At 37.9% G+C, this 72,089-nt stretch overlaps 3 protein-coding genes and 1 long non-coding RNA gene across 6 annotated transcripts; 2 read left to right on the top strand and 2 right to left on the bottom strand.

The window, feature by feature from the left end:
• The first annotated feature begins 6,125 nt into the window (after window positions 1-6,125).
• On the top strand, window positions 6,126-9,003 carry LOC113323844 (E3 ubiquitin-protein ligase AIRP2-like). Of its 2 annotated transcripts, XM_026572187.1 has the most exons (6): window positions 6,126-6,544; window positions 7,083-7,111; window positions 7,218-7,233; window positions 7,392-7,468; window positions 7,641-7,875; window positions 8,490-9,003. In XM_026572187.1, exons 1-6 carry the CDS (start codon window positions 6,480-6,482, stop codon window positions 8,698-8,700), a joined length of 633 nt encoding a protein of 210 aa, XP_026427972.1. In that variant the 5' UTR covers window positions 6,126-6,479; the 3' UTR covers window positions 8,701-9,003. The 2 variants fall into 2 exon arrangements, with proteins under 2 accessions (XP_026427972.1, XP_026427971.1); XM_026572186.1 differs by having other exon boundaries at window positions 7,083-7,233; window positions 7,402-7,468.
• A 3,822-nt stretch (window positions 9,004-12,825) lies between these two features.
• Window positions 12,826-16,821, top strand: LOC113323522 (cytochrome P450 90A1-like). The gene is made up of 7 exons (XM_026571837.1): window positions 12,826-13,396; window positions 14,275-14,424; window positions 14,564-14,827; window positions 15,825-15,911; window positions 16,016-16,094; window positions 16,173-16,422; window positions 16,516-16,821. The coding sequence occupies exons 1-7, from the start codon at window positions 12,845-12,847 to the stop codon at window positions 16,616-16,618; spliced, it is 1,485 nt and encodes a 494-aa protein (XP_026427622.1). The 5' UTR covers window positions 12,826-12,844; the 3' UTR covers window positions 16,619-16,821.
• A 23,481-nt stretch (window positions 16,822-40,302) lies between these two features.
• Window positions 40,303-42,014, bottom strand: LOC113320253 (ammonium transporter 1 member 3-like). Its single transcript, XM_026568179.1, has one exon. The coding sequence runs from the start codon at window positions 41,945-41,947 to the stop codon at window positions 40,541-40,543; it is 1,407 nt and encodes a 468-aa protein (XP_026423964.1). The 5' UTR covers window positions 41,948-42,014; the 3' UTR covers window positions 40,303-40,540.
• A 4,506-nt stretch (window positions 42,015-46,520) lies between these two features.
• On the bottom strand, window positions 46,521-48,351 carry LOC113323776. Of its 2 annotated transcripts, XR_003347836.1 has the most exons (4): window positions 48,183-48,351; window positions 48,011-48,061; window positions 47,348-47,501; window positions 46,521-46,910 (listed from the first exon to the last, which is right to left on the bottom strand). It is a non-coding gene; the product is annotated as an uncharacterized LOC113323776 (long non-coding RNA). The 2 variants fall into 2 exon arrangements; XR_003347837.1 differs by lacking the exon at window positions 46,521-46,910 and having other exon boundaries at window positions 47,279-47,501.
• Window positions 48,352-72,089: the final 23,738 nt, after the last annotated feature.

Below are 72,089 nucleotides of genomic sequence, written 5' to 3'. Positions count from 1 at the left end.
TTTAATCGACCTCAAACTCCTCCAAATCACGATTTCCAAAACTGCCAGAGATATTTTTATTGGAAATGGGTGCTGAGAACAAATCTGGGTGTTGTGGACAAATTTGGGTTACATATACCTTGGGTGATCCTTAGACAATTCCGGGGTCCGTTTAGCAACTGTCCTCCGGGGTGCCTCGAGCAACTTTTTGAACCAATTTCGTGGCAAAAGCTTATTTCTCCAAAAACACCTACAAAGATATAAAATAACCAAATAAGCACAAAATCGAGCAGTAACAATATATACAATTGGGATCAAAATAGACACATAAATGCGTCTATAAAATACCCCCAAACTTATTGTTTGCTAGTCCTCGAGCAAATCAAATCAAATAAAATCCTAACTCACTGTCGCGGGCATCGTCGATTGCATTTAGCGTATGCAATAAGCCTTTAAACCCCTAGGTGGCCCTAGTGGCCGAGTTATATTATCGGGAGGGCTTACAAGAGATATACCCACAAAATCTTTATACTCCAGACCCTGACTATCTACATAGAACCTTGGAAGGCACTAAAGAATCTCCTTGGTTGGCATACTTATTGACTACAGGTGGAAGTACCCTGATGCGAAATTCCAATTGTTGTACACGAGTTTGCACTCAAGCATACTAAAATTCATACATAAGTGACAGATCTCTACTCAGATAGTCGCACTATGGACATCAATATCCGGAGTCAAAACTAATCACATGGATAGATCAAGAAGATGGATATAGAGAAAAACATAGATGGTTTTGATGTTTACTAGGTGAATTGTGTTTCTCATATCTGTCTGAAGGCCTCCGCCAAAATGAACCTATCTTAATGGACTGAGATACTAGTCTGACTAATATCAACACACTGGCTTATACAAGGGTACCAGTGGTCGATAATCCTAACTCTAGGTCAACACAACTGGCATATACAAGGGTTCCAGTGGTCGACTTTATTGAATTTATTCCAGTTGGTCTGATGGTCTGGTCTCAGTTTTTTTTTCAACTTTTTTTTTTGTATCTCAATCACTCTAATTCACCATAACATTGGTAACAGCTTGAATCGTGATCCCCACCTAATCACTTAGACAAACATAGTTTAAAAACAAAACAAAATAAAAACAGAAGTGAAAAAAGACTCAACGAGATATGGTGAAACTATCATGTTATTTGTAACACCTGAGCTCTGTGCTTTTATGAGTAGACTCTTTAGATGTTTCCATCTAATCAGATTGGTCCCTCAACTCCTACAACCAAAATGCTTCCATCCATTTAGATTGGGTAGTGCCATCCTTAATAAGGATAAATTTCTAGGCTCTGGAGTTTAATAATGCAACTAAAAAGTTTCTCCCATACTCCCAAACTTAAATCTAACATTGTCCTCAATGTTCCAAAGGTGAAATTAAAAGCATGAATAAGGAGAAACTGTTACCATTTGAAGCAAAAGAAATAAGGAAAGATATTACCGTGTTGTATGAGAATGGGTTACCTCCCAAGAAGTGCTAAGTTTAACGTCTTCAGCCAGACTAAGAAAGGATTAGTCACCTCATAGAATCATAAAGTAATAGCCGAAATATATGTGGGTCATCAAAACCAAATAGAGCTATCACAAGTAAATGGAATCTGCAACATGTCAAGAAAATGAACAAATAAAGCAGACCCTTGTCTAGTTTCCTGTTTAAGACAACTACATCTAGCTGTGGTTCAGTTCAGGTTCTATAACCGGGTCCAAATAAAATATTTTCATGGGTTGCGTTTCCTCGTAGCTAAGATCCGATTCAGGTATTAGAGTCTGGAAAAACTCAAGTAAAAGCTTAGAAGCACATAATAATAACCTGAACAATTGCGGATCTTTAAAGTCAATCAGTTTTGAATCACACATTTGACCACGATGAAAGTGATGGTCAATCTTAGGCAAATGTGTCATTTCTAATATCCTAAAGTACTTAGGTTTAGTCTCAAAACTCAGTAACTGACACATTTGAAATTTATACATCCCCACATTTGGAAGAAAAATATTTGGCGGGAAAACAAAGTCAATCTTGGTATCATAGCCTGGGCAAACCACATCAACCAGAGGATGGGTTTATAACAACTGAACTTCCTTATGGACATCACTAGGTTCAGGAAAACGTGTATGAAGATAATCTTTTGAAATGGTTGAGGCACATATATCAAGTCCCAAGTGAGGGATCTCTGTAAGAGCTAAAGGTAAGGCACAAGGAGAATGATAATCACCCCCCAAACTTAGGGTTTTGGGTGTCTCTAGATAGACTAGCTACAATTTCCCTAATTTCTAGATCATCAGAATCCTGAAAATGGTCAATTGATCCTTCTAAGTCAGATACATCCTCACTCATCTCGACGAGTTCACTTTCTTTTTCTAAGTCTATTGTTTCTAAATCGCTAGACTCAAAATATACTCGTTCCTCTAAACCATTATTAGCTTCGTAATCAAAAGGAAATACTACATCGTCTAAAACGGGGGTATCTCTAGTCAAATCCTCGTCCTTTTGAATAGGTGAATAATTATTAAAATTATTTAGATTTGAACTAGAAATAATATTATTATTAAGCTCAGTTGGAATAGCAAATTCCTGATCACTATGCCTATTTATTTCAAATTCTTCATCAACACTATCCTCATCATAATCATTATAATAACATGAAAATGGTTGAACCTCATCTAAACAAGTAGTGTAACCAATTTTATCCTCGTCATCCTGTTTATGCAAATAACTATCCTCATTTTCAAGGGTATTATTAGAGACACTGTATTGAAAATTAAGATTATTTCGAGCAATTCTTTCGTTCGTCTCAGCTATCAGCTTGAGGGATTCCTCTATAGAAAGTTTTCTTTCGTCATAAACTAAGTTATTCATCTCAGCTATCCTACATGTCGACTCTTCTAATTTCCTGAGAGACTCTTCTAAAGGAGAAATATAAGAATTTTGCTCATATGACCGGTGCGTATGTGGATAGTAATTGGGCTCACCATGGTATGGACCATAATCTTCAAAAGGATGATGTTCCCAACCACTATTCACACTATGGTCAAAGTAGTAACGTCCATTTTGAAACTCAGTCGGATGTTCGTTGTATTGGCTATTGTAATACCAGTTCGACATTTTACTGCATGGGTGTGAGTTGTCACACAAAGTAAAACCTACTGACAGGGGATTCGTGGGTGGATAGAGTCTTACCTCCCGTACCAGACGGGCGATGAACCGTTGAAGTCGACTCAGGCCACCGACTCCAATGTCAGTGTACGAACCCGAGGGGCCGAGACAGTATCATAACTGTCGTCCTTCCCTGCAAACAATTTATATTTAATTTTTAACCCTTCCTTAGGGTTTCAAAATAATAATAATGTCCATTCCAAAAATAAAGTCCAAAAATAAAAATGTATAAAAAGGAAAAGGAAAAGAAAAATTACAAAAATAAAATCCTATTTACAGTTTCTAAAAATAAACAAAATAACTATATACAAAATCTTCTTCTTCACTCCTTTCGGATTCCTCTTTTCTTTCCTTCTTTAGCGATGCTTTCCTTTTATAGCAATTTTTCTTTCCTTGTAGATTCCCTCCAAATCTGAAAAGAATCGAAAAATACCAAAACGCGTAAAAAAAAAATAATAAAAATAAAAATAAACCTAAAACAAATCTAAATACAAATCCGCGTCGGCGGCGCCAAAAATTGATGTAATTTTGTAGTGGTAAGTAAAGTGTTCGTTTCTCGGACTTGTTGAGACTGATTTCAGATTTAAAAATAGAAAACAATAAAAATAAAGAAAATATATACACAAGGTTTGTCACAATGTCGAGAGATTACTGAGACTCAGGATTCCACCAAACCTCATATCATGTGGTTCAACAATCAATTCTTAGACAATTATAGCTCTAGTTTATTGACTCTAATTCTTTGCCAGGGTATATTTTAAAAAGATTAACTGTCAATCACTAGCATGATGCATCAAAAGCACTTAGACCAAGCATACATCACCACACGACTTCACAACTAATTAAGAAAAATCATAAAACGATTAAATTAATGCAAAAAGTCATAAAAAGAATTAAACATAATTACCACACGCATGAAGTATGGCTTTCTCCGTCATCCAAGTGTTGGGGTTTAGCTCCTCATATTAATCACTTGCTCAAAATACATGTTTGTTGCTCAAAAGTTGATTAAAAGAGTGAAAGGTGTAAAGCAGCGGATTTGCAACAGCGTAAAAGTGTTACAGATCTCTGGTACAAAAAGGAACAATGATTAACTGCTGTATATAAACGTTACTGATCTTCTGCTGTTTAACAACGATACTGTTCTGCGACTGTTTTTCGTGCGTCAATGTTCTTCGCGTTCTTGAGCTGTGCAGCAGCACCAGAAACAGAGTTTGATGAAACTCTGATTTCTTCTTCTCTGGCCCTCCTCAGGTCCCCAAACTCTAGACACCCCTTCTATAGGACCCAAACAATCTATTTATATCAAAAATACCAATTAAGACTCTCCCAAATCTTCAAAAATCTCTTCCCCTCTCTTCACGGCAAAGTTGCGGCAATTTCTTGTTTTACAATTTCTACGCGTTTCTGAGCTTTCCTTTTTATTCTAAACTCTTCCTTAGATAGATACAAATCATTGGGAAGGTTCATAGCACTTGAATCTCTCTAAAATTCCCTAAAACAGGTCACACACGTGACTTTCCATATATTTCTGTTGTGATAAAAATTCGTCGATTGAGCCAAGTCTAATCGATTTCAACACCCATATCAGATTCCTAGATCCGTAAGGAGTCTATCCTATGAAAATCAGAGGTTTAATCGACCTCAAACTCTTCCAAATCACGATTGCCAAAACTGCCAGAGATATTTTTATTGGAAATGGGTGCTGAGGACAAATCTGGGTGTTGTGGACAAATTTGGGTTACACATAATCTTGGGTGCTCCTTAGTCAATTCTGGGGTACGTTTAGCAACTGTCCTCCGGGGTGCCTCGAGCAACTTTTCGAGCCCATTTCGACGCAAAAGCTTATTTCTCCAAAAACACTTACAAAGACATAAAATAACCAAATAAGTACAAAATCGAGCACTAACAATATATACAATTGGGATCAAAATAGACACATAAATGCGTCTATCACTATGCCTAATCAAATCATGAATAAGTAAGATAATCCAATAATCATTAAAGGCAATAGGAGAACGGAACTCCTGGTATCGCTATAATAAGTTAATAACGGTGAAGTTACAGGGTGATAATATTAATGACCCAAATCTGAAACTCCCCAACACCAACATCTTTACGGATTGAAAAAAGAAAAAAAGGAAACAAATTATTTTTACACAAAATTGGTTAAAAATACCAAAATCAATAATTTTTGGGTGAAATGGACAGTTAGATTTTGATACTGTTTAAATGGACAAAAATGTTAAAATAGGCAGGATGTAACCAGTTTTATCGTGTCCATCAAATATTTTTTCTTATTTTTAATTTACACAGGATGTATCCAGTTTCATCCTTGCTATTTTTTAAATTTATCCTTACTATTTTTATTTTTAGCCATTTCACCAAAATTATTTTTTACTCATCCATTTGAATCGTGATTTAAAAATATTTGAACAAGTAACCCATTTTCGGTTATTTTTATTTGACCCTTCAACATTGTTCTTCACAGGTTGCGGGTGCCGCATAATGTTTGTTCACTTATCAGCACCATGGAAAGTCTCTATCGTACACATTATTTTCTTCTTCCTCATCTTTTTTGGTCGATGCTAACGTACAAATACACAATGTACAAAGCAACATACATTTCAAAATGATTGCCGATGGACCACCTTGAGCTCAAATCAAAATCTAATGCATGAGCGACATTTGTGCCGATACTTTGCTGATGTGTTAATTACTCTATCCGTTACTAATATAATACTATTTTTATACCAATGAGGAGACAATCAGGTAGGTCAGTCAGACTCAGAAGGACTATTAAAAGAAAAATGTTAAAGTTCCAAAAAAATAAAATAAATAAATAGAGAGGGGTGATTTAGTAAAATATCCACCGCAGAGGGGTGTTTTCGTAGTTGACAATATTTGAGGATTAGATAATCCAAAGTTGCGTGTCAGAGACGAACACATACATTAATGCAGAAGTGTTTGTTAGCTTTTAACACTCGAAAAAGTAGTCATGATCAGTAATAATTTTTCGAAGAAATTTCCAGAAACAAATTTTGTGGTTTTGTTTAATTAATTTATACACAAACAAAGAAGATTTAGTCTTTTCTTGTTTAGATTTGTGTATGATGAGACATTTTTAGAAGTTTTCTGAGTACTAAATTCGGAAACAGATATACTGAAGAAGGCAGAAGAATTTTGATTATTTTTTCTGTGAATTTTTTAGGGTTTGATAGGCGATATTTCAAGGGGTTTGTTTGTTTGTTGGATGGGAATTTGGTGTAGAGAGGAAGAAAGAAACGGAGATGCGAAAGTCATATAAGGATTCTCTTAAAGCTCTTGAAGCTGATATTCAACACGCTAATACACTGTAAGTCAATGTTTGTTTCTCTGTCCAATTGTTTCTTCACTGAATTTATTATCGATTTTTGAAAAATTGATTTGTTTCTCCGGGAAGTTATTTTCCAGTGTTTGGGTAGTTTCTTCGCTAATTAAAGGTTCATTTAAGGTTTTTTTTTCTTGTGACAAATTATTAGTTAATTAAGAGATATCTTTAATCTTATCTGTTTGTTTGCTTGGTTGTCTGATTCCTTATATTTCAGTTGAATCTTCCATTTTTGATTATATGGCAAACGTAGTGCGCTTTGATCTAAAGAACCAAAAAAACTTCAGTTTTTACTGGTTTTCTTGATTAATCCTTTTCTTTTATTTTTACTGAGTTACTAGAAGAAGATGAATGTAATAGATATCAAATGCCCTACTTGGATCAGGTTAAGAATTATTCATTTGAAGGAAGAATTTTCAGTATTTTTAGCGGAAAATGAACACTAGTTAGGCTGTCCTGCACTAATCTTTGTTATGTTCTTCCGCCTATGTACTAAATGTATTTTGTTTTCTAATTGACACAGTGCATCGATATATCCAAGGGAGTATGACGGTGCGTGTGTTCAAATGAAATTGTCTTATAGCCCTGTTGCACACATATTTCTCTTTTTTGTACAATGGACTGATTGTAACCTTGCTGGTGCACTTGGGTTGCTTAGAATTATTATTTATAAGGTGAGTATCTATAATGGTACTAACTAAAGATGAATTTAGTTTATTTACTCTGGCAGTTATGCATTCAGTTCCTCTTGTGCAAGTATTGGATTGAAGTAAATTAGTAGTGTGAATATGAATTTATCTTTTAGATTGTTGGGGTTCTGATGATGTAAAAGGGTTTTGCAGGTTTACGCAGATGGCAAGAGCACTATGTCTATTGATGAAAGGAAGGCTAGTATTAGAGAGTTTTATGGTGAGCGACTGTTGTCTGAAATTAATACTTTAATACCTTTTCACTTGCTTATGTGCCAGTTAGTTGCATCAGCTCCGTTTTCTTTGCTGTTTCTTCCCTCATCTGTGAAGTTTACCTAGAAGAATGTTCTACCATTTGGTCATTTATAGAAGTTTGCCTTTTTCATGGACAGCGATGATATTTCCCTCTTTATTGCAACTTGAGAGAGGAATTACTGACGTTGATGACCGAAAACAGAAGGAAGTCTGTGCCGCGAAGTACAAAAAGAAGGATGAATTATCGAAGGGAAAACTCTCTGCAGTTGATATAGAGAGGGAAGAGGAATGTGGGATCTGCATGGAGATGAACACTAAGGTTGTGCTTCCTACATGCAACCATGCATTGTGCCTAAAATGCTACCGAGATTGGTAAGTAATTTCCGTCTTGCTTGCTAAGTGAGTCATGTTCATTGCCTAAATATCTTGATATCATTTGATTTTAAAAGAATCTACCAAGTGTCCGGTAAGACTTAAGATGAAAAATCATTGTAATCACGGTACACTGACCTACATCAATAAGAGTTACACCTCCAGCTGCTGAATATCATTTAATAGGAAAGGAAGAACATATGGTGTCGTACAGTGCCTTTTGTGGTTTAGCAAAAATCCACCACCTCGCTGGTTTTACCTTAATTGTGGAACCTGACATTTGTTTGGCATATTTCGTATAAAGTTTAACTATTTTAAGTACTCATGAGCCTGTCAATCTAATATGGATGAACAGTAAACAAATTTCACAAGAATTTGTGTATGGGAACTGTTCATTGTCTTAGATGTCAGAGAAGCTTTTGGATCACACTTTTGTTTTGTTCCCAAACCAGTAACTATTGGGGCCAAGAAAAACGATGTTTGTCCGCCACCGATACTGGAAGGCAAATATCACCCATCTTAACCATTGCTAGAGTGTTCTCTGGAACTTTTCATTCAAATGAAATGATTAAGTATCAAACATAATATACTAATAACTGATTGTTCTGCTTCAGGCGTGCACGGTCTCAGTCGTGCCCCTTCTGTCGGCATAGTCTCAAGAGAGTGAACTCGGGTGACCTGTGGATTTATACGGACAGCCGTGATATTGTCGACATGTCTTCCATATGCAGGGAGAACTTGCAAAGACTGTTCCTTTACGTAGATGCGCTTCCCCTCATCATTCCTGACCCTGTGTTCGTACCTTATGATTCTCATGTCAGGTGATGAATATTACTTAGGGTACTAGAAGAAAATTACGAGCATGAACCTGGTGTATATAAAACAGAACATGCCTCTTTCTGATTTAGTTAGAATTGTAAATCCTGCTTGTCTAGCGTTTGTTTCCCTAATTTGGTAATAACTGCTCCAAATGGTAGGTGAAATGTATAAAAGTTATGTTACTGTTCTTGCAAAATACCATGTTCCCTTGTTTCTTTGACGTTCTTTAGAGTTTGAACAAAATATTAGCTTCTACTCGGACTACTCCTAGTCTTGCCGTTACGCAATATATGTTGTCTTTCTCTGTTACCCTGTGTGAAAAGGGTCTCAATTTTTCTTATCTTGCTTGCTGCAAAGATAAATACTGCAGTTGTAACTTATTTGAAACATTTAACAAGTCATGTTGGGCATCAAGCAAAGAAATGATGAGCCATAAAAAGGGAACTCGTTCTGAGTACTGACATTTGATTTGAACTATAATTTTGGGCATACCAAAATCTTCGAAGGCATAGCAAAATCAGATAACCCCTTAACCCAAAAAATTTTTAATGATAAATCTGCCCTTTACGTATTAGTGTTAATAATCTTGATTAGTGATTAAATATTTTGTTTAGTGATTAAAATAATTTTCAGAATTATAAGAGTTGTTTAGATGAAAAATTTGAGGAAAAAAAAAATCAAAGTTTTGGTTTGGTTAAGAAGGAGAGAAAGAGAAGGAGAAAGTGAGAAAATTCTAATTCTTGATTCAATGGAGGATGAGGAGGGTCATCATTCATCTAAAAAACCTAGGAAAATGCATATCAACTACAACAATGATCCAGAAATGGTTGATTTCTTAGATTATGAGAATGATTTTACACCCACTCAAACTCAAGCTCAAACACAAACTCAAGATGATGATTTTTATGAGCCAAATCCTGATGATGAAGACATTGATGAGGAACCCAATGCTTCTAATACACAGGTACACTTATATCCTATACTTAATCTCACTTCTATAGCTCTCAATTATCAAAAGTTAGGTTTTTTGAATCATGGTTCGACGAAACAGGTTGAGGTTCGGCTCACATCTATGAGCCGAATCTACCAATTGATGAACGGTTCGGCTTACTGAATCTGTTTACTGCATGCGCCGAACCTATAATTTCCAATTCCAACCCTTTTGCTAGACACTAGTTCGGCTTATATGAAAGTTTCATAGTAAGCCGAACAACATCCTGAATAGCCCGGAATAGAATCATTACTAATTCGGCTTATATATCCAAAATTGTATGTGCCGAACATAATTTTTTAATTTCTGGGTTGAAATATTGTTACTGGTTCGGCACATATGGAGAATATCGTATCAGCTGAAACCTCTTATGTTCAAGGTTCGGCACATAATATGATTATCGTCTGAGCCGAACATGAATTTGTTAATTTTTGGGTTAAAATATTGTTCGTGGTTCGGCACATATTGAGGATATCGTATAAGCCGAAACCTGTAAATGTTTATAGTTCGGCACATAATGTGATTATCGAATGCGCCGAACCTTGTTATTATATTCCCTTTCTAGTGTTTAACCTTGTGATATTCTTTGTAGATCGTGCTTGGACCCATGGAAAATCAACCTGATCCAGTAGACATACTTCACGAGGATACCAAGGATCACTTCCAAAATGATTTGGTATGGTTCGGTGTTCGGCTTAAAATATAAGCCGAATCCACTAAATTGATGAACAATTCGGCTAACTGAATTTGTTAACGTTATACGCCGAACCTTCATTTTCCAACTTCCAACCTAGTTGCAAGATCCTAGTTCGGCTTATATTAAAGTCTAATAACAAGCCGAACTTATTCCTGAGAGTTAGGTTCGGTTCTCACTCTAAATATCGTATCAGTCGAACTATATATTTTTCCAAGTTCGGCTCATATTCAAAAAATCACATCAGCCGAACATGATACTGATTTTCCATGAAACACTTAAATTCATACACATTTAGGGGTTAGGCTTTTTATTACATATGTTTTCTATTGTACAACCTTTTTATAGGATGAACCAAACAAAAAAAGTGGAAATTACTAAAAATGTTAAGAAAGTGAAGTCTAATGATGGAGAATACCAAGGTCCATATTAAACTCATTAAAATCAATTAGATCTTATCTTCAACTTCAAGAGAATGAAAAGACAAACACAACGCAAAAAGAATGAGGTCATTCCGACATCGGACGAAAAAGTTATGGACAAAACAAGATCGAAAAACTTGAGTGTGCAAAGAGAAGGTTCGGGCGATAACTCAACAACACGATCTAGCCGAACCTAGAGCCTTCAAATCAATATCTTCGAAGTGTTTACAGAGAGAGGTTCAGCTTGAAAGTGATCTAATCGAGTCAGCCGAACCTGACAACCACCTGGGGTAAATTTCACTTCTCAGGTTCGGCCGGGAAGGTTTGCAAGGTATTAGCCGAACTTGACACTGTTCTGGGACGTATTCAATACACATTTTGGGGTTCGGCTAAAAATTGACATTTACGGTTTAGCCGAACTGTTCATAGACACTTTCAGGGAGAAATTTCAAGAACAATTAGGCTCAAAACTCAACTCAATTATCAGCCGAACCCGCTACTGTAGCCGTCAAAAACCCTAAGTTTTTAGCAATTTAACCCATTCAATCCATGAAAAACAACAAATAAAAGACTGGGTTTGTAGGGAATACCTTATTATCCTAATTTTAGTATTTGGAGCTTCAAATGGTTGAATTTCCGGTTCAATTATAGTTTTTACACATTCATCTTCAATTGGTTCTTCTTCTTTAATTCATGGATTGGAAGAGGATTTAGAACACCTGACGTTTGCTTTTTTCTTTGTACGATCCATTATATAGTTCAATTTAACCGATGATCGAATTTTCACGAATCGATAATTAATTACAGTGATGAAAAAAAAAATCTGAGAGAAAAGGAAGGAGGTTTAGCTAGAGGATGAAGAAGAGATGTTTAGGATAGTTTATTTTTTGATTTTAAGTTCAAGGATATATAGGTAATTGAACTACCCAATAGACACCCCTTATAAAATCACCTAGGATGGGAAAACTATTTTGTATGCCTTAAAAGTTTTTGGTATGCCTAAAATGATAGTTTTTTGATTTTGCCATACATTCACATGGTCAAGTAGGAAGGCCCATATGTTTTGTTTGGATTTGCAGCACTAGTACTGGGCTTATTGGATATTGATGGAAGTAGATTTGTGCACAACGTCTAACATTACATATTAATATTATTCTTCAGAGTGGGAAGCTTTACATAGAAAATTGTTAAGTGGTGCATCCAAAGCAAATGAGTTGTATGCCAGTTCTGCTTACATTGCACAAGATCTAATCATTAGTGATGGAAAGGAATAATAATAAGCTTACATGAGTTCTTTTCATCCTCCAATTATATTGTCCATTTTTAAACCCGAAGAAATCACAACTTTCACAAAGCCCTTTGTATTAAAAATATAAAAGGCAGAGATATAGGGGTTAAAGCAATAATCTTGAGACCAAGGCACTACTAATCTCCGGTGACGAGGTGTTGAACAACAATCAAACTTTTAGCCGTTTATCGTTCAGCACTACCGCAGTTCAATTCACTTTTGATTTAAGTGGTGGTTCCACCACATATTCTAGACATCCTATATCACATGACATCAACCCATAAAACATCTAATTGAACCCGACTACTATATTATTAACTCCGAATAGGTTAGCTTTTAATTCTTTGACTGCCGCTAAGATTATAATAACCAAGATTAACAAAATCATTAGGAGAAAAAAAAGAAAGAAAAAAAAGCCTTGATGATATACTCAAAGTCTGGCTTAGATTACCGAATCAAGTAGTTGAGTCCCGTGATCACCCAATAAATTTACCAATGCATTACAGTGACACCGGCCATTTCACAAGACCGGCAATTACATGAGATTTTCACATTTTTGACTCAAACTTGACGTGCACCGATTGCTATATACACCTGATAAACATGTGGTAGTCCCTGTTCACAAAACGCTTTAATGAGTCAGAGATATTATTCTGTATTTGGACATGCTCCCTCATTATTTATACCCCCATATATGTTTTTTCATTCTCGTTTCTCTTTTTCTATCATCATTTCCCTCACACTGTCTTTCTAAAATGGAGTATTATACTTCCATTCCATCTTCACTGCTAACTCCTTCCAGTCTAATTACTCTCATTACCATCATCTTCCTCTTCATCTTCCGTTCTTCGTTTCCATTCAACTCATCAAGAAAACTTCAACTCCCACCAGGAACACTAGGCTTACCGTTCATAGGAGAGAGCCTACAGATTATATCAGCTTACAAGACTGAAAACCCCGAACCGTTCATCGACGAACGTGTCAAGCGATACGGTAACGTGTTCACGACGCATTTGTTCGGTAAACCGACGGTTTTCTCAACCGATCCTGACGTGAATCGGTATATACTTCAAAACGAAGGGAGATTGTTTGAAAGCAGCTATCCTTCTTCTATCACGAAATTGTTAGGAAAACATTCGTTGTTGATCATAAAAGGAAATCTTCACAAGAAATTGCATTCGCTTACTACGAGTTTCGCAAACTCGAGTATCATTCGCGATCATTTGCTTGTTGATGTTAACCGACTCGTTAAACTCAATTTGAACTCTTGGAATGATCATGTTTTACTACAAGATGAAGCTAAGAAGGTAACCAACTATCAACATGGTTCATTTTTAAATCTTTCATTTTTATGATGAGTGGAAAATATTTTTTTTTTTGATCGGAAAAGAGAAAATATATTAGAAATGAAGAATGTACAAAAGTCTACCCAAATAGACTAAAAGAAAAGGAGTAACAGACTAGGCGAAACACAAAAAAAACAAGACAAGTTATAAGAATAAATTTTCCCAATCCGTCGTCACTGAACTTGAGAAGTTCACATGAACTCTTTTCCCTGCTGCAGAAGACCAAAGGAGAATTAAGGTTTTAGCCTCAGTACCTAGGTCATCATCTGTCTTGTAGACGTGATTGACATTGAATATGCGGTTGTTTCGTTCAGTCCATAAACACCAGAATATAACTGCTGGGATTAAGCTCCAGATGTAATTTCCATTGGAGGTGAAATTCGGGTGATACCAACAATTAGCCAGCGACTTAATATTCCTTGGCGTGACCCAAGTGCAACACGAACTTGGGAGTAGTAGTGACCACACCCTGAAGGCAACCCTGCAATGAAGAAAAAGGTGATCTTGTGTCTCATCATTGCAACCACAAAGCGCACAGAAGTTATCTACTGCCATTCCTTTGCGTAAGAGCATATCCTTCGTGTTTAATTTCCCATGAACCAAACTCCAGGCGAATATATTTACCTTAGGAGGGATCGACGTTTCATAACCAGCAGGCCCCTGCCATGGCAATTGGCGCATGGACCCCCATGGTGGCGCAGAACATGTACATGCCATGGTACTGGGGTGGTCCAAAGGAGGGGTCCTGGTGTTTCTTTTTTTTACCCCAAGTACCACCATATGTTATTCTTAATCCCGGTTCATGTATGTAATTGTTTTTTTTTTCTTTTTGGTTGCAGATAACATTTGAACTGACAGTGAAGCAGCTGATGAGTATTGATCCAGGGGAATACTTAGAAAACTTGAGGAAAGAATATGTACTTCTCATCGAGGGGTTCTTTTCTGTTCCTATTCCCTTTTTCTTCGCCACTTATGGTAGAGCCATCAAAGTAATTATTTACTACTTAATTCTTTTGATTTTTTTTTTAAATTAATATTTGGTGATGCCGAGTGTTGAACTCGGATCACTGGTGCCATCACCTACTAACTTTACCAGTGTCAAGAAACTAACTCAAATGAATAATGCAGGCTAGAAGGAAAGTAGCTGAGTCACTTCTATCGGTGGTCAGGGAGAGAAGGAAAGAAAATTTTGCTAGTAGTAATGGTGGTGGTGGTAAGAAGAATAAAGACATGCTAGAAGCTTTGATAGAGGAAGAATGTGGGTTAAGTGACGAAGAGATTGTGGATTTCATGCTTGCTTTGTTAGTAGCTGGTTATGAAACTACTTCCACCATTATGACTCTTGTTGTCAAGTTTCTCACCGAGACTCCTCTTGCTCTGGCTCAACTCAAGGTATTCCTCTCCCTTCACTTTGGTGGCTGGTCTTTTCGATTTTTGTTGTTCCACGTGCACCTAAATGAATGACTGAAAATTACGAGGGTGTTTGGATACCAAAAATAGAAATTCCAGAAGTAGAAGACAACGACAAAAGTCAGAAGCAAAAATATTCTGTTTCGTAGAAAGTTAACATTTTTGTTTCTAAAAGTCATTTTGAAATTTTGTCACCAAACTAACTTCTAGTTTTTCGACTTCTAAAAATCAAATAACTTCTCAGATCATCGAAACAGTATAAAAGGTTACCTTTTCTTTGGTACCATATTTAGAAATCGGTTTAGCATTTAGATACATTTAGTATAGGAGAAATTACTTTAGAATGCTATCAGGATTACCAAAAATTACTTTAGAATGTTGTCAGGATTACCAAATTTCACGGGATCGAACGGTTGAGTGTTGAGTATTATTATGCGTGCCCAACACCCTGGTAAGAACATAAAATAAGGCCTACCGCTCATGCACAGGGTAGTGTCTGCATTACATGGGACCTAAGAATAACAAAAAAGAGGAACAACACAATCAAGAAACCGACGAAAATAATTGTGTCTATGGAGTCATTGATGCGAGAAGGCAACACCAGCAATGGGAATGGAGTCGTATGGTATACGACACTACCACGACAAAGAAAGCTTTCATCATTCCCAGTTTCATGAATAAATTTTCCATCAAAAAAGAATAGAATACAATAATACCCTTTCATCATGGCTTCGCCAGTCCAGACAGAGACATACAGGGTTCCAACGACTGGTACCGTACAATGGTCCTGAAAACTTTTGATTAGAGAAATAAAAATATACCAAAACAGTTGCTTCTTTTCTTTTTTACATGACCATTTTACCCCTTTATTACAAAAGCACTGTTACTACCGTGCTGACGAGTTTCGAACTCAAGTTAATGGTATCATTATCCAATGATTTTAACTGAGTAAATTTGTTATTATGCTTGCTTTTATCAGGAAGAGCACGAGAAGATTGCAGCAGAAAAGGGTTACTCAGGATCCCTGCAATGGAGCGACTACAAATCTCTTCCTTTTACCCAATGTGTAGGCACCTTAACTATAAGCTAGTGGATATTTGCGCGAAAACGCCCAAGTTATGCTAATGCAAGAATAAGCTAATGTGATTGTCTTTCCTGCTAATTAATCAGGTGATAAATGAGACGCTGCGGGTTGCTAACATTATAAGCGGCGTGTTTAGGAAAACAACGGCCGATGTCACTATTAAAGGTGCAACTTTCAACCACTCTGTCTAATCATTTTTGTACGACAATCTAACCCAGGATTAAACGAAATCGATGTACGTAGGTTTTACGGTTCCGAAGGGCTGGACAGTTTTTGTTTCGTTCAGGGCTGTGCATCTGCACCAAGACAACTATAAAGAATCTCGTTCGTTCGATCCTTGGAGATGGCAGCAGAACGATTTGGCATCAATGTCAAGTATTGGGAACGGTAATTCATTCACGCCATTTGGAGGAGGTCCGCGGCTATGTCCAGGATACGAGCTTTCCAGAGTTGAAATCTGTGTTTTCATCCACCATTTCGTTACTCATTTCAGGTACAATTTTTCTTTCTTTTCTTTGGGGGCCTATGACCTCAGCGAAACCCTTGATTAACCATTTTAACAACTATTGGTCATGCGTACGTGCAGCTGGGCTCCGGCCGAAGAAGACAAGCTCATATTTTTCCCCACCACAAGAACTGTCAAACGGTATCCTATAAACATCCAAAAGAGAAAATGTCAAATTGAATGACAAAAAAAAATGTGTTCTTATCTAGTGATCCCTATACCCAACAGAAATTTTATAGGAAATTACAAGTGGTAGAAATTTTGGGAGGGTGAAGATGTTGTAATTTTGTATTAGCTATATAAGTTTCAATTCAATAAAAAAAAAAGAACAAGAAATTACTCCATGTCAGTATTTTCATTTACTCAAGGCGGATTCAATGGAGTAACAGGCCGTTGGATATGATCCAAGTTGTATTTTGACCTCTAGAAATCAAAAAATCAGAAATTAATTTGGGTACGTAATTGCAGAATGATTTCTACAAGAAAAAAGGTAATAGTGCGTTTGGATACAAATTAGCTTCTGACTTTTGTTTTTCCAGAAACAGAAGTCAGAAGCAAAACTATTTTGCTTCACAAAAAATTGACTTTTCTGCTTTCAGAAGTCGTTCTGAAAAATTATTGTCAAATTGATTTCTGACATTTTGACTTCCAGAAATCAGAAAATAACTTCTAAGTGTGCATTCAAACGCGCTATAAAGCAAATCTTTTTGCTTCTAACTTCTATATCTGTTTCCAATTTTGACTTATGTTTCTGATAGAACAAGAACACTTTTGCTTTTAATATCGAAACATACTATAAGTAAATGCCCGAATTTACTTATTATGCGTGAGCCACTTGTGTATTGTTATGATTGCAGCCAAAAGTGAGAAGTGAATTGGAATGCCCTTTGACCCTTTCCTTTGTGAAGACGTGCGGTGCATTTTCAGAAAGCATTTCACATTTCCGTTGTAGTCTTATTTCATTGGGTATTGTTAGGTTGCATGGTCTGTTAATCAATCATGGTTTTATAAAGTTGCGGACATTTCTACATGATTTCAAGTTTCAATAGTCTTTCATTATGTTTGTTCAAGTGTTTGTTTAATTGTTTGCCATCTATATATGTCTCTTGCAAACGTCACTTTTCAAAGTGACTTTCACTTGTCCCCTTGTAAAACTCTTCTTGTTCCCGTATGCTTATCCTTTTCCTCTTTTGAGATAAGTTTTTGATAGTCAAAAACTTCGACTCACACCAAGATTGTTTTTATTGTGTTGTAAAAATGAAACTGCAGACAGGACTATATAGTCAATCCAATTGCTGAAAACAATAGAGATTTACAAATCAGATACTTACACTTACAACATGTTTGAATATTATTTTAGAAGTTATTTTTTGACTCAAAAAAAGCTAAAAAGCTAGTATAAGTTAATTTGGCTATACAATTCCAGAATGACTATTAAAAAAAAACGCTTTTTATGAAACAACAAACACTTTGCTTTACAATACGTTTAGATACAAATTTTCTTTTGGCTTCTGCTTCTTTAAAAGTCGAAGTCGGAAATAAAACTATTTTGTTTCATAAAAAGTTAACTTTTCGATTTCTAGAAAACGTTTTGAAATTTGACGGTCAAACTAACTTCTGACTTTTTCAATTTTTAAAAGTTAAAAAATTACTTCTGATATGCCATCCAAACAGCCTATAGACTTATGTTTCTAACTTCTAGAGATGCAGAAGCTCTGCTTTTAGTATTCAAATAGGCTATTAACAACATGGATAGGCGAATGTACACTGCACCTAGTATTTAAACATTTAAACAGGCTATTAACAACATGGATAGGCAAATGTACACCGAAATAAAATAAATGCATATATCTACAGGGAAATTGGTTCAAATTTTGTGGACCAACCATTTTAATATTTTAAACTGAAAACAATTGTATAGTCCACAATCCACATACTTCCTGTGGGCGCAGTATAGCACGGTCATGGTTTCTCTTGTAGCCGAGCATATCCTGCGTAAGTTCGAGGTTGATTTTCCTCAGGATGTGCGATATAGGTGTACCCTCCATGACTAGATTTATCAAGTCCGACCATTTCTTCCTCGACCGGTATCCATAAGAGCGAAAGCTTATGCAGTGGATAGAATAGAGGTCCCATGGTTACACTTACCCAAGCTACGATCACTGTAATCTCGACCAGCTGAGCACCAAACAGTCCCTAACCACCACCCGTCAACACCCCGAACGGGTGTATCACACCCGTAGCACCCAAACCCGGTTGGAAAGTTTGAAGTATAAATTCTTCTTTTACAACTTTTACCAAATAAGAGATATCTAGTAAGACCACGGAAACTAGGTAGCTAGAGTAGTTGTATCATTCAAGCTATGTAAATAATTCAGAGAATGAGAATTATGACAAACAAAAATAGATAAGTCCGTGAAACCTAAATAAATTGAATCAGCTAGAAGGAATAGTTACAACCAAAACTTTCTATTTAATTTAAAGTAGTTTTCCGGAGAGAGAGTGTCCGACTTTTCCGCGGCAAGAATGGTGAGAAAATCATTTTCTCAACGAAGCAGAGCAGGGCTATTGGATTCAGATCGACATGGACAGCTGGGCTTGCAGGGAGCGAAGACTTGGGTAGCAGTGGTGGATGAACAACATCGACAAAACGGTTATACACAGAGTTTAGAGGATTCATAAGGATGGACGACGGTATCAAATCAAAAGAATATTAAGGAAATGAGTTCGCAAAATCAAGATCTTATTATTGATTGTGGTTACAAATCTTTTCTGCTTTCAAGGAAGCATAATGGAATCTTGTTTGATGAACAAACAAGAAATACGAGGAAGATCATCCAGGTTTTAATCAGTCCAGAAGGTGTAATATGGATGAAAAACATCTTAAAAAAGGAAACAAAAAAATCTTATTATGGCAGCTGGTACTGGATTTTTCATAGAGGAAGCAGACATATTTGTTTTCCAGAAACAAGAACAAATATGGTGAACTTTTTCGTGCTACAATTTCTTGTGATAAAGTAAGGAAGACTATGTGCTTTCCATCTGAAGATGAAGTTAAGATATAGACTCGTTTTGTTGAAGGTTTTACAAGAATGGCCTCCGTGCGTAAGTCTGTGAAGGTTGTAACTCAAGAGAACTCTACAACAACAAGTGATTCCTTTGTTCCTCAAGTGAACTCTCAAGTAGTTAGAAACTCTATTCCAGTGGCATCTAAATCTTCTGATACAAAAAATTGGAACCAAGCAATTATCATAGAAAACATCCAAAAGAGTCACCTCTTGGAATAACATTGGTCTGGAGGTTGCAAAAAGATTTAATATGGAGAAGGCATTTGATCTATATCCTTTTGAAGACACAAAGGCTTTCTTTTTTGCACTCAATCAAGATAGAGATGCTTTAATTCATAAGGATTTCTGGAACTATGATGATATGTCTATTAGATTATTGCCATGGTGGAATGGCTCAAATTCAATAGCGTTGCTAGCAATCAATTCTAATGGCTCTTGGATTGAAATATTTGGAGTTCCGTTCAATTTATGGGAGCAAAATTTCTTTTCTGAGGTCAGTGCCAAATTTGGAGGATTATTCATTCATCCACACTATTATGGGAAGATGTTTCAGCTATTCGTTTAAAATCTCGAAGTTTTGATGAGATTTCATCAACTTTTCTTTATCATTATGGTTCTTACTCGTTTCCAATCAAGGTTCAATTTTTACAGTCCATTAATGGAGGTTTTGTCCACACACACAGAAAAGTCTCATTTCAAAGTCTAGAGATTGTTCCGGTGGCAGAGCCAGTTGTGGAAGCGTTGAAAGATATTTCGTTTAATGCTAATTGGCCGAAAATTTCTCAACCTATTCTGCGAACCCATGATTCTCGCAGAAAAGAGCTATTCAGAAAATTTTCCGCAACAGAAAAAGGAAAGACTTCCAGCGCAAGTCTTAATTCAAATTTAAATTTGAATTCTATGGTTGTTTTAAATTCTTCAGATCCGGTTCAATCGGGTACAAAACCTTTGGAGCTGGGCTTTAATTCTATAATGGATTCGGATGTTCACTCAGAAAATCAAATCAGTTTGGAAACAGTAGAATCAGACATTTCAGATGGATCTGACGTGTCAACAATCAATTCAAATTCAAACACTTCTCAACCACACATAACGGTAACATCACCAAACTTTCAAAACACAGAAGAGGTAGAGGAGTATTTGCAGGCTGTAGTTTCAATACCTTATCTACATATGATTGATTCAATGAGTACTACACACAACAATGGTGTTCAACTTACTGTCGCAAATGAAAGGATTGTTAACTTTGATTTTTTTCTGGAAGACTAATGAAAAATGGAGTACATTAAAACACAAGGTCAGTCCTATCCTTAGACGAGATTTCGAAAGTATTATGATGCAGATGGTGTCAATTTGTCCCAAATTGGGTATTCACTTTCAAGGCCCTCGGCATGAAATTGATGATACTATGGTAGATTGCTTCAAATCTCATTTACTTAATTTGGATTTGGAGAAATTGAAATCTGCTTAATTGTAGTGATTTTTGTTGGTTCTGGTTGTTATCTGTGTTTATGGATCTCAAAATAGTTTACTGGAATATTCGTGGGCTTAATGATCTTAACAAAAGGGATATTATGAAGAAAAAGATTAAGGATTGGAAACCAAGTATTGTGCTTCTCCAAGAAACAAAAATTCAAAAGTATAATGATTTGATAGCTTGGCAATGTTGGGGGAAAAAAGATATTATGTGGCTTGATTCTCCTTCACAGGGTAGCTTTGGTGGTATTCTCTGTCTTTGGGATTCAAGTAAAATTCAAGTAATTGATTCTTTGATAGGGCCTTATTCAATTACATTGCTGGTGGACCCGGGAAGGCGTATAAAAATGATGCGATAAAAACGGGCCTACAGTAATACCGCAAGTGCACGGTCGTCAGTTGTAGCTCGTGCAAGTACGGGTCGATCCACAGAGATCGGGTGTGTTTCGGAAATGTGTTTTAGCTAATTGGGTTCCTAGTTTTGCTTTGGGCTTAGAATACCCTTTGGAAATGTTGGGCTTAATGGGTTTGGTTTTTGGCAATGAAATACTTTAGGTCTTGGGCCTGTGAAATGAACTGAATCTTGGACTCAGTTAGTTTGGTCTTTGAAGTGCAAATGGGCTTTGGGCTTAAAGTGAGTTCAGGTTTTTGGGTTAAGCCCACAAATTAATTGAATTGGGCTTTAGCTCTAACCTATCAATACACTAGGCTTTGGCCTTAATGAAATTTGGGCTTTGGTCTTAAACAAATGGGCTTTTGGTTTTTTATGAGCTGGGCTTCAACTTTTAGTCCAAACCTGGGCTTGTAACTGTGGATTGGGCCTTAATCTTTTTGGAATGAGTTGAGCTTTGGGCTCAGTTGGGTTGGCCTTGGAAGACTGCAGGAGGCAGAAGCAACACAAATGTTGCTCAGCAGAAGGGCAGCAGCAGAAAGGGGAGGCAGCAGCAGACAAGGCAGCAGCAGCTTGGCAGCAGCCTTGGCAGGAGAAGTGAGCAATGCAGCAGTGGAAGATAGTGATGCAGCAGAAGCAAGAGGGGAGGCAGTACAGCAGCTGCAGGAAAAGCAGCAGCAGCAGCTGCAAGGGGAAGGAAAACAGCAGCACTGCACAGGAGAAGCAGCAGCAGTGCTGCAGGGCAGCAGAGGAGGAGCTGCACAGCAGTGCAGCAGCAACAGAGTTGCAGCAGCAGCTGTAACAGCACAGGGCAAGGAACAAAGCAACAGCAAAATAACACAAGATGCAAATGAAAATTACAGTGAACAAAACACAAAGAAGCAAAATGAAAATAACACAAAGGCAGTTAGCCTAAGGCAGGGGAAGAAGGTTAAGCTAACATGGAGCTGAACTAAAGCACTCTTTTAGAGTGGGAAGAGAGCTAGCTTGCTCATTGTCACTAGTGAGCACTAGTTTCTTCCCACTACTCAATTCACACTATGCAGCAAGGTTTACTCCATCTAACTGAACATGTATCACACTGAATTCTACCATCATTCTTTCACCCCTAGAATCAGTTGTCTTCTTACAGCACAACTGATCACAGATGCAGTCATTCAAGTAGATATCATCAATTCTATGACATTTAAGCACTACAATACAGTTAACATAACCTGAACTAACAATGTACACATACAAACTTCTAACACATTACTGGATACATACAATTAACAGGAGACAAACTAAACAGAACATTAGCAGGATATAACATAACATAACAACCATGACAAGAGCACAGCAATTAACAGAAAACACTATTAAGCACAACATGAACTGAAATGAGCATAACAGGAGGCAACTAACATGAGCAAGAAACTGAAAATTGAAATTTAACAGGACATGAGAGTCCTGGATGTAGGCTAGTCCAAACATAACTTTCTAACACAACCCATCATCCTAATTTATACACAAAATCTTTTTCCCCCAAAACAGTGAGCTAGGGTTTGGTAAAAATTGAAATTGGGTGTTACCTAATCACTGATAGCACTCAATAGCTTCGACCCAATCTTCCTTGTCATCTTCTCTTGCTTCCCATACCTTCAATTGCTCTGTATCATCAACTAATTTCACCAACTCACTCTTAGGGTTCAGTGGTGAGAGAATGGGCGAAATTAGTTGTTTGATAGAGATTAAAACTTGGTATATGTGATGGGTTGAGTGTGTATGATGGTGTAGGTGTGGTGGTTGCAGTGGAGTTGGTGGTGATGATGGTGGTGCGGCAGTTGCAGGAGGTGGCTCTGCAGAGGGGTACGGTGGAGAAGTGGCTCGACTGGTTGGGAGAGAAGGGGTTGTTTGGGTTAGGTGGATGGGCTCGGGTGATAGGGTGTGAGGCGGCTTCATCGAGTCTTGATGTTCTGTGACTCTGAGCTGCGAGATGCGAAGATGGTAGGTAGATCGGACGGTGATGCGGAGGTAAGCGATGAGCGACCGTTGGATTATATGATACAGCAAAATCAACGATGCCAGATGGAGTTAGGTGTTGTAGTGTTAGGCGGGGATATCAAACTTTGATGCACAGCAAGGGAGCGACCGTTGGATTCAACTACCATCTAATCTGAAGGCTTGGAATTTCAGCGCTGTGGTGCTTGGCAGAGACATCAGATTTTGATGCTCAGCAAGGAGCGACCGTCGGATGCTTCTGAGAAATGATCTGATGGCTGAGAACGGAGGCGCTTTTGTGTGTAGAAAATGAGGTTGTGCGCACCATTCTTCGCGGCTTCCTTGCGTAATTTCTCCCGGCTTTTCACTACTTTTCTGCTCTTTTCGCTCCGCGACTCATCCGAACTTTATTTACTACCTAAAAATGCAAAATTAATTAATAAAAATATTTATTCTTGAAAACAATGAAAATACAGAATATGGGATAAAATGTAGAATTAATGCCCAAAAGATGAGTTAAAATGCCAACAAAAAGGGATAAATATATACAATATTTGGCACTCATCAATTGCGTTGCAAAAATTTGTCCAATTCTTTTGAGTGGATGTTCACATGGGTTTATGCTCCTTGTGCTAACAATACTGAAGAGGTTAATTTGTTCTGGAGAGAAATTGAAGAAACTAGAGCTTTTTGGAATTTTCCTTGTGTGATTGGAGGCGATTTTAATGAATTTCGATTTGATCATGAAAGAACCTCGGGCGGAGATTATACAATTGGCATGAGAAATTTAAATAGTTTTATCTCAAGGAACCATTTATTTGATTTGCCTTTAATTGGTGCTTCTTTTACTTGGACAAATAATCAAATCCAAAGTATAAGGAGCAGAATCGACAGAACTCTTCTTTGTCCTGCAATGGAAAACCCTCAAGCAACATAACATGCTCTTGCTCATCCTTGTTCTGATCACAATCCAATAGCTCTGGTCTGTGAAGGGGTGAATCATGGTCCATCTCCATTCCGCTGTGAGTATTATTGGTTTTTACATCCATAATTTCTTAATTTTGTTAGAGATATGTGGAATTCTTTTGATGTTTCAGGAAGTGTTGGTTTGTTTTTTTTGCAAAAAGCTACAACTTCTTAAACATCGTCTAAGACTTTGGAGTAAAATGGAGTATGGTGAGGTGGACAGAAAGCTTGAAAAACTGGAGGACATCTTTATTGACTTGGATGCTGTGGAACACAATAACAATGGTTTATCTTATTCTCAGTGGGGAGAAAGAGCTAGTGCAAGGAAGGAGTATTGTAACTTGAGTATCATCAGGGATGAGAAATGGAGAAGCAGAAGCAGAAGCAAAGCCAACAATTTTAAATACTTTTAAAAAAACATTAAGTATTTTCATAGACTTGGAAATGACAGAAGAATGAGAAGCTACATTGGCTCTATCAAGGTGAATGGAGCTCTCACTAATGATGTGGAAGAAATAAGGAATGGAATTGTCACCTACTTTCAAACCATTTTTCAGTCTTAGCACAATAGAATTGCTTCTGCAGAAGGTATGAATTTCAACAAGATTTAAGATGATATGTGCAACTGGTTAAAGAGAGACATTGAGGAAGATGAATGTTTTGCTGCTATTAAACAACTTGGTCAATACAAGGTTCCAAGGCAAGATGGATTTCAAATTAGATACTGGAGGTTGAAGAACACTTTTATTGCCTTGATTCCTAAGAAAGATTGTATTGAAGAGATTAAAGAATTGAGGCCCATCAGTCTTATTCATGGTTCTTTCAAAATAGTCTCTAAAATCTTAGCTGAAAGATTTAAACTTACTTTTCCTTCTATTATGTCTCAACATCAGTTTGCATTTGTCAAAAAGAGACAAATTCTTGATGGTGTGCTAGTTGCTAATGAACTCATTGAATCAAGGATAAGAAGTGGCAAACCAGGTTTGTTATGCAAAATTGATTTTGAAAAGGCATTTGACCATGTAAATTGAGAATTCTTAGATGAGATGTTTAAGATTATGGGTTTCGGAGAAAGATGGAGGAGCTGGTTGAAGTGTTGTGTAGAATATGTTAGATTCTTAGTTCTAATTAATGGTTTGCTACTGGTTACTTTAAAAGTAAAAAAGGAATTAGAAAAGGAGATCCAATTTATCATTTTCTTTTCTTATTAATTGGGGAAGCTCTCACATTTATGATCAAAAAATCTCAAGATGAAGGTATTATCGCTGGTTTTCAAACTAAGGAAGATGGCATTATGGTTTGTCATTTGCAATTTGCAGATGACACACTTATTTTTCTAGATGTATATGTGGAGCAGATTAAAAATCTCAGATTAATTCTTCTTTCTTTTGAGATGTTAACAGGGTTGAAGATCAATTTTGCAAAGAGTCAAATTTTGGGTGTTGCTTATGAAGGTGATAAGTGCTTAATTTACATTATTTTAGTGTCCATTCCATACCCGTTTTAGCTATATTTCTTGCATTCTATGTTGTATTACTCTTGTTTTCTCTTTTATTTGTTTATTTAGGTGAATCATCTAAAAGGAGTGGAAATTGCTACGAAAGTGCTAAAGAATGGAGTTTACAAAGGATGGCCAAATAAATGTGTTCAAATCCAAACCTTTTCAGCTCTATCTTAAAGAGAATTCAATTATGAAAAGAACTCAAAAAGAATGAGGTCATTCCGACATCGGACGAAGAAGTTGTGGGCAAAACAAGATTAGAATATTTGAAGTTACAGAGAGAGGTTCGGCTGATAACTTCATCAGCTCGATTCAGCCGAACCTAGATCCTAAAAATCAAGTTTTTGGAAGAGGTTAAGGAGTAACGTTCGGTTATAAGATGATCCAATGACCTAAGCCGAACCTATAAATGAGTTTTGAACAAAGTATCCAGAAGAGGGTTCGGCTAATAAGAGAAACCATGAAGTGAGCCGAACTTTGGAGCAAGTTTTGGACGAAAATACAAGAAGTTACAGGAGAATGTTCGGCCGAAAAAGAGCTAGGGAAACCTAGGTTCGGCTGATAACTCCTCACCATTTTTGAGCCGAACCTGACACTCATCCGGAGAAAAAATAACTTGTCTGGTTCGACCGAAGGAGTCCATACACGTTTAAGCCGAACCTAACAACTTCCTGAGACATTTTTGACGAGTTTTTGACCCCGCTTTTGATAATACACGGACCCGGAAGGTTCTTGAAGACCTAATTTTTTGAGCACTATATAAAGACACCTCCCAAACATTAATAAGACATCCTTACATTACTTTACAAGCTTGGAGAGGAGAAAACAACAACAGAGGCAAAAGCTAGGGTTTCGGATCGGTTCTCATCAATCATAACGATATCTCTTTACTTTTCTTATATGTTTAACATGGATTCTCCTAAATCCATGAGTAGCTAAACCCATAATTGATTGAGGATGAATTCTAAGTTCTAGATAAGTTTGAGTTATTATATTAATGCATTTTGAAGTTCTTCATATGATTATCGCTTGTTTATACGATTATGAATGTTTATGATTAATTGGTAGACTGTTTAGGTTGCCAACTTAAATTGATTTATTTATTTAATATAATGCTAGTATTGAGTTAGGAGATAAGTAATCGCGAATAATTCGTACACAAGTTGAAAACACAAGACCTTGCAGAGGGATTCTGTGGAGCAATTGTGTGTATAAACAACACTAAAAAGTGGACCTTGATCTAAGAGTCTAACTAGTAGGATCAACCTATAAATTCATAAAGCTTAAATCATTTGATTGGGTTACACCTTGAGTGATCTACTACTTGGTGGCTCAGTTGAATAGAATCTGGTAGTCGAGAACTTCCGTGTCCAGTGACTTAAGGGATTTAGGGGATAACACTGATCTAGCTGCTTTTCTACGGTTGGTGATAATCTGTACTAAGGATGAATGGATTGATATAATAAATTGATGACGGTTTAATAATGAAGAAGGATTCCTCGATCAACGCTCTCTCTATTGCTTACAACTTAATCTTTCAATTGCTTTGTTTATTTACTTTGAAATCTAAAAGCCAAAACCCCCTATTTGTGACCTTTTTGACAACTAAACTCCCTGATCTTAATAGGAACGATCCTTGGTTCCATTATATTACTAGTTAATTGTGTGGAAATAAGTGATTTAGTTTGATTGCAATCACGACACGCATCAGAAGGTGATTTATCTGTCTTATCCTCTTTGTTGGGGGTGTTATAGTGGCAGTTTGCCTACAACTTATCTGGGTTTGCCTCTAGGTGATAAATGCTGAGGTGCAGTTAAATGGGATAAAATTGTTGAGAAGTTCATAGCTAAACTTGCTGGATGGAAGAAAGTCTTACTATCAAGAGCTGGAAAAATTACTTTAATCAACAGTGTTCTTAGCAACCTTCCTATCTATTATATGTCTCTGTTTGAAATGCTTGTTTCAGTGATTAAGAAGTTGGAGAAAATTATGAGAGACTTTTTATGGAATTACAAGACAGGGAGAAGGAAAATTCACTTGGTAAAATGGAGAGCTTTCTGTAGAAGAAAGAAAATGGGAGGTCTTGGTATTAAGAATTTGAAGCAGATGAACAAAGCTTTGCTTTTTAAGTGGACATGGAGATATGCAGTGAAAGATGATGTTCTTTAGAAAAAACTTGTATCTGAAAAATATGGCTCTGAAGAAGCTCAATGGATTCCAAAAACTCCCAAATACACTTATGGGAGATCTGTGTGGAAATCTATTATGAAGTGTAAGTCTTTTTTGTTACAATTCATTAAATTTAAAGTCAATAATGGTGTTTCTGTCATATTTTGGGATGATAACTGGATATATGATCAGCCAATCAAGACAAGCTATCCTAATCTGTATGCTTTATCAAGAGATAAACATCTTTCAGTGGCAGAAATATGCAATTCAGATGGACCTGCTTATTCTTGGAATCTTCAAATTCCTTCAAGACTCAATGCTGCCGCAAGAATTGAACACCGTCTTCTCATGTCAGATTTATCTACTTTCAGATTCACTCATGGCTCTGCAGATGAACTGCAATGGTCCCTGACTAAAAGTAAGACTTTTACTGTTAATTCAGCTTATGAAAAGCTCAATATAAAGACTGGTATTGTTCAAAACAACTCAATCTTTACATTCATCTAGAATCTGAAATGCCCAACAAAAGCTGGTTTCTTCATGTGGTTAATTGCTTACAAAAGACTGCCTACAAGAGACTTGCTAAGAAATAGAGGATGGATGTTCCTGCTACCTGTGCTTTCTGCAATAATCATGAAACAAGTGCTCATTTGCTTCTGAATTGTTCTTTTTCCATAGATGTTTGGAATTCTTTCTTAGATAAACTAAAATGGATCTATTGCATTCATTTGGACATAATTCCTTCTCTGCAATCCTGGAATCTCCCTCAGAAAAATGTCGCAAGCTCATGCGTCCAGAAGGCTTGGTCAATTATAATCTATTTCACTCGGAACTGTAGCCTAGTGGCTAACAACGTAGAACTTAGTACCTGTAGCTATTATTTGGAGCCTATGGAAGGAGAGGAATGCAAGAATTTTTTCCAGACAAGAACAGTAATGTCACTGGAGTGGTTAACAAAGAAATTTTCCGTCTGTTTACCTGGGCATTAGCTATAAAAGAGTTTGATTCTGTAAACCCTTCTACCGTTATGACATATTTGTGCAACATTTATTTTAACCATGCATAGGTTGGTGGACTGTCACTAATCTTTTTTTCTTTTCTTTGTAACTTGGCTAGGGTGGTATAGCCTTTATACCCTCTATTTTTTTTTTGATAAATATATTCTTTTTTTACCAATCAAAAAAAAGAAAAGAAAAGAAACCTAAACAAATTGGTATACTAATAGTAATAGCTGAGGGAGGGTCATACAATATAAAGAGAACATACAAGAAAAAAAAAAGTAAAAGGATGGTCGAATATTTCAAAACCCGCAATAAATACTTCCAACAACTAAAGTATACCAACACCTGTAAACTTACCCTAATTGTAATTGCAATCGGTAATTTCATTGTGACCCTATTTCATTCTCAGAATTACTAATCATGCCACCAAAATACTTAAACATGCATGCATATGCGAAGAGATGATAATCATCAATACATGCTTAATTAGGAACGTTTGTGACGCATAAATGCTTAATTAGTTGATTTTACAATAAGACTGTACCAAAAATAACATGATGTAAAAGTATTACTAATTAGTTGATTCATTGTCAAAAAGAACCTGAGATGGTAAAATATACATAGTAAAGGGTAATATTGGGTCGGAATAAACACATCCATTCAACCTATATATAACACCACCTTCATATTTGTCAGAAAGAAAACTCAACTTTGTGTTATCAAATCATATTGTTATTCATCAAAACAAAATCTCAACTCTGTGTTCTCATCATGAAAACATTCGTACTGTTTGTTTTCATCCTATCATCACTCTTTGTAATTTCTGAATGTTTGAACGATGCTGATCACTGTCTTACTCAACCTGACAAGTGCATTCGTCATGATCATGGTGAAAGATATGGACACAAAGATGATGGGAAAGTGACCAAGTGTGGAAACCTTACTGTATGGGAGATAGGATTCGAATATATTGGCAAATTTACCACTTTGGTTATCTCTCTTGCTACAGCCTTTGGCCTTCTATACAAGCCATCCATTGGGTAAAGAGAAAATAATTGGCTCCATGAAAAAGAAGGCTCTAAAGAAGAATGAGGAGGGACAAAAAAAGAGAATAGTCATGGGCTTGTTGAAAATGGGCAAGAAGATGAGAATAGAAGAGCAACGAAACGATACAAAAGATCTTACCATCATCTTGCTACTGGTTCCTCTTCTGATGCTGCTTCTGCTTCGTCTTCCCATCATGCAGCTGCTACTGCTATTCAGGTGAAAACTCTGAAGTTTAATCTACTAAATCCGACCCGGATAAATGGCTAGTCCAGCGAGAAAACATAATTACACGCTAGTCCAAAAAAGGTTTGAAAAGAGTAAAATTACTCGACTAACCCTAACATATGTTACTACATACTACATATGTAATAACATATGTTACTAGTAACATATGTGGTATGTAGTAACATATGTTACCTGTAACTGAAAAAGCGGGGGTCTAACAACACCACCCAATATTTCGCTTAGAGATCTGTATGGACTAACTCCGAAATACTTTCTAGAGAATCAATTAGACAATCAGACTCAATCTAGGTAAAAGTATCTTAAGGAGTTAATATCTCTCTCTTGTTTTGATTTACTCGAGCTAATAGAAATCAACGAGTCTTTAATCAAACACCAGGAATAACTTGGATGGTACCAAAGACCAATATCCAAGGATCAATCAATGACAATCAACAACCAAAAGTTGGATTACTCTAATTGATGATCTAACGCACAATCTGTATTATTTCAATTATAAAGATAAAACAATATAATGCGGAAACTGAAATAACACATACACCAGAAATTTTGTTAACGAGGAAACCGCAAATGCAGAAAAACCCCGGGACCTAGTCCAGATTGAACACACACTGTATTGAGCCGCTACAGACACTAGCCTACTCCAAGCTAACTTCGGACTGGACTGTAGTTGAACCCCAATCAGTCTCCCACTGATCCAAGGTACAGTTGTACTCCCTACACCTCTGATCCCAGCAGGATACTGCGCACTTGATTCTCTTAGCTGATCTCACCCACAACTAAAAGTTTCTGCGGCCCAAAATCGCAGGCTTTGATAATAAACAAATCTGTCTCACACAAACAAGTCTATCAAAGGATCAATCTGTCTCCACAAAAAAACCCTAAAGTTTTTGTTCCTTCTTTTGATAATAATCAAGGTGAACATGAACCAATTGATAATCCGGTCTTATATTCCCGAAGAACAGCCTAGATAAATCAATCACCTCACATTAATCGTATGGTAGCGAAATAAGATGTTGCGGAATCACAAACAATGAGACGAAGATGTTTGTGACTACTTTTTATATCTTACCTATCGGAGATTTTAATCTCAAGCCAATCAATATGATTGTACTCGTACGATAAAAGATGCAAGATCAGATCATACAACTACGATAAAAGTAGTATCGGTCTGGCTTCACAATCCCAATGAAGTCTTTAAGTCGTTAACCTGGTTTTAAAAGAAGAAAACCAAAGGTTAAAGGAGAAACGACTCTAGCACACAAACTAGTATCACACGTGAGGTGTGGGGATTAGTTTTGCAGAGTTGCTAGATGTCCCCTTATATAATCTTTCAAATCAGGGTTTCGCCTTGGTCACAAAGCAAACAATATCCACCGTTAGATAAAAACCTGATTTAGATTCAAGCTAATATTTCTCAACCGTTAGATCAAAAACTTATCTTGTTATACACAAATGAAATGCACGCTTCTAGGTTTGTTAACCGTACCTAAACGTGTACATTGTTGGTTCAACAATAGTTAACCAAAAGGTTAGCCATATGAGCATTTTATACCAACCATATTCTTCTTCACCATAACTAGTTCAAATAACTCAAATTAACTAGTTAGAGAGTTGTTCAATTGCAAGGAAATCTTATGTACTATACAAGACACAATTGAAACAAAGATGATTTGATTCACTTGAATCGGTTCATGAACTTTATAGCCACGGTTTGCAATTTGCATTCCTTAGTCTTTATAAGTTTAAGTTCAGAAATCATCTTCAGATATATAACCTTCTTAAGTTCGCATACTAGGTTCGCGGCTTAAGTAACCGGGCAAAGTTTACGAACTCCAGCAGAAAATCTCGGCAAAGACTTTCCGCCGGTTCGCGAACTGGGTTCGCGGACTAGTACTCACACAACAAATTTGTCAACTCCAGCAGAATTTCTCGGGATGAGAAGTTCGGAAGTTCGCGTACTGAGTTCGCAGACTTGGCAACAAGCCATTCTTCCGGTTTCTCTTGATAAACAAAGTTCACAAACTTTGGTTCAAGGGAGAGGACTTGTGCACATATGTGTTTCCACAACAATACTTATGTACATCATTGGTTATGTAATCTAAACTCTCATTCCAACCATTGAAACATTCTTAGAGGACGTTATACAGTTGTTACACCATTTCTCGTCAAAGAAATTTTCAAAGTGATTGAAACATATCATGACTTTCGTCACTAGGTAAAGATAAACATGGTCGAAACGAAACGCTTACCAACACATATTTCGATATATAGATAGGCGAGGTATACTCGGCTCGAAATACCAAATGTGTATAATCTAAGTCTATATATAGCATACGACTTTTTGTCTCAAGAAGTAGGAGATAGAGTAGATAGACTTTTGAGTGACAGATAAGTTCAAGTCTTCACATACCTTTTTGTCGAGAAGTTCCACCGGTTCCTTGAGTAGTTCTTCTTCTTGTATGATGAATCTCCATGAAGTCCTTGAGCTCAACTGCACTTTCTATCCTAGTCCGAAACTTAGCTATATTAAACTAGAAATCAAGACTTATAGTTTTGATCACTAACATTGACAAACATGCTTGAGATAGCAACGCATGCGAGTTCGACCGATCAATGCTCTAACAATCTCCCCCTTTGTCAATTTTAGTGACAAAACTATCAATACATATGGAATACAAAAAAGATAAAGAAACTTTAGTAGATCCTATTCCACATGTCTAATCTTCAACGTTCCTCGAAATCTTCGTCACTTCCAAGTACTCCAATGATCCCAAAGGTTGTAAGTTTAGCATCACCGTTGTTGAAGATCCATAACTGTAACAATGAGAAAGCATCGGTCTCGATCATTGTTATACAGTGTCAAAGTCCAATTGTATAAGAACTTCAACAATAATACTATGGTGATATATATTACTCCCCCTTAGTCAATACTCCATCTCACATGGAAACCACTCCCCCTTACACAATGATCCGAAAACCATATGTATTTGTAGTGTGAACTGCATATTAATTCTCCCCCTTTTTGTCAATAAAATTAGCAAAGGTACAAGAACGGGATCATAATAAAATTTCCGTAAGAGACATTTCATGACTAAAAGAAAAAAATACATACCATCTAATTTAGATGCAATCATATAGCTGAAGCTAATAACATTCATCAAGGAGTTTTAAAGATACAAGATAACCCCTTTAAAATTCCACGGCCGCATACCCCTCAAGATATGACCATTAAGCACAATTTCAAAAGAATTCTCCTCCATTTGATGTCATTCCCAAGGGAATAACAAGAGCGACCTTAATTTCAAAATAAAAGAAGGACTTTTATTGGACACTAAAAACCATGAGAATGATTTTCTATATCCAAAAAACAAAATCAAATTAATCACAAGTAAACCCATGATTAATTTAATCGGAATACGCAATCAAATTAAACACACAAGTGATCAACTTAATTGTTTATGCTCGACATAAGAGAAATTACGGAGCATACGACTAACATACCCATTAGAAAATGAATAGGATAGTCGTTCATATACTCAACATAAGAGGAATCTTATGGAGTAAGAAAATACTCAACTAGATTAATTACAAGAGAACCCATAATTAATCTAATTGGAATACAACCAAACTAATTATAAAAGTAATCAATTTAATTGTCATTTGTTTTGCTCGACATAAAAAGACCTATGGAGCAATAACTAAATAACCAAACAAGATGATTAATTTAGTTCAAAAATGCTCAACATAAAGTACCTTATGGAACAACCAACAAAGATAATCAAAAATTAATCAACTTGGTTGTATCGTGCTCAACATAAGACACAATACGGAGCCTCACAGTATTACATAAAATATGGATCAGTGAAGGTCAATATTGTGGAATGCACAAGGATTCATTCTATCTTTCATCACTATTTGCATAACGATTTTTAATAGACATAATCCTTGAACACAAAAGATTTTAACCTATCTTCCATCAAAGAATTGACAATATAGGCTTAAATTTTGTACATGTAAAAAGTCTATTCATCCTTAAATCAATACATGAATACCGATCATGAACGACTTTACTTTTGACAAAATATGGGAAAACATAGTTCACGGACGTAAACACCAATATCCCATAACAAATTGCAATATAACAAATCATAAAGATTAAATACTGCAAACCATCATCCTCCAAATATTTTCTAGAATTTAATACCAATAAACCTAAAAAAGAACAAGAAGATGAAAAATAATAGCTATGTGTAGTCACAATCATTGCTATTCGAGAACTAGTTATTCTTCCAACTAAACCAAAAAGAAGACATAATAGGCAACAATAAGAACACGAATTACTCATCTTCTTCCTCATCAGAGATACTCCAAGATGCTTGAATTGCGTTCAAATCTTCCTTGATCTCGGGAAACTTTGTTGCAACCAAGGACAATTGTTCTTGAACACACTTTACTCTTAAATCAACCTTACACACACCTTTATGAATTTTTTGAAGAAGGCTTATGGTAGTAGGGTCACTAAAATCAAGAGAAGCAATTCTTTGTCGCTTGCAAGCATTTTCCCTTATGTGCCTAAAGGTACACGGATGAACCGGTTTGGGGACCCCAAGAGAGTTGCCAATTGAATCACACCCACGATCACGACAAATTTGACTAATCAAGCAAGGGTAACCCAACATTTTGACGGGTGAAGTCATCGTAATCATTTGAAAGATAATGAAACCACAAATATCGAGATTTGAAATACCCGAATCAAGGAAATAGACCAATTCCGCAAACTCGTGACTCCACCAAGAATTTTCAATTGTGGAGGGACAAAGATTAGGGATTCCAAGTTTTCCAAAAGCCATCAAAGCAATACTAAGATCATTAGTAGGGAACTTTCCTTGACTCCAAACGACCTTCTTGCCACAAAGCCCAACCGAGATATCATCACAAGATGGAAGTTCATCACATGGTCTAGGGAGTCGTACGTTCCCCATCGGGATTTTGGTAATCCTTGAAATTAATTCTCTATCAACAAGGAACCTTTCTCTACCAATCATGGATTTGAATTCCATCTTGTTGTAATCAACATTATGAATATTGACATAGAAAATCCTTGTAAGAGAATCAAATCCTTGACCAAGACCATCAAAGATATTTCCAAGCTTGAATTTTGTAAAGCATACCAAATCCTCTTCATGCCCACTAGAGAAATCCAACCTCTTTTCTAGAATGAAACCTTTTGAAGCAATCTTATCAAACATCCTAGCACAAGAATCATCCACAAACCTAATTCTAAGAGAGTTTTAGTCACAAGGAAGATTCAAGCTAAAGGATTTTGAGTTTTTAGAACTCTTTTTTGTGCCCTTAGAATTCATCATAGATCTAATAAATTGAAAGGAGCAAGAGAATTTTACTTACTTGGAGTGAGATTTGAACACCCTTTCTTTCAATTTCTCCAAGGAGACTTTAATGGAGGAAATACACAAAACCCTAGGTTCACGTATGCAGACGGGTAAAGAAGAAGACTAGGGTGCCCGAACTTCTTCTTTATAAGACCACACATGGGCTTGGACCTGTTTATGAACCGCGACCCACATAAGAAAGATGGGATTTTCTTATCCATTTACACATTAAAGGTTATGCATTCCGCGACAACACACATGTGAACGACAACGGATGCAATAAAAGCTAAATTGATATTCAAACAACGAATAAGAAAACTGTACACAACTCAAACCATTTCTTGCCCCATTCCAAGATATATACAAATGGGGAAATTCCAGCCTTGTTACCAAGAGGCATAATGCGCAGAGGAATTCTCATGCGACATTTCTGGTTGATATTTGTGAACAGTCCCTGTAGTATAATCAAAGTAATGATGATAGTCAGGGCAGTTAGAGCTCTCTATCATTCGTTTGTTCTGGATAGAAGAAGGATACCTCCGATTTCTAGGTTGCACAATATTAACAGATTTAACACATACAGAACCCTTTTCGGAATGATTCTTAGACTTAACAGATTTAAGTTTTTCTAAGAATTTAAAAACGCATTCGAACGCTTTGAACAAATCTTTATCAATTGATCCATTACGATAGTATTCCTCAAAGAGATCAAGAGTTAATCTGGGGAGGTTCCATATCCTTGAGCGTACTGAGCGTTTTCTCAATCTTTCCTTCTTTTTATTTTTTCCTTCTGATTGATTCTTAACATCTAAATCTCCCCTTTTAGATGAAGTAAGTCTATCATGAGAAACCATAGGTTTTATCCATAATAATCTTTGAACAATCTTTAAGAATTTCTGACGTGCGTTACAGATGCAAAGAGCAAGTTTTCGAAAGAAATTTCCCATAGGACAATTTATAAGGAACGAACAAACACAAACTTATTAGGTTTACGGTGTTTGCCGGCTCTGATACCAATTAAAAAGGTGGGGGTCTAACAACACCACCCAATATTTCGCTTAGCAATCTGTATGGACTAACTCCGAAATACTTTCTAGTGAATCAACTAGACAGTCAGACTCAATCTAGGTAAAAGTATCTCAAGGAGTTAAATCTCTCTCTTGTTTTGATTTACTCAAGCTAATAGAAATCAGCGAGTCTTTAATCAAACACAAGGAATAACTTGGATGGTATCAAAGACCAATATCCAAGGATCAATCAATGACAATCAACAACCAAAAGTTGGATTACTCTAATTGATGATCTAATGCACAATCTATATTATTTCAATTATAAAGATAAAATAATATAATGCGGAAACTAAAATAACACATACACCAGAAATTTTGTTAACGAGGAAACCGCAAATGCAGAAAAACCCCGGGACTTAGTCCAGATTGAACGCACACTATATTAAGCCGCTACAGACACTATCCTACTCCAAGCTAACTTCGGACTGGATTGTAGTTGAACCCCAATCAGTCTCCCACTGATCCAAGGTACAGTTGTACTCCCAACGCCTTTGATCCCATCAGGATACTGCGCACTTGATTCCCTTAGCTGATCTCACCCAAAACTAAGAGTTGCTACGACCCAAAATCGCAGGCTTTGACAAAAAACAAATCTGTCTCACACAGACAAGTCTATCAAAGGATCAATCTGTGTCCCACAGAAAAACCCTAAAGTTTTTGTTCCGTATTTTGATAATAATCAAGTTGAACAGGAGCCAATTGATAATCCGGTCTTATATTCCCGAAGAACATCCTAGATAAATCAATCACCTCACAACAATCTTAATCGTATGGTAGCGAAACAAGATGTTGCCGAATCACAAACAATGAGACGAAGATGTTTGTGACTACCTTTTATATCTTGCCTATCGGAGATATTAATCTCAAGCCAATCAATCTGATTGTACTCATACGATAAAAGATGCAAGATCAGATCACACAACTACTATAAAAGTAGTATCTGTCTTGCTTCACAATCCCAATGAAGTCTTTAAGTCGTTAACCTGGTTTTAGAAGAAGAAAACCAAAGGTTAAAGGATAAACGACTCTAGCATGCAAACTAGTATCATACGTGAGGTGGGGGGATTAGTTTTGCAGAGTTGCTAGATGTCCCCTTATATAGGCTTTCAAATCAGGGTTTCGCCTTGGTCACAAAGCAAACAATGTCCATCGTTAGATGAAAACCTGATTTAGATTCAAGCTAATATTTCTCAACCGTTAGATAAAAAACTTAGATTGTTATACACAAATGAAATGTACATTTCTAGGTTTGTTAACCATACCTAAACGTGTACATTGTTGGTTCAACAATAGTTAACCAAAAGGTTAGCCATATGAGCATTTCATACCAACCATATTCTTCTTCACCATAACTAGTTCAAATGACTCAAATTAACTAGTTAGAGAGTTGTTCAATTTCAAGGAAATCTTATGTACTACAAAAGACAAAATTGAAGCAAAGATGATTTGATTCACTTGAATCGGTTCATGAACATTATATCCACGGTTTGCAATTTGCATTCCTTAGTCTTTATAAGTTTAAGTTTAGAAATCATCTTCAGATATATAACCTTCTTAAGTTCGCACACTAGGTTCGCGGACTTAAGCAACCGGGCAGAGTTTACAAACTCCAGCGAAATTCTCGGCAAAGACTTTCCGCCGGTTCGCGGACTGGTACTCACGCAACAAGTTTGTCAACTTCAGCAGAATTTCTCGGGATGAGAAGTTCGGCAGTTCGCGGACTTGGAAACAAGCCATTCTTCCGGTTTCTCTTGATCAACAAAGTTCGCAAACTTTGGTTCAAGGGATAGGACTTATGCACATATGTGTTTCCACAACAATACTTATGTCCATCATTGGTTATGTAATCTAAACTCTCATTCCAACCATTGAAACATTCTTAGAGGACGTTATGTAGTTGTTACACAATTTCTCGTCAAAGCAATTTTCAAAGTGATTGAAACATATCATGACTTTCGTCACTAGGTAAAGATAAACATGGTCGAAGCGAAACGCTTACCAACACATATTTCGAGATATAGATAGGCGAGGTATACTCGGCTCGAAATACCAAATTTGTATAATCTAAGTCTATATATAGCATACGACTTTTGTCTCAAGAAGTAGGAGATAGAGTAGATAAACTTTTGAGTGACAGATAAGTTCAAGTCTTCACATACCTTTTTGTTGAGAAGTTCCACCGGTTCCTTGAGTAGTTCTTCTTCTTGTATGATGAATCGCCATGAAGTCCTTGAGCTCAACTACACTTTCTATCCTAGTCCGAGACTTAGCTATAGTAGACTAGAAATCAAGACTTATAGTTTTGATCATTAACATTGACAAACATGCTTGAGATAGCAACGCATGCGAGTTCGACCGAGCAATGCTCTAACAGTAACAACACGAATAACCGAATGTACATCGAAATAGAATAAATGCATATATCTACGGGGAAATTGGTTCGTATATTTGACTAATACATGTGAAACTAAACAAAATTTATGTTTTCCTAGGTATTGTCTAGGTACATTGTGTTGCATAGCAAACTTCCTATATTTAACTTGCGTAGTATACATGTGAAACTAAATAAAATTATTAATATTTGTACTGCCTAGGTACATTGTGATGTTTATTGTGTGCAATTATGTTTTTTCTCCTAGATACATACTCCATATAACAAAAATTTATTAATGGTTTCAAGGTAAACCTCTATATGAAAATAATCTCCATATAAGAATAATTTCTTGTGGTTCCCAGGATATTCTTATATAGAGGTTCTACTGTACTAATTTTCTTTCTTTTCTTTGGGGGCCTATGACCTCAGCGGAAGCCTTGATTAACCATTTTAACAACTTTTGGTCATCTGTACGTTCAGCTGGGCTCTGGCCGAAAAAGACAAGCTGATATTTTTCCCCACCACAAGAACGGTCAAACGGCATCCTATAAACCTCTAAAGGAGAAAATGTCAAATTGAATGAGATAAATATGTGTTCTTAATTATCTAGTGATCCTTATACCCAAAAGAAATTTGACAGAAAATTACAAGTGGTAGAACTTTTGGGAGGGAGAGGATGTTGTAATTTATATTAGCTATATAGGTTTCAATTCAATAAATGGAAAAAAATAATAAAAAATACTCCATGCCAGATTCTTGATATTTGAATATATGGCTAAAAACTTCATTAAGACCGATGTTTCCACTTACTCAAGACGGATTCAGTGGGGTAACAGGTCGTCTGAATATTACTTTAGAAATTGCATTTTGATTTCTAGAAGCAAAAAAATCATAAATTAGTTTAGGTACATAGTTGCAGAACTACTTCTAGAAGAAGAAAAATAAATCTTTTTATAAGGCAAACTTTTTTGTTTTTGTTTTTAATTTCTATATCTGCTTCTAATTCTGACTTATGTTTCTGGAAGAACAAAAATACTTTTAATTCTAGGATCCAAACGCTATAAGTAAATTCTCAAACTTACTTATTATGCATGAGCCACTTTTGCACCCAACAAATATCTAAACAGAGAAAAGCAAATTAGAACGCCTCTTGGCCCTTTCCTTTGTGAAGACATGCGGTGCATTTTCAAAAAGCATTTCACATTTCCGTTGTAAAAGCATTCTAACTTTTAAAGATGCACAAGCTCTGCTTCTAGTATTCAGATAGACTATTAACAACATGAATAGGCGAATGTACACCGAAATAAAATAAATGCATATATCTACGGGGAAATTGGTTCAAATTTTGTAGACCAACCATTTCAATATTTTAAACTGAAAACAATTGTATAGTCCACATACTTCCTGTGGGCGCAGTATAGCACGGTCATGGTTTCTCTTGTAGCCGAGCATATTCTGCGTAAGTTCGAGGTTGATTTTCCTCGGAATGCGCGATATAGGCGAAGCCTCCATGACTAGATCTATCAAGTCCGACCGTTTCTTCCTCGACCGATATCCGTAAGAGCGAAAGCTTATGCAGTGCATAAAATAGAGGTCCCATGGTTACACTTACCCAAGCTACGATCACTGTAATCTCGACCAGCTGAGCACCAAGCAGTCCCCAACCACCACCCATCAACACTCCGAATGGGCGGAGCACACCCGTAGCACCCAAACCCGGTTGGAAAGTTTGGAGTATAAATTCTTCTTTAGCAAATAGTCCTGTAAATATTAGTCCCCATGCGCCACAACCTCCGTGCAATTGAGCCGCTTCTAACGGGTCATCATATTTTAGCTTAAGCGCCAACATATTGAGGCCGATTAAGACCCAGGCTGCGATGAACCCGCAAAGGATCGCTGCCCATGGTTCCACTACAGAGCACCCGGAAGTTATCGCAACAAATCCTCCTAAAACTCCATTGCAAACATCTAATGCATCCCAATGACCCACTAGCAAGCGCCTGCTGAACAATGTGACAATTCCGGCTGTTGATCCCGCAAGCGTGGTGGTTACCGCCGTCCGGCCGATACTGGTCCAGTTACCTTGATCATATGTATTCGGGTACGAAATAAGAATTTTATTGAATGATCCGGGATTGAACCCGAACCAACCAAACCACAACAAGAACGTGCCTAGAATAACTAGAGTGGCGTTATGGCCACGAATCGCCACAGGCTTCCCAAACACGTCGAATCGCCCGACTCGGGGTCCTTCGATTAAAGCTCCCCATAAACCGGCGATTCCGCCGACTAAATGCACAACCCCGCTACCGGCAAAATCAATTGCGCCAGAATTAAACAATAATTCAGACGAATTAGGACTAAGCCAACCACTGGATGACCAAACCCAGTGAACCACAATCGGGTAAACAAATCCAGTGAGGAAAAATGAGAAAACGAGATAAGCACTGAACTGAGTCCGTTCCGCGATGGAACCACTAGTAATACCTGCAACAGCAATGGCGAAAGCCCACTGGTACAAAAAGAAACTGTAGTCATAATTTTCATTCGGAATGTCTTTAAGAGCGAAGAACCGGGAACCGATGAAAGGGTTCGCATCAGTTCCACCGGCACCGTAAGCGAAAGCAAATCCAAAGAGAAAATAAGAAAGGGAACCAACAACGGCGTCCACGACGTTTGTGAGCATTATGTTCATGGTGTTTTTAGCTCTTACTGAACCTGCACATAACATGGCAAATCCAAGTTGCATTACAAAGACAAGGTAAGCAGAGAAGAGTAGGTATATTGTGTTGATTGAATCTGTAACACTGGTTTCCCATGATGTTACAGCCATGGAACTGTTTTTCTTTTCTTTTTGGTGATGATGAGTTGATCTCCAAAAGTGTGGGATGGAAGTGTTATTTGAAGTGGCAATATGTTTGGAGTTATTATGCAAGTTGAATGGCAGCTAAGTATTTAGCTAAGACTGAATAGCGTCCACCCACTTATGGGTCATTTCTGAAAGGTGGATACAAATTCCATACGATACTTAATGGCGGCTAGCCCGCTGGTTTTAACTGGACCACACAAACTCTGCGTGAAAGGAACCGCTTCACATCCCAGACTCACAGTCTAGCTGTCCTCATGTTTCACCAAGATCAAGGTTTTTGGTTCTCCCTCCTCCTCGTGAAACAAGTAAATACTACTAAGGCCCAATAAAAGGAAACATTAGTTACCGACTTACTCATCCAAGCTAATACAACTTTTTTGTAGTGGTGTTTTTGTTATCGGAGGAGTCGATACAACAACAAAGACCACAGGTCCTACAGGATTTGCTCAAAAAGAGAACTTTCTCAAAAGAAAAAAAAAAAACAATTCAAGCTCCGGCGGAGAAAAATACACCGAAATTAAAATACACCCGTTTAGCCCATGAAAAATATCAAGCCCAATACACCAAAAACTTTAAACTTTCAAGTGTTATTTAAACTTCATGAGAAAGTAGATAGAGCAGAAGGATAAACATTTATAATGCTCATAACTCTTTAGTGTATCACAAAAATCATATTAGCCTGATCAACAAATTAAATGTCAAAAGGAAAGCAAAACCTTAAATGCTTTCTTTTAAGTGAAATTAAAAGAGAACCCCGGGTAATATTTTGAAGGGGATGCATTTTACTAGTCAACGCTCGTAAGTACTGGCTAAAGTCTTCATGATCTTGCGCAATGAATACATTATCTTCTCATTCTTCGTCATAAGTTTCTGTTGGTATATTCATAATGTTTTCTCTGATCCTCCATGGCTGGCATACTCTCTGCATCAAGCCAATCATTGTACTCATACTGGTTAACAACCAAAATGAACTTAATTAATCATTTGGGTCAAATTGCACACACAATTTTCAAATGGTCGAAGTAAAAAATACATATACACCGTATAACTGCTTTTTCTACGTACCAAGATTTGAGTGCAACAGTTAAGGACTATATATCTATATAAGTGTGGCAGTCTAAATCTGACAACATAACTCCATGTATGGGAGAAACTCGGTGAGTACTCTCTATTCATGTTCAAATCGCTCCTTACTGATTTTACAGTAAGCTGAATCAAAAAGATGATTTCACCTGCAAGCTCAATAAAGGCATGTTGAGGTATCCATGCACCTAGGCAGAAAAGTATTAAAGAAAGCATGTGTATTTTGGATCATCACATAGATGAAGGTTTATCCGGTTAACCAAGACGACTCATCCTCAGTGCATGCATCACATGTGGTTCACCTGATACTAAACAAACCTAGCATTTTTAGGGGCCACTCAAAAGGAATTAGAGGCCATTCTTTTATTCCCAACCATTGAAGAGGGTTAAGGGGTGTCCTAAAAAGTAGGAAATTGTAAATATTGTCCTTCACCTTTATACTAAATCTAAACCTATATCCTTTATTTTCATAATCATATCATTCCTCTTCTTCTTCTCTTTTCTACCCATTGAATTTTTTTTTCATCGTTTTAATTTTGATTGAAATCAAAAATCGTCGATCAAACTAATTTTGTGATTGATTGTTTAAAATTAAAATCCAAAATTCATTGACCTTAATATTGAAACTTAGAACCTAAAAAAAAAATGAGTTAAACAAACAAAACGGATAAATGATAGTATAGTTGTGATCCAAAGTTAGGATTTTATTGCTTGAAACAAAAATTTGATCAGAATTTTTTCTAGCATTTACAGTAGCAGAAACATAATCGATAGATAATAATCTATTTTACCTACCGATTATGGTTGATGGTCTTTGGAAATGAAGAACATCAACCATAATCGGTAGATAAATTGATTGTTGCCTACCGATTATGTTCCTGCCACTGCTTTAAATTTTCTGTATTAAAATTAAACACAATCGGTAGATAATGAGCATAGTTTACTACCGATTATAGTAGTACCACAAATTCCAAAATTGAATATATTCGGAAGTTAATGTAACACAATTTACTATCGATTATGACTAGTACAAAACTCGAAAATTTGAGTTTTTTTTTTCCAAAATCTGGTTTTTGAGACATTCTATATTCGGAGGTTACCTCCGAATATAGTATTGCCAAGGCTCTATATGCTGAGGCTCATGGTGGTTCCAAACCCCTATATGCCAAGACTCATGGTGGTTCTCATTTGGGAGCCAACACATATTGGGAAGTCAAATGAATTACTTGGTCTTCCGATTATGAAGAGTACAAAACTCAAAAATTTGAGTTTTTTTTCCAAAATATGATTTTTGGGCCACTCTATATTCGGAGGTTCGAGTAACAATTTAAACCTCCGAATATAGTAGTGCCAAGGCTCTATACGCCGAGGCTCATGGTGGTTCGAAAGCCCTGTATGCCAAGGCTCATGGTGGTTCTCATTTGGGAGCCAACACATATTCGAAAGTCAAATGAATTACCTGGTCTTCCGATTATGAATAGTACAAAACTCAAAAATTTGAGTTTTTTTTTCCAAAATCTGATTTTTGGGCCACTCTATATTCGGAGGTTCGAGTAACAATTTAAACCTCCGAATATAGTAGCGCCAAGGCTCTATACACCGAGGCTCATGGTGGTTCCAAAGCCCTATATGCCAAAGCTCATGGTGGTTCTCATTTGGGAGCCAACACATATTCAGAAGTCAAATGAATTACTTGGCCTTCCGATTATGAATAGTACAAAACTCAAAAATTTGAGTTTTTTTTTTCCAAAATCTGATTTTTGGGCCACTCTATATTCGGAGGTTCGAGTAACAATTTAAACCTTCGAATATAGTAGTGCCAAGGCTCTATACGCCGAGGCTCATGGTAGTTTCAAAGCCCTATATGCCAAGGCTCATGGTGGTTCTCATTTGGGAACCAACACATATTCAGAAGTCAAATGAATTACTTGGTCTTCCGATTATGACTAGTACAGAACTCGAAAAATTGTGTTATTTTTTCCAAATTCTGATTTTTGGGCCACTCTATATTCGGAGGTTCGAGTAACAATATAAACCCCCGAATATAGTAGTGCCAAGGCTCTATATGCCGAGGCTGATGGTGGTTCCAAATCCCTATATGCCAAGGCTCATGGTGGTTCTCATTTTGGAGCCAACACATATTCGGAAGAAACATTTTGTTTTTTCAAAAATTCTGATTTTTGCGCCATTGTACATTCAGAAGTTTATGCAAATGCAATATCTTCCGAATATGCTTGTTGCATAACAAACAATGCCATGGCTCTAAGTGGTTCAAAGAGGCGCAAACCTAAGGATTTTTGAAGGTTAGCCAACATACATTCGGAAGTTTATGCAAATGCAATATCTTCCGATTATTACAAGTTCAAAACTAGAAAAATTTTGGTTTTTCAAAAATTCTGATTTTTGGGCCATTGTATATTCAGGAGTTTAGCAAATGACATATCTTCCGAATATGTCTGTGGCAGATCCTACTATGCCATGGCTCTAGGTGGTTTCAAGGGCCATTTTAGAAGGTTAGGCAACATACATTCGGGAGTTTATGTAAATTATATTTCCTCCGATTATTACAAGTTCAAAATTTGAAAAAATCTTCGTTTTTCTAAAATTCTGATTTTTGGATCATCGTATATTCAGGAGTTTATTCAAATGATATATCTTCCGAATATGACTGTGGCTGATCCTACCATGCCATGGCTATAACTCAAAAATCAAAAGAAATGAAAAATAAACAAAATTCATTCAAATACTGCACCCACTACATTCGGGCGCATGCTTCTTATCTTGTCTACCGAATTCATTTGGAGGATAAAAACAATATATTATCTACCGATTATCTAAGGGCAATTTTGCCATTATGAATTACACGGGATAAGGGATGGCTATATTTTATGTTTGAGTGATCTTTTTTGTTTTTTGTTGGCCCTTAAATCCTTTTCAGTAGCCCCTAAAAACGCCACGTAAACAAACACTATGCTCTTTCTTTAACCAAAAATACATAAATGAAGTAAGTTTCTTAGTAGAATTTAGTATTTTCTAATAAAGTGCCTTGTATACTCTTTTTTCACTTTAAAGCCATTTGAGAGAAAGATGACTCACATATACGTGTTAATACAATGGAGTAAATTTGCTTTTCGAAACCGAAATCAAATAATGAAATGGATCGATAAAAAGACGACATATATATGTTAATGCGATGTAGTAAATTTGTTGTTTGAAACTGAAAGCAAGTGATGAAATGGTTCAAATCTTAAAAGGACAGGCTTTTGCTGATGCCCAATTTCATATGTTAGTGATCACAACAGGAAAATTAACGATTGCGTTCATTCTAAAAGAGGCTAAAAAAGGCAAGTGAGACATCAATAACAAAATAATTCAGGTCAAAAAATGAGCAAATGAATAAAAGAACATATATAGCATGTCGCATACCAAATTGAATCATTGACAAAAGGAGCAAACGAATAAGAGAAGAGATGGAACATGTCTCATCTCTAGCTTCCCTCTTAAGCTTAATCAAGGTCATGAATTCTTGACCTATCAGAGACTTTTTATTCCCTATTTTTGACTTATATACCAATTATATCAAAATTTGATATTCCAGATTTTTTTTTTAAATCCCCAAATTTAGACGGACAGAAATGAAATGAAATAGCAGGAATCAGAAAGTAAGTCTCAACGGCAGCAAAGGATTAAGTAGATATAACCTTAGCTTACTGGCACCAAACAACCAAACGTAAGATTAACACGCACTTGAAGAGAATTCTGGATTACAGAATCGTCATTGGACTTAACTAAGTGATTTACAAAACCTAACCACTAAAAAATACAATTCCTTCAATTCACCAACCTACAAAACCAATTTAACAAATCAAACAAACAGACGTATAATTCCCCGAATATATAAAATTTAATAATTGGTATATAGATACCATTTATAATCCTAGACAATACATTATTGATATGATATAATGGACCAGTTATTCATCTTTTGAGTTTCTCTATGACTTTCATATCGAACCTTTTCGTCCCCAACTGCGAAAGTGCTTATTCATGGATGCACATCCCGGAAACTTTTCAAATAACAATATGCCAATTTGATATGCACAAAAACCAAATTTTAAGGTACTTCAGGAAATTCTTTAAGGTACCCGATTACTAGCCGTAGTCAAACATGCATGAATCTCATCGAATAATCAAATCTAATGATACCCAAAATTAACAAAACAGAAAAACATTGTCATTAATATCAATGATATAAGGCATAAATATGGACCGTGGAATAACCTCATCGAGAAGACGTTGAATGGAAGGCAGGAAGTGGGGTAGATATCCGGTAGGTTTTCAGATCATAAAGTCACTGCATCATGGCCAGCACAAACCTCATCCTCATGTAGCTTCAAATCGGTGGACTAACAACACCTTGCTCCCCTAAAGGAACCTGTGTTGTCATTCAAAAGTACACTGATTTAAGATACCCTTTCTGTATAATCCCAATGGTGGACTACCAAGACCATGCCCCTGCCTACTCAAAGAATCCGTATTGATTTTTCGAGTTCCCCCTGTTCTTGGCTAAATCAAGAGAAACAACCTTATCATTCGATTCACGCAATGGTTATTATCTGGCTTGGCATTTCCAAAACCACCCGAGTTGAACGCAATCGAAATAGAAAAAATTACACAGACTTCTAACATACATGTTCAAATCACGACATGGGGTTAACATTGCATGCAATAGTGAACCATTAATAAATTTGTATCACATGGTAAAAATTAACAAATAATAGAAACTCTGAAATCGCGATTAAGGTTTGAGAAAACCTAAAATGGGGAACACTCATGCTATAACATAAGAACCCTATATTAACCTAATAGAAAAGATGCATATAAAAGTTTACTAATTACTGAAATCAATTAAATTGAAAAGAGAATCAATTAAAAGAACAATACCTCGTAAAATCGATTTGATGCACAAAATTGGTTAACAAGCGACATTAATATCTGGAAGAAAAAAAAGTTGATTAGATCAGACAACCAAGCAAAAGAGATAAATAGGGATCCAAAAAGAGAAATGGAGAAAAGGAGATCAGCGGATTTTAGGGTGTGAATAAGAGAAAATCACCTGGGATGATTTCGAATGAGAGAAGTAGCTCTGTTTTTACCAGCAAAACTAAAAAGCAACCACTAAAATATCATCAAACTGATCACCTCGTCTTTAGACGGCGTTATTGAATGTTAATTTATCGCCGCTAAAGCAAAGAGAAGCAGAACCAACATCTGCAAGGCACAAACCAAATGCCATCATAAAGATGTAATATTCATTATTATTATTATTATTATTAACAACAATAAATATACGAATAAAAAAGCACGAAGAAAAAACACTAGGGGGAAAAAACTCACCACAAAAATAACGTGACCCCAACCTTGCTTGAGCATTTTATATAGATATCATGAGCATGAAATTTCCAGAAAAACAAAACCCCGAAATAAGTAAAAAAATATTTAATTTAAGGAATAAAATCGTGATAGCCATCAAAATCTTTAAAATTTGGACATCTATATTATCTCCATATCATCGTAATTAGTTGTTGGAAACATTTAAGTATACAAAATCTGGGTTATATCAAGACATAACAAAATTAAAAATCCACCTTATTTAATCAAACTTTTTTATTTTATATCATTTTTTTTAATTATGGTATAAACAAAATTAAGAAAAATAACATGAAAATGATGTTTACTAATTCGACAATATTGCCCGATTTTTTGTATGATTTTTTTTGTATGAGCCTGTTTTTTTGTTTGCTTGATTTTTCGTATGCTAATCAATATTTGCTCCCATTTTTCTGTTTCAAATTCTAACGATTGCGTAATTTTTTGTTGTCGAACAGGATCAACAATAAAGTTATTCGCAAGAAAGACACATCGTACGATCAAAAGGTTAGTACCCACGACCAATTTAATCATTTTTTTTAAAAGTTTCTCATCATCGGAAGTGTAATATTCATTGAGAATAACTTATTCGTTAGTTTCAGTTTGATTTTAATTGATAGAATTGTAATTAGGAAAATGGAGATTCGAAGAATTGTAACAGGACATTGGACATTTTCTTTAATTTATTAATCTTATGATCAATGATGTGATTTATTGCTTGATTACTTTTGTGATTGATGCATGATTAATTTAGTTTTTGGGTGAAACCGTGAATGCATTATGCATGACTTTGTTATTTTTGGTAATATTTTATTCTTTGAGACAAATTATCATTGGCAACAAAAAATATGTTTCCAAAAAAAAATAAATCGTTTTCAAGATTTTGTTAACCGAGGCAAAAATATTTTTCAAGATTTAGTTATCTTATGTTTAGAAAAATAATATTCTATTAGTTTAAATTCAATATTTTATTATTAAAAAAAAGTAAATGGTGGGGCCGGAATCAACCAGAAGCTAGAATCAAAGTGGAGCTCCGGTGAATGAGAACGCTTTAAAAAACTCTGTTATTATATAGAGAATAAGGTCATATTAAAAGAAAAAAGCAGAACCAAGGATCAAACCAAGGTCATTAGAGAGAAGATTTCGTACACATTAAAGTGTCTCAATTACTCAAAACTAAATTAGGATCGACAAACTTAAAGGTATCGTTGTTGCAAGACCATAAGACTACCAGTTGCTTAATCGAGTTAATACTTTCTGTCCCACTCTTCTGTTGTTCTCCAACCCTTACATTCCCCTCCTTCCACAAATTCCAACATATCGTGTAGTGTAAGTTTTTGCATACATCATTTCCTTTATCTTGCAACATATTCATAGATCACGCTTCAAACAGTTGAAGCAATATTCTTGGCATGGGCCAAGTTATCTTGAACGCTTTAATAAAATACCTCCAAATCTCGAAGTAGTACAGACAGTGCATGAACATATGTTTGCTGACTCTTTATCGTCATTGGACAAAACACATTGGTCGCTATCACTGTTTATACCATGACGACGCAACATAACCCTGATTGGAAGAAAATCATGGAATGTAGCCCATAACCCAAAGTATAAAACTTACTTTGTTGGGTATGTTACCTTTCCAAAGAAACTAGTTGAAACCGCAGTCGTCATGGCCACCTGTAAAGCTTTCATAACACCTCAGTGAGTAGAAAATTTTCATTATCTCCATGTCGTCATCCGCCTTTACCAGATCAGGTACGTGATTTAAATCTTAGCTTAATAGATCCCATTCTAACTGCTCATTCATGTTTAGTAGCCCCTGAGCTTGCAGACCAATATTTATTCACTATCATGTCGGAAATCGTCGCATCCTTCACCTTGCAGCCTTGAAGACAGTCGGAAACAAGTCTTGCAATATTCCCCTATCTATCCAGACATCCTTCCAAAAATGAATACCTTTCCCATTTTTGATCGTAAATATCATCATGCTCTGGACTGTCGGTACCATGTTGATAACATTCTTCCACAAACTCATACCTTATAGCTTATTATCCACATAAGGGATTAACAATTCACTAATGTGTGTAAATTTCTCATTCACGATCTTCCTCTTAAGGCTATTTTTGATGTTCGAAAATCTCCAAACCCACTTGAGTAGATTGATTGGTTTATTTTTCTCAAATTTCTCACACCTAGACCCCCATTCTCCTTCGACACACAAAACTTCTTCCATGAAACCTACAACAGTTTCTTTCTACCTACCACCGCACCCCACAGAAAGTTGCGCATAATTCTTATCATTATTTTTCCACACTCATCAAAAGGTGAAATAATAACAAGTAATAAATTGGTAAGCTCGCAAGGAAACTCTTAATAAGGGTTAATCTACCTGCTTTATTAAGTTGCATTTTCTTCCACGAAGCCATCTTTTGTTCCATTCTATTCAAAACATGATTTTAAACTGACGTGTTGCGCCAATGTGCTCTTATTGGCATTCCAAGATAGGTGAATAATTTTTTTTTCTGTTTTACAACCTAGTTCTCTAGCTAGAATATCAATTACCCCTTCGGCTCCCACACTGATCATAATAGTCTTATCTAAGTTAAGTTTCAAACCTGTAATAGTTTCAAACATAGCCAAATTTATGAAAATACGGATAACTTCCTCCACCAAAGTATCAATAAAAATAAAAGTGTCATACGCAAATTGAAGATGAGAAATAATAGAGTTGATCTACCACATAGAAACCAGAAAGTTGTCCACTCTCAACCGTATTTTTTATTAATTTAGAAAGGATTTCTCCCACCAAAAGAAACAAATACGAGTGTTGATGGGGGAAAACGATTTGCTGGTTTTCTATAGAGCGAAGATATGACTGAGCGATCGAAAACTCCTCAACCGAGCAAACTGCCTAACCTCAAACAGATGCACTGCACGTGAGTGCTTCTAAGTTCGAGAGATCAATATGTAGGACTCCGGCCTAAACCAAGTCAATGGCCGTTCTAGAGTCAATTCGGTCACGAAGAAGGAAGATAGTTGATCTGTAGGAGGGAAACTGAGAAGTGTGTGAGATCAATGATGATATGTGAATGTGTTGTAGGTTTCTGATGAATAAGTTCGAACGATTGAGAGAGTGTTGCTCACTCGATGATTCTTGGTTAGACGATGGATTGTCTAGTCAATATCTCTGGATTTTTTGTGTATTTTCGTATATCCTCAATCATGGATTCAGAGACTTATTTATATTGCTGGAATGTAAACACCTAGGTAGTCAATATCGGTTGTACATGCCGATATTACAGGTTTTTATCAGATATCAGAAAAAACCTATACGATATTGAAAATATCGGCGATAGAAAGACGAAATGATATTATCGGTAGTACAGACCGGTACAGATCGATATATCGATTTTACTTGTACACCGATAATATCGGTTTCGTGAATAAATTTTTTATCAACATGCATCTAGTCTTTACACACAAGTACAATGTCAATTGGAGAAGGTAAAAAGCCCTAATATTATTATAAAATCAATGAATATATGTTAGGATATAAGATGGAAACCATATTTCGATTGCAAGGCATGGAAATATAGAAGATAAATATGAAGGATAAAAGAACAAATTACTGGCATAATGGGACAACAATCACAACGTTGTCTAAGAGCTTCTACAATGACATTGTGTGGAGATAAATGTCAAAATCCACCTAGAATACACATCCATTTTTTCTAAAATCATTCTCCAACCATGATGTCTTAAACCAATGTATAAATGACTTCGGGTAGACATTGTCAAAGTGAATGTCTAGTTTTAGACATTCGCCTTGACATTGTCTACTATTCTAGTCAGCTTTTACTTAATTAAATTGATTTTAATATATTAACTAATTAAATTGACTTCAAGATTTTCTGTGTATGTTTCTGACGTTTCAATCTGAAAATGATTTCTATGGTCTCAACAAACAATACTTTATAGCAGGAATACAGGTAACAAAAGCTTGAGGGTTGTATCCCACTCAAGTTTTTGACTTCTAAACCTTTAATCAAGTAGTATACATCGGCCTTTACAGCACAGTATATTTGTTAAAGCACAGTATATTTGTTAATTTTAAAATGTGGGTATGTTTAACTTAGATCATATTTGTGAAAGTTATGGTGGTGATGATGGTGAATCTGCTTCATGTGAGTCAGATGATATGCAATGTGGGTCAGGTGAATTAGGTAATAAAGATTTCAAAAAAGTGAAGTTGAGTCAGATGATATGAACTGTATAGAATTCACTTAAACTTAATCAATAATATTAACTAATAAATGAGATCAGGAAACAAGTGAAGGAACGTGAGAAAAGGCTGACCGCCGAACGTAATAACTCAAATAGATATCAGGACGTCTTAGTACTGGTGTTGTATGCTTATAGCTCGAGGTAAATGGTTATTAATTTGATTACCAGTTCAAATATGAAGTAGAGGTTCTACTTACCGGTGTAATTTTGAATACTAGCTGCAAATGGTTTTTGTTTTTGTTCTTGCATAAAGTTTATTTTAGTAATCAAATTTATCTTGTTAATGCCCATGTTTCGTTTTCTTTGCTGAGGTATTCAGGTTGGTGACCAGGTGTTGATGGTGGTTTTTAGTTTAGGGTTAAAATCGTAAAACCTTACATCTGACATGACGTCACTACGACCACTAGCACATTTATTGAATCATTCAACATGCCTACGTAAAAATTACTGGGGTACTTTTTTTTTATATACGTTATATTCCACGACAGAACCCTCAATACTGACCGGAAACATCTCCGCGCCAAGGCATGCCAACCATGCCAGCCGCACCACAGTGCCAATGGCATCCCATGCCAGCGACATCCCCGCGCCAAGGCATGCCAACCATGCCAGCCGCACCATGGTGCCAATGGCATACCATGCAAGCCACTTCTCCGCGCCAAGGCATGCCAACCATGCCAGCCGCACCACGGTGCCAATGGCATGCCATGCCAGCCACATCTCTGCGCCAAGGCATGCCAACCATGCCATCTGCACCACAGTGCCAATGACATGCCATACCAGCCACTTCTCCGTGCCAAGGCATGCCAACCATGCCAGCCACTTCTCCGCGCCAAGGCATGCCAACCATGCCAGCCGCACCACAGTGCCAATGGTGTACCATGCCAGCCACATCTCCGCGCCAAAGCCATGCGGCCCTACCACCATGCCGTTGGCTGCCAAACGAAGGGTTGCAACAATCAACGACTACCCTTCCATCTTAGATGCAGATCTCAGCCGTCCAAGTTCGCCACCTAACGCATGGCAACTTCCGGCCCAAGTCCAAACATCACGGTTTATGCCAAAACCCGAATTTTGGTCGCGCCTAAAACATGCCAAAGCCATGCCGGCCCTACCACATGCCGCTGGCTGCCAAACGAAGGATTGCAACAATCAACGGCTTCCCTTCCATCTGAGATGCAGATCTCAGCCGTCCAAGTTCGCCACCTAACGCATGGAAACTTCTGTCCCAAGGCCAAACATCATGGTTTATGCCAAAACCCTAATTTTGGTCGTGCCTAAAACATGCCAAAGCCATGCCAGCCCTACCACATGCCGCTGGCTGCCAAACGAAGGGTTGCAACAATCAACGGCTACCCTTCCATATGAGATGCAGATCTCAGTCGTCCAAGTTCGCCACCTAACACATGGCAATTTCCGGCCCAAGGCCAAACATCACGGTTTATGCCAAAACCCTAATTTTGGCCGCGCCTAAAACACGCCAAAGCCATGTCGTCCCTACCACATGCCGCTGGCTGCCAAACGAAGGGTTGCAATAATCAACGGCTACCCTTCCATATGATATGCAGATCTTAGTTGTACAAGTTCGCCACCTAACGCATGGAAACTTCCGGCCCAAGGCCAAACATCACGGTTTATGCCAAAACCCTAATTTTGGCCGCGCCTAAAACATGACAAAACCATGCGGCCCTACCACCATACCTCTGGCTACAAAACGAAGGGTTGCAATAATCAACGGCTACCCTTCCATATGAGATGCAGATCTCAGCCATACAAGTTCGCCACGTATTGCATGGCAATTTCCGGCCCAAGGACAAACATCACGGTTTTACCAAAACCCTAATTTTTGCCGTGCCTAAAACATGCCAAAGCCATGCCGTCCCTACCACATGCCGCTGGCTTCCAAACGAATGGTTGCAACAATCAACGACTACCCTTCCATCTGAGATATAGATCTCAGCCGTCCAAGTTCGCCACCTAACGCATGGAAACTTCCGGCCCAAGGCCAAACATCACGGTTTATGCCAAAACCCTAATTTTGGCCGTGCCTAAAACATGCCAAAGCCATGCCGGCCCTACCACATCCGCTGGCTTCCAAACGAAGGGTTACAACAATCAACGGCTACCCTTCCGTCTGAGATGCAGATCTCAGCCGTCCAAGTTCGCCACCTAACGCATGACAACTTCCCGCCCAGGGCCAAACATCACGGTTTATGCCAAAACCCTAATTTTGGCCGTGACTAAAACATGCCAAAACCATGTGGCCCTACCACCATTCCGCTGGCTACCAAATGAAGGGTTGTAATAATCAACGACTATCCTTCCATATGAGATGCAGATCTCAGCCGTACAAGTTCGCCACCTAACGCATGGAAACTTCCGGCCCAAGGCAAAACATCACGGTTTTTCCAAAACCCTAATTTTGGACGCGCCTAAAATATGTCAAAGCCATGTCGGCCCTACCACATGCCACTGGCTGCAAATGAAGGGTTGCAACAATCAACGACCACCATTCCTCTTGGGATACGAATCTTAGCCATACCAACTTGCCACCAAACAATTTATGGCAATCTCTTGGCCACGACGCCAAAACCCTAATTTGGCTGTGCCAAGAGCATGCAAGCACTGCAACCATGCCGCTGGTTTCCAAACGAAGGGTTGCAACAATCTACGGTTACCCTTCTTTCTGAGATGCATATCTCATCCTTACAAACCTGCCACCAAACGACTCGTGGAAATAACTTGGATGCGATTCTAACTCTTGGTCACTGCACCAACTTGGCTGCGATGCTAACTCTCTGGTCACTGCACCAACCTGGATACGATGCCTATTCTTTGGTCATGGCACCAACTTTCTACAAACGCCAAAACCTTTGGCCATGCCACACGTAGCAACATGCTACACGTTTTCCACGAAAACAGTCGAGACATCAAAACATGTCACAAACTGGGGGATGCTCATCAAGGTATTGGTATGGCGGTTTACAGAGTGTGGCGTACACTACGCCCGTTACAGGAAAGTATCATAAGGATGAGGCGATTAGTAAATACAAGAAGTAATGGTGAAACGTCTCCTTCATTATGGAAACATCAATTCCAGGCGTTACCCGTTACCATTTTCTTCCATTTACTCAACCGTTTCCACTTCTTACGAGACCAGGGTACGTTTCATTGCGACTTGTATAATTAGGTCTCACATATTTATACCAAAGACAGGTGTTTGGTCAGGAGAATACAACACTCAGAAATCACTTGTTAGATTTCCGATATGTTAGCTTTCCACTTTCTGATACAAGTCGTCAAACAACTACTCTTCCATAATCAACTATTCTGGTGTCAACACTCTCTTCGTTTCCCTCCCTAATACCAACCCTTCTCCTTCACTTTGTGACCGAAGCAAGTCTGGAACGGCCATTTCTTGGTTTAAGCCTGATTTGTACAGATTGATCTCTCGAATCAAAGTACTCCCTTGCAGTACATTGTTTAGGGTTTAGACTTGTTTCTCACCCACACACCCGAAATTACCAAAATCAGCAGAAACTGTTTTCACCCTCAAACAATTGGCGACCACAGTGGGAGATCAGTCTCTCGGTTACAGTATCAACTTCTATTTTTCAATTTAGTCTTTCAATTCCAAACTCAATATGGTAGAACTTAGATCTGGGTCAGCAACGTACCCTGAGAACACCAGCGCGGAAACCGTCCCTGTTGCTAAAACTCCTTCCAGCGGCATTAATACGCCTCCTACTAATCCCAGCAGCATGGAAAGCTCTCCTTCAGGTCTTACACCGCCAATCACCATGGCCATATCTGCTTCCACCCCCAACGCTTCTACGCCGCCTACCAATCCAAGTAACACATAAAGTGTTCCTTCAGGTGTTACACCACAAGTCACCAGGGCCAGAGCTGCTGCTGCCGCCCCTAATGCTTCATCGGGTATGGCGCCTCCGACCATCACCATGACTACATTTACTCCACCATCAAGACTTGAAACCGGAGGAGCCATAGGAAGCCTCCCTTATATCACCATTGCTGATTTGATGGAAAGACAGGAGGTTCTTGCTAGAGCCCAGATGGACATGGCCTCGACTCAGAAAGAAGTACTTGTCTTTCTCAAGACCCTAACGGAGCGACTACCACAGGAGCCGCACCATCCAGATTCGATGAGGAACACCTCCAATACCCCTGGCGCTGGCACCTCAGCAGGGCATACCTTTGTAGACGAAGAAACACATGCCAGAACCCCATTGGAGAGAAATCAACCGTCCAATTTTGTCATGCGAGAAGATTTAGAGCAACTTCTTTGGAATTGAATCAAAAGTGATGATGTAGACATGCATCAACATCAACCCCCTTATACGCCTGAAATACAAAGAATTCCTCTTCTAAGAGGATACACTTCTCCTCAATTCACCTTATACGACGACACTGGTAATGCACGTGAACACATCTCTCGATTACTGAAGTCCCTAGGCGAACACGAATACAACCACGTCCTCCGTCTGAGGGAGTTTTCGAAGTCACTTACCGGAAGAGCATACACGTGGTACAACATCATCACACCAAACAACATCTCCAACTGGGGTGACATGGTTACAACTTTCTACAAAAAGTACTTCTTCGTGACTGAGCAGGTTACCTTCTCGGATCTAGGAAGGATGTTCCAACGAGATAACGAACATCCAAATGATTTTGTCAAGAGATTCAGGGTTCAAGCACTAGACTGTCACGACCCAAAAGTGACCGAACATCAATTGGTGAATTCTTGCATCAATGGTATGGCTCCCATATATCGCGCCTTACTAGAAAATCTGTGGTTCCAGACGTTATCCGAACTCCATGAGGCTGCCAAAAGATCGGCCACGACGGCACCAGCGTTGTTAGAAAGAACCAGGCCAATTAGAAGCGAGGACGTATGCGAAACTCGAGGAGGTAGACGTCTCGTCAACAAGCAATACAACACTGGTCCCTCCTCTGTGAGCGTAGTGGACGAAGAAGGGAAAAGGAAGGCCTCAGTGGCAGATCAATAACCTAAGCGCGCGACACCAGAACAACGGGCGACTCCGCCACGGAGGGTCGCCGCTAAGGCTCCCATGCAACGTCATGAAGCTGGAGAAAATGCCCTGGATTTCCCGTTCCCGATCGAGGAAGTGATCGAACTCTTAGAGGCATGGATCTAGGACGATGTCATCAGACTACCACCCCCCAGACGCCCACCGACCGAGGCAGAGATGGATCACCCAAAATACTGCCGCTATCACCGGTTTGTTCACCACCCGACCAGCGACTGCAACAGACTAAAGCATATCTTCAAGGAGAAGGTAGAAGCGGGGGACTTCAGCTGGGAAATGAGGGAGTGCATAGAGATCCCCTTCCAGTCAGAAATTGCGGAATCTCTAGGGACTCTGTACATGAAACTGTACAATCCATGATGCAGCATGTGTGCGAAATTCTCTACCTTTCCAAGACGCAGCGTCAAGACATCTTCACGGCCCTCAATCGTGTTGTCTCGGGCAAACGACTTTTTTCGGTTACGAAAGCTACGCCAGATGCCCCGGCTCTTTTAGGGGACAGCGCTGAAAAATACAACCGGGACTTCTAACCACGGCCTATCTAAGGGGCACTGAGCTTGACAACACATTGATCGATGCAGCCTCTGACTTCAATATCATTACCATCAAGACTCTGAGAGATGCAGGAATTTTGAAGCAAGAGGTTACCTACTCCCCAACCACGGTCAAGAATTCGTAAGGAGAAGCAATGAACGCATACGACTACATTAACCTCGAGACAAGGTGGGAGACGTTATAACGCATAAAAAATTCTACATTGTCAAAGAACTAGGTTATGACATGATCCTGGGGCGCTCGTGGGTATTTGACAACGAAGCAAAATTGGGAGCATCCCCTCTGCCAGTGTCGACACCCGAAAGAGTTTCCAACAAGCCGTCCAACCTGCTGCGGTATCAACAACTTACGAATGGAACTAGATCACCTGGAGAAAACCCGCTGGCGCATGCTCATAGATTCCAAACGCAAGTAAGCCTGGTCAAACAACCTTCTCTACAACCAGTCACTTCTTCTCTTAGCCCGTCATGGGGACTTGGTCCGATTATCAGTACGGACATTGTTAAGAGATATGAGTGGGACGCTGGGCCTTTCAAGCGCTTCACCAAGAATTTGGAAGCTGCAATTGAACATGACGAGACCAAGAGTCAAGCGGTTACACGACGCCCAAAGTTTCAGATTGGAGACATGGTAGTAAAGGAAACCTCATTTCAAGTCGAAAACATAACGGTGAAGATAGCTGTTCGGACTGATTCATCCGAAGAAAAGGAAGACGAGCCATATCTGGTGAAATTTGTTCTTTTGGGAGGTTACTGCAAACTCATCAACACTGACAAGTTTGAACGTATAACAGTTCACTCGCGATGGCTCAAGCCCTTCAATACCTAAAGCACGGTGCTACTTCCTCCTCCAGCGTTTTCCCTTTAGTATTTTCTTCAGCGATTTCCTTTTCCACTCAATATTTGTATTACCTCCAAGATGAATGCGCCGCTTGCATTCTTAATTAGGTTTCCGATTTCTATTTGAAGCATACTTTTCCTTTCAAACGAGTTTTCTGGATCAAAAAAAACAAACAAATAAATCCTGAAACATCGTGAAACTATTACCCATCAAATCACGACAAGAAAAGCCGAAACCCTGCAAAAGATGCTTTACTCGAAACTTTGAAGGGAAGAATATACAAGGAATCATCAGACGACAGGAAAGGTATGGAATATCAAACAACCTATTTCGATAAAGGTTTTGGATCCTTTCGAAAAAGTGATTGTATTCAAAGGATCTAAATAAGCAGGATGTTATTTGGCGAAACCCTAACTTCGCCATGAATACAAAGAAGATAAAAATGAGTCTGTGAAACATAAAAGCGGCTAAATGCCAAAGAGGAACGACAAAAATGGAAACTGGTCATCAAAAGCAGACGCCCGGATCGCCAACGCCTCTGTCAGAGCCCTTTCAAGCACATTCCCCAACAATATTTCGGACAACAAACGTTCCATTCAGAAGTCGCCTCCGTAACAGCAACTCCAACATCCCACCCGGAAACCGCCTCAAGAGCAACAGTTTCCGCCTCCTGTCCAACGCCCACTTCGGCAACCGTCTCAGCATATGCCACCACAGCTTCTCCAACGTCCCTGACAACAATTTCGGCGTCCACTCCCAAAGCTGCTTCAGTTTCGTCAACCACAACAGCGTCTTCCTCGGAAGCTTTTTCAGCAGGATTTCGAGGATGTCCCGGTTCATTCGCACTAGAATCAAGGATTATGACACCATCTCGGTTAGGGAAATTAAGCTGGCTCTCCCCTAGAAGTTTCACAGACTCAGTCTTCCACCGTTTCAACCGAGGGGCGATTCGTTCAGCCCTAGCATTGGGCTGTGAAGAAGTTTTGTTGCCCTGAGGTATCTCAACGCGCTGGAATGCTTCACCATCTCCCTGCTTTTCCTCCATGTACACCAGAGTCATGAAAGCCTGAGCATGCATCCGGACTCCACATAAATAGGTGAAAGGCATGTCCTGAATAAGTTCGCCAGTTTCACGAAACAGAGAATTAATTCTGTCAAATGCCTCCTCATGAGAAGAAGACCAGTTTTCGTCTAACCCAAAGCTTCTCTCCGAAGAGTCAGAGGTACGTTTGTCACTGGAAGATCCCATTATGTACTACAAAATCAAAAGATGGGATAAGTTTTCGCTCTATCTACACCAGCAATCTACACGAACAAGAAAACAGAGTGAGGAACCAGGAGAAAGCACGAGAAGATACCTTTGAAGAGGATAGACGTGATTTCAAGATGATCTGTACGAACGAAGGATTCAAGATCGCCTCTTTTATTCAGCAGAGCGATGAAATCCGAAAAAGGAAAGCTTTCTACTAGTCGTGAATTAAGGCATGATATCGGCTGGAAAATATATTTGTCTATGCGTGTCAATTAGGTCTTGATAACAAAAAAAACCCCGTAGAAGTACGTGTTTGGAACACGCTGGCCTGCGTTATCGCTTCTTCTCTACTGCCAGCCCCGGAACTTGGAAGCGAAACCAACAGTATAACATGAGGAGGAAAGCTAACACCTTTCATATGGACGTGATACTTTTGGATATGAATAAGGAAAGGATTTCCTATCTGAACCACGCATGGAAAGAGGCAACCGGATCTGCAAGCGACGCAAAAAGTCCGCGCCACGCCAAGACAGCGCTATGCCAAGACAGCGCTCATCCCAAGTCGATCCAACGCTAACGGCTCCATTCCAAGCCGACCAACGCCAACGGCTCCGTTTTAAGCCACACCATGCCAACGTCCTGCCAAGCCAAGCCAGCAGCCAACAACTCCACGTTCCCTAGCCTAGCCAAGCTGAGGCCAACTGTTTGCATCCCGGACAGCAACCACCACTACTACTTCGCGGCCTAGCTAGCAGCGCCTCGAGCAGAATCTACGCAAAGACACCAGCGCAAGAATGACGAATTCTCCTTACCTCCCGAAAAAGGTTAGACGGATCTTCCTGACCATCTCTTCATGACTTGCCGTTTCGATTTCGTCCTTTTCTGTCACCATCTTATGCTTACCTCGCAACAAAGCGCATGTTCCGAGCTAAGAAGAGGACTTAATGTTGATGGTGGTTTTTAGCTTAGGGTTAAAATCGTAAAACCTTACATCTGACATGACGTCACTGCGACAACTAGCACATTTATTGAATCATTCAACATGCATACGTAAAAATTACTGGGGTACTTTTTATATATACGCTATATTGCACGACAGAACCCTCAATACTGACTGGCAACATCTTCGCGCCAAGGCATGCCAACCATGCCAGCCGCACCACGGTGCCAATGGCATACCATGCCAGCCACTTCTCCGCGCCAAGGCATGCCATGCCAGCCACATCTCCGCGCCAAGGCATGCCAACCATGCCAGCCACTTCTTCGCGCCAAGGCATGCAAACCATGCCAGCCATGCCAGCCACTTCTCCACGCCAAGGCATGCCAACCATGCCATCCGCACCACAGTGCCAATTACATGCCATGCAAGCCACTTCTCCGCGCCAAGGCATGCCAACCATGCCAGCCACACCATAGTGCCAATGGATTACCATGCCAGCCATATCTCCGCGCCAAAGCCATGCAACCCTACCACCATCCCACTGGATGTCAAATGAAGAGCTGCAACAATCAACGGCTACCCTTCCATCTGATATGCAGATCTCAGCCGTCCAAGTTCGCCACCTAACGCATGGCAACTTCCGGCCCAAGGTCAAACATCACGGTTTATGCCAAAACGTTAATTTTGGCCGCGCCTAAAACATGCCAAAGCCATGCCGGCCCTACCACATGGTGCTGGCTTCCAAACGAAGGGTTGCAACAATCAACGACTACCCTTTCATCTGAGATGCAGATCTCAGCCATCCAAATTCGCCACCCAACGCATGGCAACTTCTGGCCCAAGGCCAAACATCACAGTTTATGCCAAAACCCTAATTTTGGACGCGCCTAAAACATGCCAAAGCCATACCGTCCCTACCACATGCCGCTGGCTGCCAAACGAAGGGTTGCAACAATCAACGACTACCCTTCCATCTGATATGCATATCTCAGCCGTCCAAGTTCGCCACCTAACGCATGGAAACTTCCGGCCCAAGGCCAAACATCACAGTTTATACCAAAGCCCTAATTTTGGCCATGCCTAAAACATGCCAAAGCCATGCTGGCCCTACCACATGCCGCTGGCTGCCAAACGAAGGGTTGCAACAATCAACGGCTACCCTTCCATCTGAGATGTAGATCTCAGCCGTCCAAGTTCGCCACCTAACGCATGGAAACTTCCGGCCCAAGGACAAACATCACGGTTATGCCAAAATCCTAATTTTGGCCACGCCTAAAACATGCCAAAGCCATGCTAGCCCTACCACATGACACTGACTGCCAAACGAAGGGTTGCAATAATCAACGGCTACCTTTCCATCTGAGATGCAGATCTCAGCCGTCCAAGTTCACCGCCTAACGCATGGAAACTTCCGGCCCAAGGCTAAACATCACGGTTTATGCCAAAACCCTAATTTTGGTCGCGCCTAAAACATGCCAAAACCATGCGGCCCTACCACCATGCCGCTGGCTACCAAATGAAGGGTTGCAATAATCAACGGATACCCTTCCATCTGAGATGCAGATCTCAGCCGTACAAGTTCGCCACCTAACGCATGGAAACTTCCGGCCTAAGGCCAAACATCACGATGTTTCCAAAACCCTAATTTTGGCCGCGCCTAAAATATGCCAAGCCATGGAAACTGCCGCACCAACTTAGCTACGATGCTAACTCTCTGGTCACGGCACCAACCTGACTACGATGCATATTCTTTGGTCATGGCACCAACTTTTCTAAAAACGCCAAAACCTTTGGCCACGCTACACTTAGCAACATGCTACACGTTTTCCACGAAAACAGTCGAGACATCAAAACATGTCACAAACTGGGGGATGCTTTTCAGGGTATTGGTCTGGCGGTTTACAGAGTGTGGCGTACACTACGCCTGTTACAGGAAAGTTTCATAAGGATGAGGCGATTATTAAATACAAGAAGTAATGGTGAAACGTTTCCTTCATTATGGAAACATCAATTCCAGGCGTTAACCGTTACCATTTTCTTCCATTTACTCAACTGTTTCCACTTCTTACGAGACCAGGGTACGTTTCGTTGCGACTTGTATAAATAGGTCTCACCTAATTCTACCAAAGACAGGTGTTTGGTCAGGAGAATACAACACTCAGAAATCACTTGTTAGCTTTCCGATATGTTAGCTTTCCACTTTCTGATACAAGTCGTCAAAAAACTACTCTTCCATAATCAACTATTCTGGTCTCAACACTCTCTTCGCTTCCCTCCCTAAGACCAACCCTTCTCCTTCATTTTGTGATCGAAGCAAGTCTGGAACGGCCATTTCTTGGTTTAGGCCTAATTTGTACAGATTGATCTCTCGAATCAAAGTACTCCCTTGCAGTACATTGTTTAGGGTTTAGACTGGTTTCTCACCCACACACCCGAAATTACCAAAATCAGCAGAAACTGTTTTCACCCTCAAACACCTGGTATGAGTCGTTTGACTCGAAGATGATCTATGGCTGAATTATTGGATGCAGTAGATATTGAGAAGGTTATTCAGCTAAAAAAAAAATCATATTTGGTGGTTCTTGAAATTGGCTACCTATATATAATTGCTAGCTTTATGTTTTATGTTTTCTACTCTTGGGTTGCAGGGCCTTATGATTTTATAGAAAGTCTCAGGGAGTGCATGCTTAAGCCTTCATTATCCACCATTATCGCTAAAAACACCAATGTTACTCTTTGTTTTGCAGCAGTTTCTTTCTATATTGTTAATTTGTTTCACCTGGTTTCATCATCTATCTTTTTTGTTTACCAGGGTTGCAATTGTTTCCCCTCGGATCCTGTTTATGTGACTGCAAAAAATATATGAGATCTTTGAGTCCTTTCAGTGATAATCACAACATGAAATAAGCCACAGGGAGTACTTAAGTATTGTTCTTGTCTCAATCCACTATTTTTTCATTATTTTTATTTTAAATCCTATAACTAAAGCAGATTTTCTTTTATTAATTTGTATTCCTTGCAAATCTCAATTTGATGGTTCGTTTGTTGTACTGTTGCAGTTCGAAGGATGTGCTTATGCAAGTCGTGGCTTAGAATCTTTCCGCTGAATTGACTCTAGTGGAAAAGGTACTAATGCTCATAGTACTTAGTATTGCATATAATGCATGATGGCAAGTTTTTACATCTTCCTGTTGTAGATGAAGGTAAGAATTAGTTTCTTAAATTATTACTATCTTCTTCTTTTTTCTATGTTTTGCTTTTTTCAAAATTGAATCATGAAATAATATGAAAACTAGCCACTTCCATTGTTTGAGCCTACACTTCTCTTAATTTCTGTAAATACTGAAGACTCTAAGCTTATACAATTTGCACTTTACTCTGTTTTCGCTTCAAATAATTTTCTTACAAAGTTGAGCTTAGGCATTTGATATTTTTAGAGCATTGCTCGGTCGAACTCGCATGCGTTGCTATCTCAAGCATGTTTGTCAATGTTATTTATCAAAACTATAAGTCTTGATTTCTAGTCTATTATAGCTAAGTCTCGGACTAGGATAGAAAGTGTAGTTGAGCTCAAGGACTTCATGGCGATTCATCATACAAGTAGAAGAACTACTCAAGGAACCGGTGGAACTTCTCGAAAAAAAAGGTATGTGAAGACTTGAACTTATCTATCACTCAAAAGTCTATCTACTCTATCTCCTACTCTTTGAGACAAGAAGTCGTATGCGATATATATAGACTTTGATTATACACATTTGGTATTTCGATCCGAGTATACCTCACCTATCTATATCTCGAAATATGAGTTGGTAAGCTTTTCGCTTTAAACAAGTTTATCTTTACCATGTGACGAAAGTCATGATATGTTTCAATCATCTTGAAAATTGTTTTGACGAGAAATGGTGTAACAACTGTATAACGTCCTCTAAGAATGTTTCGATGATTGAAATGAGAGTTTAGATTACATATCCAATGGTGGACATAAGCATTTTTGTGGAAACACATTTATTTATAAGTCCTATACTTGAACCAAAGTTTGCGAACTTTGTTGATCAAGAGAACCGTAAGAATGGCGTGAGACAAGTCCGCGAACTGCCGAAGTTCTCAAACCCGAGAATTTCTGATGGAGTTGACAAACTGTTTACGTGAAACTAAGTTCGTTAACCCAGTCCCCAAACTGGCGAAGTTCTCATACCCGAGAATTTCTACTGGAGTTTGTAAACTCTGCGCGGTAACTTAAGTCCGCGAACCTAGTCTGCGAACTTGAGAAGGTTATATATCTGAAGATGATTTCTGAACTTAAACTTAAAAAGACTAAGGAATGCAATTTGCAAACCGTGGCTATAAAAGCTCATGAACCGATTCAAGTGAATCAAATCATCTTTGCTTCAATTGTGTCTTGTGTAGTACATGAGATTTCCTTGCAATTGAACAACTCTCTAACTAGTTCATTTGAAGTCATTTGAACTAGTTATGGTGAAGAAGGACGTGGTTGATATGAAATTCTCATATGGATAACCTTTTGGTTAACTATTGTTGAACCAACAATTGCAAACGTTTGGTTACGGTTAACAAAGCTAGAAGTGTGCATTGTCAAGTGTGTGTAACAAGCTAAGTTTTCGATCTAACGATTGATAAATATTAGCTTGAATTTAAATCAGGTTTTCATCTAACGGTGGATATTGATTGCTTTGTTACCAAGGTAACTTAATTGCAAACCCTGATTTGAAAGACTATATAAAGGGAACTCTAGAATCTGTGCAAAACTAATCCCCACACCTCACGTGTGATACTAGTTTGCATACTCGAGTCGGTTCTCCTTTAACTTTTGGTTTTCTTCTTCTAAAACCAGGTTAACGACTTAAAGACTTCATTGGGATTGTGAAACCAAACCGATACTACTTTTATTGTAGTTGTGTGATCTGATCTTGTATCTCCTATCGTACGAGTACAATCAGATTGATTGGCTTGAGATTGATATCTCCGATAAGCAAGTTATAAAAAGTAATCACAAACATCTTCATCCCATTGTTTGTGATTCCGCAACATCTTGTTTCGCTACCATAGGATTAAGATTGTTGTGAGGTGATTGATAACTCTAGGCCGTTCTTCGGGAATATAAGACCGTATTATCAATTGGTTCCTGTTCTCCTTGATTATTATCAAAAGACGGAACAAAACCTTTTAGGGTTTATGTGTGGGAGACAGATTGATCCTTTGATAGACTTGTCTGTGTGAGACAGATTTGTTTATTGTCAAAGCCTGTGATTTTGGGTCGTAGCAACTCTTAGTTGTGGGTGAGATCAGCTAAGGGAATCAAGTACGCAGTATCCTGCTGGGATCAGAGGCGTAGGGAGTACAACTGTACCTTGGATCAATGGGAGACTGATTGGGGTTCAACTACCGTCCAGTCCGAAGTTATCTTGGAGTAGGCTAGTGACTGTAGCGGCTTAATACAGTGTGTGTTCAATCTGGACTAGGTTCCGGGGTTTTTCCTGCATTTGCGGTTTCCTCGTTAACAAAATTTCTGGTGTCTGTGTTATTTCAATTTACGCATTATATTGTTTTATCTTTATCATTGAAATAATACAGGTTGTGTATTTAGATCATAAATGAGAGTAATCCAACCTTTGGTTGTTGATTGTCATTGATTGATCCTTGGATATTGGTCTTTGGTACCATCCAAGTTATTCCTTGTGTTTGATTAAATACTCGTTGATTTCTATTAGCTCGAGTAAATCAAAACAAGAGAGAGATATTAACTCCTTGAGATACTTTTACCTAGATTGAGTCTTAATGTCTAGTTGATTCTCTAGAAAGTATTCCGAAGTTAGTCCATACAGATTGCTAAGCGAAATATTGGGTGGTGTTCTTAGACCCCCGCTTTTTTCAATTGGTATGAGAGCAGGAAAACACCTCAAACCTTATAAGTTTATGTTTGTTCGATCCTCAAAAGTCTATTCCTATGGGAAATCTTTTTGAGAGGCTTGCTCGTGGCATCTGTAACGCACACCAGGGTTCCTTAAGGGTTGTTCAGAGATTATCACACTTCATTCCTATGGAAGCACGTGATAATCCTATACCATCTAGCATGTCATAAAATCCAGATGTGAAGAAACGATCTAAGGAAAAGAATAAAAAGAATTGTCGAAGAAAACATGGTCAACGCTCAAGGGTATGGACTCTCGCAAGAATTACTATTAATCTCTTTGAGGAATACTACCATAAAGGTTCCATTGACAAGGAGTTGTTTAGAGTGTTTGAAAGTGTTTTGCAATTCTTAGAAAAGCTTAATTCCATAGAGAATTTGAATTGTTCTGACAAGAGTTTTGTGCCTGTAAAATCATTTTCTAATGATGCACAAACTGTTCTCAACACCGATTCATGTGAAGCCGATAAAAAAGTTTCGTACGAATTAGGAAGAGGAACCATTTTTCAGAAAAGGTTATCTCTTTTTCATAAGAAAAAGAATCCACACGACTCTAAGTATTATCATTACGATTATACTCCTGACTCAGGGTACATCAACCAGAAAAATTGCATGGGAAATTCTATGTAGTTTCCAACACCTGATTTTAGGATTGGCTCTACCCCATTTGTATATAACTTGAAATGGGGCAAGTAACAGGTTGATCTTTGTTTTAATCTCTCTTTTCTTATGTTTTTGTGATAAGAGCTTTTTAGTAGGTACTTTTTCTTTTGTTGTCTGTACCTTTAAAAAATCCTACTCCTCAAATGGGTCACGGTTCGTGCACGGGTCAAAGCCCATGTAGGGTATATAAAAGAAGTTCGCGGACGTCTTTATCTTCTCAAACAGTCCGCGTACGTGAACCTCTAGGGTTTTATTATTTTCCTCCATTAAAGCTTCTTTGGAGAAATCAAAAGGAAGGTTTTTCAAAGCTCACTTCAAGTAAGTTTTTTTCCTCTTGATCCTTGCTTATTTCTAGATCTATGATGAATTCTAGAGGATCAAAAAGGTGTTTAAAAAGCTCAAATTTCCCTAGATTGAATTCTCCTAGAATTAGATTTGTAAATGAGTCTTGTGATAGGGTGTTTGATAAGATTGCCTCAAAAGGGTTCATTCTAGAAAAGAGATTGGATTTCTCTAGTGGGCATGAAGAGGATTTAGCTTGCTTTAAAAAATTCAAGCTTGGAAATATTTTTGATGGTCTTGGTGAAGGATTTGATTCTCTCACAAAGATTTTCTATGCTAACATTCGTGCTGTTGATTACAAAAAGATGGAATCCAAATCCATGATTGGTAGAGAAAGGTTTCTTGTTGATAGAGAATTAATTTCAACGGTTACCAAAATAATATTGGGGAACGTACGGCTTCCTAGATCAAGTCATGAACGTCCGTCGTGTGATGATATCTCAATTGGACTTTGTGGCAAGAAGGTTGTTTGGATTTAACGAAAGTTCCCTACTAATGATCTTAGTATTGCTTTATTGGCTTTTGGAAAACTTGGTATCCCCAATCTTTGTCCCTCCACAATTGAAAATTCTTGGCGGAGTCATGAGTTTTGGGAATTGGTCTATTTCCTTGAATCGGGTATTCCAAGTCTCGATATTTGAGGTTTCATTATCTTTCAAATGATTTCGATGACTTCACCTGTCAAGACGTCAGGTTACCCTTGCTTGACTAGTCAAATTTTTCGTGACCGTGGGTTTGATTCAACTGGAAACTCTCTTGGAGTTCCCAAACCAGTTCATCCGTGTACCTTCAGGCGCATAAGGGAAAATGCTTGCAAGCGACAAAGAATCGCTTCTCTTGATTTCAGTGACCCCACCACCGTGAGCCTTCTTCAAAAAATTCATAAAGGTGTGTGTAAGGTTGATTCAAGGTTGAAGTGTGTCCAAGAACAATTGTCTTTGGTTGCAACAAAGTTTCCCGAGCTCAAGGAAGATTTGAACGCAATTCAAGCATCTTGGAGTATCTTCGATGAGGAACAAGATGAGCAATTCATGTTCTTATTTTTGCCTAGTATGTCTTCTTTTTGGTTTAGTTGGAAGAATCACTAGTGCTTTGAATAACAATGATTGTGACTACGCATAGCTATTATTTTCATCTTCTTGTTTTTTTTAGGTTTATTGATTTAAATTCTAAAACTATTTGGAAGATGATGTTTTTGAAGTATTAATCTTTATGATTTGTTATATTGCAATTTGTCATGGGATACTGGTGTTTACGTCCGTGAACTATGTTTGTCCCATACTTTGTCAAGAGTAATTGTTCGTGATCGGTATTCACGTATTGATAAAAGAATGAATGGACTTTTGAAAAATACAAAAGTTAAGCCTATATTGTCAAATATTTGATGGAAGATAGGTTAAAATCTTTTGTTTTCAAGGATTATGTCTATTAATATCGTTATGCAAATAGTGGTGGAAAATAGAATAAATCCTTGTGTATTCGCAGTATTGATCATCCCTGATCCATATTTTATGTATTACTGTGAGGCTCCGTAATGTATCTTATGTTGAGCACTATAAAACCAAGTTGATTTTTTAGCTTAGTTGGTGTTCCGTGAGATATGTTATGTCGAGCATATTGAACTAAATTAATCATCTTGTTTGGTTATTTAGTTATTGCTCCGTAAGTTTTCTTATGTCGAGCAAAACAAATGACAATTAAATTGATTACTTTTGTGATTAGTTTGGTTGTGTATTACGATTAGATTAATTATGGGTTCTCTTGTAATTAATCTAGTTGAGTATTTTCGTGTCTCCATAAGTTCTATTATGTTGAGCATAATCAATTGAATTGATCACTTTCAGTGTTTAATTTGATTGCGTATTCCGATTAAATTAATCATGGGTCTACTTGTGATTAATTTAATTTAGATTTTTGGATATAGAAAATCATTCTTATGGTTTTTGGTGTCCAATAAAAATACTTCTTTTCTTTCGAAATTAAGGTCGCTCTTGTTGTTCTTTCGGGAATGACATGAAATGGGGGAGAGTTCTTTTGAACTTGGGATTAATGGTCATATCTTGAGGGGTGTGCGACTATGGAATTTTAGAGGGGTTATCTTGTATCTTTAAACTCCTTGATGAATGCATTTAGCTTCGGCTTTATGATTTCATCTAAATTAGTTTGTATGTATTTTTCCTTTTGTCATGAAATGTCTCTCTCGAAAATTTCATTATGATCCCGTTCTTGTACCTTTGCCAATTTTATTGACAAAAAGGGGGAGAATTAATATGTAGTTCACACTACAAATACAAATGGTTTTCAAATCATTGCGTAATGGGGAGTGGTTTCCATGTGAGATGGAGTATTGACTAAGAGGAAGTTATACATATCACCATAGTATTATTGTTGAAGTTTTGATACAATTGGACTTTGACACTTGTAATAATACTATGACATTGTATAACAATGATCGAGACCGATGCTTTCTCATTGTTATAGCTACGTATCTTCAACAACAGTGATGCTAAACTTACAACCTTTGGGATCATTAGAGTACTTGGAAGTGACGAAGATTTCGAGGAATGTTGAAGATTAGACATGTGGAATAGGAGCTACTAAAGTTTCTTTATCTATTTTGTATTCCATATGTATTGATAGTTTCCGTCGCTAAAATTGACAAAGGGGGAGATTGTTAGAGCATTGCTCGGTCGAAATCACACGCGATGCTATCTCAAGCATGTTTGTCAATGTTAGTGATCAAAACTATAAATCTTGATTTCTAGTCTATTTAGCTAAGTCTCGGACTAGGATAGAAAGTGTAGTTGAGCTCAAGGACTTCATGGCGATTCATCATACAAGTAGAAGAACTACTCAAGGAACCGGTGGAACTTCTCGACAAAAAAGGTATGTGAAGACTTGAACTTATCTGTCACTCAAAAGTATATCTACTTTATCTCCTACTCTTTGAGACAAGAAGTCGTATGCTATATATATAGACTTTGATTACACACATTTGGTATTTTGAGCCAAGTATACCCTATCTATATCTCGAAATATGAGTTGGTAAGCTTTTCGCTTTAACCAAGTTTATCTTTACCATGTGACGAAAATCATGATATGTTTCAATCATCTTGAAAATTGCTTTGACGAGAAATGGTGTAACAATTATATAACGTCCCCTAAGAATGTTTCAATGATTGAAATGAGAGTTTAGATTACATAACCAATGGTGGACATAAGCATTGTTGTGGAAATACATTTATGTATAAGTCATATTCCTTAAACCAAGGTTTGTGAACTTTGTTGATCAAGAGAACCGGGAGAATGGCGTGAGCCAAGTCCGCGAACTCAGTCCGCGAACTGCCGAAGTTCTCAAACCCGAGAATTTATGCTGGAGTTGACAAACTATTTGCGTGAAACTAAGTCCACGAACTGGCGAAGTTCTCATACCCGAGAATTTCTGCTGGAGTTTGTAAACTCTGCCCGGTAACTTAAGTCCGCGAGCCTAGTCTGCGAACTTGAGAAAGTTATATATCTGAAGATGATTTCTGAACTTAAACTTAAAAAGACTAAGGAATGTGGTTTGCAAACCGTGGCTATAAAAGTTCATGAACCGATTCAAGTGAATTAAATCATCTTTGCTTCAACTGTGTCTTGTATAGTACATGAGATTTCCTTGCAATTGAAAAACTCTCTAACTAGTTCATTTGAAATCATTTGAACTAGTTATG

Source organism: Papaver somniferum, chromosome 11, assembly GCF_003573695.1.
Source record: "Papaver somniferum cultivar HN1 chromosome 11, ASM357369v1, whole genome shotgun sequence".
NCBI classification, from domain to species: domain Eukaryota; kingdom Viridiplantae; phylum Streptophyta; class Magnoliopsida; order Ranunculales; family Papaveraceae; genus Papaver; species Papaver somniferum.
Note: the sequence above shows the minus strand (reverse complement) of the source record. Positions and strands in the feature narration are given on the sequence as shown.

Excerpts from the sequence above, each read along its gene's own strand:
- LOC113323844 (XM_026572186.1), top strand. The coding sequence starts at position 6,480 with ATGCGAAAGTCATATAAGGATTCTCTTAAAGCTCTTGAAGCTGATATT. Across the intron at positions 7,469-7,640 it reads TAGTATTAGAGAGTTTTATG|CGATGATATTTCCCTCTTTA; the intron begins GTGAGCGACTGT and ends TTTCATGGACAG. Across the intron at positions 7,876-8,489 it reads CTAAAATGCTACCGAGATTG|GCGTGCACGGTCTCAGTCGT; the intron begins GTAAGTAATTTC and ends GTTCTGCTTCAG.
- LOC113323522 (XM_026571837.1), top strand. The coding sequence starts at position 12,845 with ATGGAGTATTATACTTCCATTCCATCTTCACTGCTAACTCCTTCCAGT. Across the intron at positions 14,425-14,563 it reads CTTATGGTAGAGCCATCAAA|GCTAGAAGGAAAGTAGCTGA; the intron begins GTAATTATTTAC and ends TGAATAATGCAG. Across the intron at positions 16,095-16,172 it reads GGCCGATGTCACTATTAAAG|GTTTTACGGTTCCGAAGGGC; the intron begins GTGCAACTTTCA and ends CGATGTACGTAG.
- LOC113320253 (XM_026568179.1), bottom strand. The coding sequence starts at position 41,947 with ATGGCTGTAACATCATGGGAAACCAGTGTTACAGATTCAATCAACACA.